Source organism: Leptonychotes weddellii, chromosome 4, assembly GCF_054177405.1.
Source record: "Leptonychotes weddellii isolate Sample4059 chromosome 4, ASM5417740v2, whole genome shotgun sequence".
Lineage (NCBI taxonomy): Eukaryota > Metazoa > Chordata > Mammalia > Carnivora > Phocidae > Leptonychotes > Leptonychotes weddellii.
Window position 1 is genome coordinate 144,208,476 of NC_138372.1, and position 59,228 is coordinate 144,267,703.

The following is a 59,228-nucleotide window of genomic DNA, read 5'->3' on the forward strand; positions in this document are numbered from 1 at the left end:
TTGGGGTTCTACCATCTCCCCCGAATCCCGGTCAACTGCATCTAAAGCTGAGAGAAACCTGGGACTAAGTAGATATGACCTTCCACATGGGCTCTTTGAATTAAAGAGGGGTGCTAAATGTTTATCAAATGTATGCTTCCCTTTTTCCGTATCATCACTCCCTATACATATAGCAGCTTATTTCTTCCCTAATCAATTCTGCTGTCCTCAACCTCCATGCTTGCTTTAAGTATATTCCCTAACATGCACAGAGGACCATGTCACTCCTCTATTCCTACAGACTAAATCCCCAACTCCTTGGCAAGGCATGCAAGACTCTCCCTTATTGGGGCCTTTCTCTCTTGTCTGACCTGCTGCACAACCGTCAAACTCTGTGTGTTCATACCACTGGCCTGCTTGTGATCACACACATATGACATTGTTTCATGCCTCAGTGCTTCCGTGCATTGTATTGCTTCTGCTTGGAATGCCTTTCTCACCTTTCTTCTTCTGGCTAATTCTTACTCGACTTTCCAAACTTCATTGCCCTCCTCTTGGATCTTACAGCATCTTGTACTTCTTGTCATTTACCAGGTAAGATGTATATAGTCTGCTAAAGTGTCTGTCCCGTCCACTTGGCAGTAAACTAGGGCCCATATCTTACCTATGTGTGTCTCAATCACATAAAATGCCTTGCACAAAGATAATCTTAATAGTTTGACTGCTTCTTGCTTCTACCTGTCCTTTCTAAGTCATTTTACCTGCTATTTGGTAGTAGCTATGCCCTATTTCATTTACTGCAATGGTATGTTAAAAGAAAAAAAATCTAATGTCTCTCTGGCTCAGGTACTTCTTCTGAGTTTCAGATCATTTATTTATTCACTGCTTGGGTAGCATCTGCACTTGTATATCTCCCAGGAATCCAAAATCAAGATCCAGCTGTCCACTACTGTTCCCTTTCTTCATCAACAGCACCTTGTTGATCATGCTAGGAAATAGGAGTCACGCTAAATCACTCTGTTTTCTCAACTCTCCGGTCATCAAGTCCTATTGATTCCACCTTTCAAGCCTATTTTAGCTCCAATTCTTTTCTAATCCACTGTCACTATACCACTTGAAGCCATATAATCTCTCACCCAAAGCCTTTTAAAAGAAATTTCTAACTATATTGCTGTATCTACTCTTAACTTTCTCTCATCTATTTTACATATGACAGACAAAATTACTCTTTATGAAAATCTGATCTGTTTGTTTTCTGCTTAAAACCACTCAATGGCTTTTCACTGTTTTTAGCATGAAGTCTGAAAATCCGTAAAGTGGCCTCTAAATTCCTGTTCCTTTTGCTCACTGATTTCCTTTAAATTTCTCAAATTCAGCCAACTCCTTCCTATCACCCAGTCAAGCTATTTCCTCTGCCTGGATCATCCTCCCCACCCTCCTTACCCCCCTTACCAGGCCAAACTCACCCTTTGGCTTTAATATGGTAACACTTTTCTTTTCTTTCTTTCTTTTTTTTTTTTTTAAAGATTTTATTTATTTATTTGTCAGAGAGATAGAGAGAGAGCACAAGCAGGGGGAGCGGCAGGCAGAGGGAGAAGGAGAAGCAGGCTCCCCACTGAGCAGGGAGCTGATGCAGGACTCAATCCCAGGACACTGAGATCACGACCTGAACCGAAGGCAGACGCTCAACCATCTGAGCCACCCAGGTGTCCCAGTGGTAACACTTTTCTGCTCTTTATAGTTATATTCACTTATAAATGTATCCCTAAAAATAGTTTGCATTTGCTTGTTTTAGAACTTTATATAAGTGAAATCAAATTCCACAAATCTTTTTATGACTTGTATTTTATATTCAACATTATGTTTGAAGGATCCATCCATGTTGCTGAATGTGTAATTTGTTCATTTTTCTTGCTCTATAATATTCTACATTTTCTTAAAATCTATTCTAAAATCAATGAACTTTAGGGTTGTTTTCAGTCTGGGGTTGTAATGAATTATGAATAATGTTGCCATGATCCTTCTTATACATGTATCTGGATCTATCAGTGCACCCATTTCTCCATGGTATATATTTATGACCTTTGACAATGCCAGATTGTTTTCTAGAGTGGACATTCAAGATTATAACCATAGGGTTGTTTTCAGTCTGGGGTTGTAATGAATTATGAATAATGCTGCTATGATCCTTCTTATACATGTATCCTGATCTATCAGTGCACCCATTTCTTCACAGTATATACTTTGACCTTTGACATTTAGTGCCAGATTGTTTTCTAGAGTGGACATTCAAGATTATACCCATACCAGGAATATATGAGAGTTACTACTGCTATGCATCCTTGCTGACACTTTTTAATTCATGCCAATCTGATGGAGGAGTGTTTTGCTTACACTTGTTATAATAAATTGATACTTTATAAAGTAATATGGCAATATGTGGTCACTTGTTTCCAAAGCTGGCCACAACAGTGCCTCCAATCCCACATGCCCTTCTGCAATGTGATTTTGTAGTTTCCCCATTAAAAAATGGAGTCTCTTTCTCTTCCCCCTAAATCTGAGCTGGTGCCATGACTTGTTTTGACTTCTAGATCTAGGTCTTATGAAGCCTGGTAGTTTCCACTTTCACTCTCACGGAATGCAGCTGCCGTATAAGTTCAGGCTAGACTAATGAATGATGAGAGACTACATAGAAAGAGAGAGGCCAAGCCAGCCCCCAGCTATTCCAACTACCCCAGCTAAGGTGCCAGGTGCATGAGTGAAGTCATCTCAGATATTCCCACCTCAAGTGAGCTTTCAGCTGAATGCAACTGCATGAGTGAACCCTCCATATAAATTTTTTTAACTATCTTAAAGAAATGTTTTAAAATGAAGGTTTAAAATATGTACAAAAATGTTAATCGTAGTGATATTTGCATTTTTTAAAAAAAGTAGAAACAACCTCTATGTTTAAAATTTTAAATGTGGAGTAATTAAATTATGATGCTTTCATAAGGTAGAACACTCTACAGGCAAAACTACATTGAAAGGATTTTTAATGACTTTAGAAAATACTGAAGAAAAATATCAGGTGGTGGTAAGGGCAAGATCATTATATATTTATACATATATTCTTGTTTAAAAATTGTACATTGAAAAACATTGGAAAAAACAAATCAATCTATTAACAATAGTGTGGTGGGTTTTCCCCCCAGTCTTTGAAACTTTTCTACAGAGAAGATATATTACTTCTCTAATGAGAGAAAATATGCTAATGCCCTTTTTTAGGACAGTAACAAATTCGACGTGCTCTGGTAGAGAAGATTCCCCTACTCTGAAAGTTGTACAGGCTGTGGCACTGTGCTTGCCCTGGTGGCAATCAGCTCACATTTTAGGAGCAGACCTGAAGGCCTGGTAGCCCAAATTTTTGACATTGGTAGACAGAATTTCTAACTCTTTATTTTTCTAAATTAAAAATAAACTCTACTATTATACTGTTAGAATTATTTCATAAAAGAAATGATATTTCAAAGTCCTGAATGTAAGAAGAACATAATTGCAAAATAAGACAACCCTTTAAACATATTTAACTTTATGAAAAACTCACTAGGGACTTTGAAATTTTCATTTTGCCATGGACTGGTGGAGACTTCATTTGGGAGACTGGCTCAAAGAAAGAAAAAACAAAAACACTGAACTTAAGACTACACGGGGATATCAAAAGTCCTATATATTCTTACTCAGTAGAAAATGACCTAGATTTCCTAATAAAATTATCTTCCAAGTTGAGAGGGATGAAACTTCTAGAGTCAGGAGTCAAATTCAGCTTTCTTCAAGGGCAGAGTTTGTCCAAGTGGAGGTGCTTATTCAATATTCAACTTCAAGGGCACTCTCCCAGACCTACTGATAATGAATCTCTGGGAGTGTGGCCTCGGAACCTACATTTTTAACAGCATCCACAGGGGGGATTTATACACCTGACCCTGAAGGAGACATTGCCTTTTAAGGGTTCTCTATCTTGATCTGGTTGGTGGATCATGACTGTAACGTGTAAAAATTCATCGAGGTGTACACTTAACTTTTATACTTCAGGGAAGTTATACCTCAGTAAAAAGTAAAAAGAAACAAAAACCACTAAGAGTTACATAATTGCCTTAGCAAAATAAATTTAGTAAATTTTAATTCATACTAGCAGTTATAAATTATATATTTCTGTTGCTCTGAAGCAGATTGTTTTGCATTTTGTTGGCAAATTTAGGCGCTGGTTATTTTAGAAACAATTTTTAAATAGTTTTGGTTAAAATAGTCTAAATTTTTTAAGGGAAAAATAATTCTAGTGTATAGCCAAATTTATTTGAAAAACAAGCCATTATTTTGTTTTCTTTCATATAGATAACATTCATTACTATAGATTGTTAAAAGTTTGTATTTCTTCAGAAAGTTGATGTTTCAAGTAAATTGTACTTTTAAACCCCTATGTTTTTTGTTTTGTGAATATGTAGAAATGAAAACTGTAAGAAGAAAGAAAGAGAGGAAGAGAGGGAGGGAGGAAAGAAAGAAGAGAAAGGAAAAGCGAAGAAAAGAAAGAACATGGAACAAACAGTACCCTAAGGACAAAATATTTCTGCCCATCCGCTCAAAATAAATCCCTCATATAGCTTAAGACATTTCACATGTTTTGATTGTTAGTTTTATCTTAACTATTCTCTGATTCCCACTTAGAACAGCTTCTTAATGCATAATACCTTATTGTAACACTTTATGTTTGAACATATTTTGTAGTTGTTTCTACTGATGTGTACTTACAAGCTTTGTTATTATTATTTAAAATATATGACCATTTCTGTGTTGGAAAGAGAGAAGCAGGGACTCACTAAGGGCAGAGTACCTTAAATAATTTGTGGCTTCTCATTCTGATGCCTGATTTATCACACACCTTCACAATTTTACTAGAGTCAGAAGGAGGCCTGTTTTCTCTTGGAATGCTACGTTCTTTGGGGAAGGAAGTATTCAGAGTCTTTAACACTGTATTGGAGTGTCCCCTGAGTATTTAGCATCTGGATATGGCCGTCATCACAGTAATGAAAGGTAGAGCAGGCCATAACTGACCTCTGTCCCGGGGAAAAGCAGGATCGACACCAAATCTACCATGGCTTTTCCCAGTGTTGCAAAAATAATGGGTTATGGCATCTATATAAAATACTTCTGCAGTCTTGCATTTTTAATTTGTGTATTGTCACCCAGCCTATATACAATTAGGAAATAACAGTTAATGATATTTCTATAAACATTTAGGGGATTATAAGCCATAATTTTTTTTTAAAGATTTTTATGTATTTATTTGAGAGAGAGAATGAGAGAGAGATAGAGCACATGAGAGGGGGGAGGGTCAGAGGGAGAAGCAGACTCCCTGCTGAGCAGGGAGCCCGATGTGGGACTCGATCCCGGGACTCCAGGATCATGACCTGAGCCGAAGGCAGTCACTCAACCAACTGAGCCACCCAGGCGCCCAAGCCATAATTTTCATAACAACAATTACAGGCTGTTAGTGTTAACTCTGTTTTTCTCATACACATATAATAGTGTCTTTCTCCTTTTTTTCAATAATAAATAGTGCTAAAAATTTTAGAAGGATTTCTGAAATATAGTAAATAACCCATATTTGTTCAGAAATTATTTCCTTAGTATTACAAGGAGAGAGAAACTTTTTTTTTATTATGTTATGTTAATCACCATACATTACATAAGGAGAGAGAAACTTCTAAACTAGATGGCTCATCTGACTTATTTTGTATTTATTTAAAAAAATATATTGCTTAATATAAAAATTATATATATGTAATAAAAAGATTTAAAAATTCAGAAAAGCCAAGAAGAAAATAATTTAAATCTCCGATAGAACAACCACTTAGAAATAATCCCTGTTAATATTTGTATGGAGGAATACATCAAGAGTGAGACTGGTAGGTCACTGCATTTATTTAGCACAATGTACTAGACCTTACTTTTCAAATATTAGTTCATCTGATTCAAAGAACAATTCTGTAAGGTGGTCCTATTATCAACTCTATTTTACAGAAGAGAAAGCTACAGAATAGAGTTATTAAATTACTTGCCCAAGGTCAGACCACTAGTAGGTGGCAAAGTTGGGATTCAAGGCCAGGCAGCCTGACTTTGGAGTCTGTATTTTTAGTCACTTGCTAAACTTACAGTTACCAATATATTTTTAAAATAGCTTAAGGAGGGCACGTATTGCATGGAGCACTGGGTGTTATACACAAACAATGAATCATGGAACACTACATCAAAAACTAATGATGTTCTGTATGGTGACTAACATAACAATAAAATTTTAAAAAATCAACTCAAATAGAAAAAAAATAAAATAGCTTTATAGAGGTATAATTGACATGCCATAAACTGCACATATTTGAAATATACAATTTGATAATTTTAACCATCTTCACTGTTTTTAAGCATACAGGTTAGTAGTGTTCAATATATTCACATTGTGTGTAGTCAGTCTTCAGGATTTCCCATCTTGCGGAACCGAGACTCTCTAACCATTAGACAACATCTCCACCATTACTCCCCGCCCCCACCACACACACACACTCAAGCCTTTGGCAACCACCATCCTACTTTCTGTTTTATCAATTCGACTACTTTAGGTATCTCATATGAATGGAATCACACGGTATTTGTTTTTTTTGTGACTAGCTTATTTCACTTAGCATAACGTCCTCAAGTTTCATCCATCCTATAGCATATGACAAGATTTCCTTCTTTACTTTTTAAGGCTGAATAATGTTCCTGTGTGTGTAGGTACCACATTTTGTTTATCCACTCATCTGTCAATACCATTTGGCCTGCTTTCACCTCTTGGCTATTGTGAATAATGTTGCTATGAACATGGCTGTGCAAATATCTCTTTGAGATTCTGTTTTCATTTCTTTTGGTTCTAAACCCAGAAGCAGGATTGCTGGATCATATGGTAATTCTATTTTAAATTTTTTGAGAAAGGATCATACTGTTTTCCATGGCAGATGCACCATTTTGCATTCCCACCAACAGTGCACAAAGATTCCAATTTCTCCATGTTCTTGCTACCACCTATTATTTTGTTTTCTTTTTCTATAGTAAACATTCTAATGGGTGTGAGATGGTATCTCTTGGTGCTTTTGATTTGCATTTCTCTAATAATTAGTAATGTGAGAATCTTTTCGTATTTTTTGGTCATTTGTATACATCTTTGGAGAAATATCTAGTCTAGTTCTTTGTCCATTTTTAAATTGAGTTTATTTTTTTCTTGATGAAGGAGATCTTTATATATTCTGGATATTAATACCCAATATGTTTTTTAAATAAACATGGAATAACATTTCTACTTTGCAGGCTGTTTTACAAAGTGCTTTTTCATTTTATGTATTTTGAATGTATTACTTTGCTATGAAATCTATATTCTGGCATATGTTTATAGTACAATTTTTAACGATCCTTTTATTGCAAACATGCTATTTTCATTTTTTTGTCATGGTAAATTAAACTACACTGATCATATTTATTGATTTTATGATAGTTTCTGTATTAGTTTCTGGAGTCCCTTGTTACAAAGTACCACAAACTTCATGGATATAAACAATAGAAGTTATTCTCATAGTTCTAAGGGCTAAAAATCTGAAACCTGGCAGGACCACGCTGACCCTACAATTCTATGGGATCATGTTCCTTTCATTTTCTGCCTTCTGGTGGCTATTAGCATTCTTTGACTTTTGGCTGCATCATTCCAATATCTGCCTCAGTGGTCACATTGCCTCCACCTCATCTCTATGTAATCTCCCTCTGCCTTAATCTTTTAATAATGTTTGTCATTGGATTTAGGGCCCACCCAGATAATACAGAATGATCTTATCATCTCAAGATCCTTAACTAAATGACAACTGCGAAGACTCATTTTCCCTATAAATTAACACCTAACAAGTTCTGGGGATTAGGACATGGACAGACTGGGTGGAGGGGGGAGGGAGCACTATTCAACCCACAACAGTTTCATTAAGATAAATTTCTAAAATTAGAATGGTTAGTTCAGGGTACGATGGTTTTAGACAAATATTTTCAAATTGTGTTCTAGAATGACCTTGAATCACATTTTTAATGTTCTTAAACGTGTGTTGTGTGTGTGCTTACATACACACCATGGAAAAATATATGTGTACGCCATAAAAATTAAAAAAGGAAAGAAAAGAGAAGAGAAAATTGGAGGTGGGAAGAAAGTGAAAAAAGAATACTGGGAATTGTCAGAGCTGTCCTCCTTAATAATTCTGTCAATAGTTGTATCAGTAAAACATGCCTTACTACTCTTGGCCTAGAGAGGTGGCCAAACTTGTGTAGCTTTAACTTATTTATTTGGTTATCTCTGTTTTGTTTCTGTTTAGAAATATATTTTGTTTTCAAAAATTTGCATTTTATTTAAATAATCTTTAATTATGACATTCTCTATTAAAAAGAAATGTTTTTCCTATTTTCCTCAATTGCCACATAATCTTTACAATGTAGAGTATAAATTTTTGGACTTTTAAAATCATTTGATGAATAAGCTAAGAAAAGCTTTGTATGTATGTATGTATATGGTTGGGAGATGGAAAATCATCAGGATTCTTTTCTGAAACCTACTTGAAAAGTTCACCAAAAAGGAACTATGTCTCAGGATAAAAGTCATTTTCAAGAGCATTTGGGTAATAAATCATGTGGAATTGTATTTTCAATACTTTATCATGAATAGCGAGTGATGAATCATTAGGTCCTGATAGAAGGTGACCTTTTGTAATCAACTAGTAGAACTTACACTTCAGTTGAGTGTGAGTTCTTTAAAGTCAGAGGTAATGTACTTTTTCCAGGGATGTGACAGTTGCTCAAAATTGGGTTTTGAACTTCTCTCTTAAAAATAACTGGGTTGTTTTTTTTTTGAAGATTTTATTTATTTATTTGAGAGAGAGAGATAACGAGAGAGAGAGCACGAGCGAGGAGAGGGAGAAGCAGGCTCCTTACTGAGCAGGGAGCCTGACGCGGGGCTCGATTCCAGGACCCTGGGATCATGACCTGAGCCAAAGGCAGATGCTTAATTGACTGAGCCACCCAGGCACCCCAAAACTAACTGGTTTTAACTTGTGGCTTAAGATTATCAAAAATGAGCCAGTTTCATTTATTTGATAAACCCATTTCATATTTTGTCCAAAATTTCAATTTATTTTTCAGTTTGACCCTCCACTGGACCTGGCTCTAAATAACTTTTGTCTGGTTCCAAAAAGATCAAATCCATTTTCACAAAAAAATAATTTGCCACCAGAGAAGATATTCAGTATGTTGCCACATTTACCAAAAATGATTTAAGCAACAGCATTATCATTAAAATAAGTAAATGGCCTTCTGAGGAATGTACTTTGAGACAGGGCACTTAGAAGTGTTATTTGTGGTATGTTTTCATTAACATCCTGACACCTTGCTACAAAGGTAACACAATAGAGTTGTTGGATACTAGATTTTATGGGACAAAGATAACTCTCAAGATTTTCTAGTCAAACTTCCTAATTTTACAATTAAGGAACAGTGAGATTCAGGCAACTTAAACTGCAGAAGGCTAGCTACATCCTTAGTTGGCAATGGAGTTTAGGGAAATCCACGCTTTTTAATTTGATTTAAGGGCTTAGATTATGTATATATGTTGTAGCTGATGTTGTGAATTGGCAAGCAGCTAGCAAAGTTCAACCTGCAAACGAGTTTACATTGTCTAGAAATGTTCAAGTAACTTAAGGAAGATAGGGCAGTTACTCTCCATTTCAGATTAACAATGGGTTTTAGTTATGTATGAAACATATGACCTTTAGGTAAAGTCAGATTTAATAAATAAAAATTTGAATTTCAGGTAAATAATGCTTAATTTTTTACTATAAGTATGTCCCAAATATTGCATGGGATATACTCATACTAAAAATATTCATTTAGGGCGCCTGGGTGGCTCAGTCGTTAAGCATCTGCCTTCGGCTCAGGTCGTGATCCCAGAGTCCTGGGATCGAGCCCCACATCAGGCTCCCTGCTCCGCGGGAAGCCTGCTTCTCCCTCTCCCACTCCCCCTGCTTGTGTTCCCTCTCTGGCTGTCTTTCTCTCTGTCAAATAAATAAAACCTTTAAAAAAATATTCATTTATTTGGAATTATTTGGAAATTTAACTGGGTGTCGTGTATTTTATCTAGCAAATCTAGCTTTGGAGCATATGAGGCATACACATTACCATTTCAAACCAGCCTACCAGCCAGGTATGGCAGAGCTATTTACAATTCACTAAAGAGTCCTATGTTCCCTCACATTTCACAGCTTTCTTGAAATTAGGCAGAGCCACATGACTTGTTCTGGCCAATGCTGTGGTTTGAAGTGATGTGTGTCAGTTGATTGATGTACTTAAAAGCCAACGTGCAACCAATCCCTGTCCCACCCCCCTCCCACCCCCCAATCCCCGTCACACTGCCCCTACTGCAGTGAACTAGAACTAGAAGCCATGTGTTCAAGATGACATACATGCAAGGCGCAGTACTTTTGTATCCCTGAAGAAAAGTTGAAATTGAAGTACCCTAGAGAACTATTGGACCCACAGCATACTTTGCGTGTGTAAGAAATAATCTGTTAGGGGCACCTGGGTGGCTCAGTCAGTTAAGCGTCTGCCTTCGGCTCAGGTCATGATCCCAGGGTCCCGCATCAGGCTCCCTGCTCAGCGGGAAGTCTGCTTCTCCCTCTCCAACTCCCCCTGCTTGTATTCCCTCTCTCTGTCAAATAAATAAAATCTTAAAAAAAAAAAAAAGAATCTGTTAAACCACTGCAGCTTGGCATAACCTACCCTGATGAGCCTACCGTGTATCATTAGATAAATTAAATAAATTCTGTGAGTCTAAGTTTGCTGCTTTTTTTTTTCTAAGTAATCTCTACACTCAACGTGGGGCTTGAACTCACAACCCAGAGATCAAGAGCCGCACTCTCTACCAACCAACAGGCACCCTTGCTGTTGTTGTTTTTTAATCTTTATGGAGTGGCCATCAACTTTGCAGATTTGTTTGAAGGACTGAATGAGAATTACAGATGAAAAAGTTTAGCACTCTGTAGGCTGCAACAAATGAGAACAATATTTAATGACAGCATGCCCTTATGATTTTTGTTTTAATTCTTAGAACAATCTTATGAAATTGGTGTTATTATCACTTTCATTTCACAACTAAGGGAAATAAGGCTTGAAGTGGTTGAGCGATTTGCTCAAGGTCATTTCACAAAGTTCTTATTAAATATAGAGCTAGGTCTCTATTCCGGGACAGTCTGACTCCAAAATCAGTATTTTCAAATCTGTATCACATAAACGTTTACCTGTGACATACAGAAGCCTGTATCTATGTCATTTGTTCATTTTAAAAACATTGATTGCCCATCGTATGAGATGCCCGTATTAGCATTAGAATACAAAGATAAAAGACCAGACCAATCTTTCCTTTAGGGAAATCTCAGTCTTTTTTTTTTTTTTTTAAAGATTTTATTTATTTATTTGAGACAGAGAGAATGAGAGAGAGAGAGCACATGAGAGGGGGGAGGGTCAGAGGCAGAAGCAGGCTCCCTGCTGAGCAGGGAGCCCGATGCGGGACTCGATCCAGGGACTCCAGGATCATGACCTGAGCTGAAGGCAGTCGCTTAACCAACTGAGCCACCCAGGCGCCCCTAGGGAAGTCTCAGTCTTGTCCAGGCATGTAAATATGTAATTACAGATTGGTACAGTAAGTTATGTGATAGACAGAAGCACACACTTCCAAAGAAACACATGTTAGATGAGGCTTCAAGGAGGTGGTAAAAACTGCACTGAGTCTTGGAGAATGAATGTGAGTTGGTCTGACAAAAACAGCCTGAGATTTTAGGCAGAGAGAACATGTACTAAGCATGCACAGACCCATCTGGTATGTTCAAAAATTGTAGTTGGTTCTATGCCTGGGTTGCAATCATCTAGCAAGTTCAGGAATTGGGTATGACCAGTGGGAGCTAGAAACGTGGCAGAGGCTGCCCAGTAGGCATAAGACTACAGAGATGAGGTGGTCCAAAAGGACAAAGAAAATGTAGGTACCACCAGGGATTTAGAGGGAGGGGTAGAAATAGCCTTACTTCTTCCTTCTGCTATGCAATCTCCCACCACTGCTTCCCTTCGAGCAAACCTAACTAGAAGCCAATTGTCAAGGAAGCCAAGGAAATGAAGTTTCAGGAGCCAGCTTCCTGCCATACTGAATAGGGGAAGAGTGAGAAATGGATCCTAGAACAAATAGCACAAGAATATCAATTCCATCCCTTGCTCCGAGAGATCATATTCTTCAGGCAACAATATTAACATATCCTATTGTCTCCAGTTGGGTTTCCTCAGCAGACCTTGAGATGGAGATTAGGGTATAAGAAGTTTATTGAAGAGTGCTTTCAGGATCAACACTCGTGGAAGAGGAAAATGAAGTAGGATTGGACAGAGGTAGAAGTTGAGCTGCAGTGCAATCCCAACAAAGACTCAACTGACCCCATGTGTAGCTGTGTAGCCAGGACAGCCTTTCAAAGTTGTCTCCAGTTGGGGTACTGGGATCAACCTTTATACTCCTATGCTGATTGGTCATTGGATAACAGCTATTCTGGGAAGGAGGTATGACTTGGGCCTAAGGAAATCCCTATAGAGAAGGCTGACAGCCGAGGACCATCTTCCAGCAGCATTCCCAGAAGCTGGGGATATCTACAACAATTCACCCCTTGTGCCCCTCCATCTCTGCATAGTTTCCACATGAGCCTTTCTTCCTGGGAGAAGTTTGGAAAGGGAAGGTTAATGAGACAAGCTAGAGTTCTCTCTGCTGTAGTTGGTTACAGGGCCACAACTAACACTGGTCATCTCCTTCCTCTACTATGCATTCTAGACCCTCTCTCCCTCAGCTGTCATCTCTTGTCATCTCAATGGTTTACCTGGTGGCATGACACAGACCCTTTTCTCTGAGGTATCTAAGGCACCGATTACCATGCCTTTCTCTGGCTAGAGTTACTGCATTTGTCAATTTATCATCAGAACTGGGCAAGGGAATACCCAGGGTCATGCAAGTGGATCGCCTGGGCTCCACACATATTCCAACCAGCCCTACCTCCTCTTGATCCTCTTGGCAACTCTATCTTGCTGACTGGTCATAGGACACAAGGAGCCAGAAGTGCCCAGGCAGTAGCTCAATTGGACTCTGGCTCAGTTGGACTCTTGCTATATCCCCTGGAAGAAATGTTCTCTCTTTGGGAATCAGGATCTCTATACCTACAGAGCCCAGAGTTCTATACAAACAGTAATAAAGAAATCTTAAACTTTCAGTGAAGAGCACTCTTTGGGGATCTTAAAAATTTAGAGGCCAAGAAGAGTAAGGGCAGCTAGGGAAAAGGAAGTGGCAGTTACACAGGAAGGAAAACAGGTGTATGATGTTTCTGAAGCTAAAAGAAGAAAGTTTTCAAGAAATAGGTTTGATCAACTACTGTCAAATGCTGGGAAGAGTACAATACGATGAAGACTGAGGTTAGACCCCTGGATTCAGCAAGAATTAGTGACCTTGAAGAGTGTTTTTTTCAATGCAGTGGAGGAAGGAAAGCCTGATTAGAGGGGTTTAAAAATAGGAATAGGAGACAAGAAAGTGAAGATGGTGAGTATATATGCTTTTAAGATGTTTTCTACAAAAAGAAGTAGAGGAAAAGAAGGTAGCTTGAGGGAAAAGGCACAAATGATTTTTTGAAGGAGGCAACACACTACAGCATGTTGATGGAAATGACCCAGTGGAGAGGGAATGATCGAGAGGCCTAGTTAGTCTTTGCCATAGATGCCTGACAAGTAGTGCTCAGTGAATGCTAGCTCCTCAGACATTGATAATTATATGATCATCTGCCTACTTTCTTGAGATTTTGATTGAATTTTTTATTTCCAGCAAGTTTCCAGGTAATGTCAGCAATATACCTAAATTTTAAGGTCCATGAATGTTGCTATGAAAAATAATAAACTAGAAGTTTACCATTCCTTATAACCATGTGAAAATAAAATTATATTAATTGTGTTCAAGGGTTATAGGCTAGTCCATGCATCGGAACATAAATGTGTTATTTCCACAAAATATTTTAGAATTTTGATAAGGTTTATTACTTGAGTAGACTTTTGTCAACAGTCAATAACAGAGTGGCTGGTGGATGTGTAGGGCCACAAAAACAAAGAAATAAAAATAACAAATGACAACACAGAGAAGAAAGAATAAGGTCAGTGGAGTGGTTGCAAAGCATTAAGCACAATCTGAGTGTTCAGATAAAAACTCTCCCTTTTTAACAGTAACTATGGCGACTGGGAAACTAATCAGGGTGCCTGGGATTAGACCTAGTACTTTAGTGGATCTAGGACAGAGACAAAAGAGAGGATATTATGTATAGTTTTGTTATTTTGAACAAAAGAGAAAAGAATAAATCTCTTTATTTGTGAAATTGTTCAATTTGTGTGTGAGGAAAAGCCATGACTATAACCAATCAGAGTCTTTGTCCAAGTAAAAGATTACACAGAATTATTGTCAGATGCTGGATTTTTCCTTCCAGAGAAATGACAACCCTATACCTTGAAAATTTCAAGAACAGTCTTCCAAAACCCCCATAAAATATTAAACTAATATACTTGCAATTTTAGTACAAATCAGGAAATGCAGAAATTACAGCACTCATAGTTATATTAACTAAGTTCACAGGGCACACATGTAAGACTTTTTATTCCAAAGCAGCCCAATTTGAAGAGTTAATATTTCTTTGGGGACTGAATACTTGTATTTTCCATCTTCTCTGAATTAAGATTAGAAAACAAAAATAAGTGTTTGCATATTTCATTTAATGTATAATTTCTTAGCTTTGCCAAGATGTTGGGCTGACCTCTGATTTTGTATCAATATTTAAGGGAAGATATTAAATGGGAAATCATCTTGAAGCAAATTAAAAGACAGTCATGTACTAGGGCTTTTATACTTTTTATATTTATAATAGAGTAATTTTATTTTGTGGCTAGTTTCCATGTTTCCATCAATTAAAAAGAGAAAAATACTTAATTTCTAAGGGCAAATCTCCAGTTTTTCACTTCTTTACTCTAAAATATTGAACAGAAGAGAATCATAGAGACAGTATAACATTTGATTTACTTATTTTTCTCATGCAGTGTTTATTTTTTTTATTGTCCAAATATATTTTGATTGGTTTAAATATTCTGGAAAATTAATTCGGGAGCTGATAAAATACTTCTGAAAGTCATGAAGGCATGTCTCCTTGCCGGTGTAAAAATGGACATAGCTAAAATATCCCTAGTCCTACACTTTTCAATTGAGAAAAAAAATACATTCTGTTGAAGAGATACGCCAAATCAACCAATGTGATTTTATCTTATGGGGAAAGTCTGAGGAGATGTGCAGAGCATACCTCAGAATGGCCCACTCAAGGGGATGGAAGAGGGGAATATTTCTCTACTGATTCTTGTCCTGCATTGTATTAATACCCTCGCACTTCCAAGTTTGTGTGTGAGTCAAAATCTAGCTCAACAGGTTCCCTCAGGTACTACAGCAAGAAGTCCCTGATGTAGAAAGCAAGAAATTACAGTAGAGGCAAGGTGCTGTCTCGTTATACTTGTGTACAACAGATTCTCATAATAACACCTGGGCTAGAAGAACTTTGAGAGAACATGAAGTGGGACACAAGAGGGGTCTAAACACCGTTTCATGATTAATTCTGGAAAAATAACATGATATAATCATCCATAGATGTGGTTATTTGTAAATGGATATTTAAGGTGATACGAGAATACCCAAGATTTATCAAGATGACTGTAAGAATGTCTAATCAATCATGTTACGTTTTAGTAAAGAAAAGGCAGGCTATAGCTATAGAATATATCCCATGTTTTCAAGTCTGCATGAGGCCTATTAAGAGGAAGACAAAATGTACTATAGAAGCTTTGTGTGCCTTCAATATAGTTACAAAGCATTGTCTCCTATAAACTAGTCAAAAACCCAGTCTATTTAGCAGCATTGTCTTTAGTGAAGAGGGGCATCAAGCAATCATAGCTTAAAGACATTAACTAGGAATATCATCTAATTAACTTTGTTCACTCTGCTTCTATGTTCACCAAGTGACCTCTGATTCTCCTGAAGCTGTCTCATAAATTGGTCTACAGTGATAAAATGGACTCATTTTCAACATGAGTAATTGTGTTCCCTTCATAATCACATTTATCATCATAAATTTAAAATCTGAACCATGATTTATATATCAAGCCTTTGTGAATTTGGGTAGTGTGAGATGAAGAATACTGAGCATGGTTGGGATATTGTTTAAAAATATATCAAGCACGGGGTGCCTAGGTGGCTTAGTTGGTTAAGCATCTGCCTTTGGCTCACGTCATGATCCTGGGGTCCTGGAATCAAGCTCCAAATTGGGCTCCCAGCTCAGCAGGCCTTCTGCTTCTCCCTCTCCCTCTGTACCTCCCCCTCCCTGACTCATGCGTGTGCACTCTCTTTCTCTCTCTCTCAAATAAATAAATGCAATCTTTTAAAAATATATATCAAGCATAGATGTGACAAGGAAACCAAGATGATATGACAAGAAGAGAATTATATAAAGTTCTACTAGGAAAAGTAGTTGAGTAAAAGTTGGAACAGTAAAGTGGCTTGGAAAAGTAGGAGATGCAAAGAGTGTGCTGATTCTTCTTCCTGGCTCTGTGGGCAAAGTGAAGGAGATCTGGGAGATATTACAGTTTTCAATTAATGGGAGACAGAGTGAGAAAAGCTTCAAGACTATAGCTTGGCTATTTTAATAGTAGAGGACCTCTACAAAATATTGTAGACCCAATTACCTGTTTTCAATTGGAGCATGGTGTAATGGAGCCTTTGACCTCGGCAAAATCGCTTCTCCAAGTTGGTAGTCTGGCTTGATCCTTTATCAAAAGTCTTGGGAGATGGGAAATAAAGGTGATTGCAAAGCATTTGGTAAACATAAATGAAATACAAAACTCAACATTAGCAACTTTCCAGCAAATTTCCCTGAAATAAGTGGTGTATTTTGTGAAAAATTTCAGAGTGGTTTCTTGATACATTAAAATGTTTTTCTCGTATTAGTGATGCTTTCACAGTTGGCTTGATTCACTTGGTATTGATGATCTACACTATAATAAAATTTAAACAGAGAAACTTAATACAGTCTGAATTGGGAACCACAGCTTCACTGGGACTTAATGTATCATGTTGCAACATAACATTCTAATATACATAATTTCCTAAATCGTGCATTGACTTCAGGGAGTACTTAAATATTCAGCTCAATTTTCTCTTAAGTGTTCAGAATATAGTTAACAATATAATGTCCTGCATGCAGAAGGTAGAGAAACTTCCCTTCACACCCAGATCCACCAGCAGAGCCAGAAACGAGGCAATAGCTATATGAAAAAGCTCCCTGGCAGAGTTACTTTCAGCACATTTTGATAGGACACAAAAGGAAGTAGAATCAATATTTCCTGAATGCTCATGTGCCAACCCTTCTACTAGTATTTTAACACACTTTAGCCATTAAAACAAATCTGCACAGAGGTGCTGTTGAAAATTAACACAGCTGTGGTGGAACTGAGACTGGGAATATAGTCTTGTCTTCATTCTCTTCATCCACATGACCAAGAATCTATGTACAAATCTATGAATGCAAGAGAGTTCTGCCCAAGCATCCCATCATGGGTATTGTAGCATCATTCCTTCTTCAGACAATCTTTTCAGTGATGCCGAACTAGGCATCCATATATGAAAAGAGTATCTGTTCCTTCCTTAAAGGCAAGAAGGGGGTTACCAGACCAGATTTTGCTTTCTTAGTAACAATAGGTATGGGTTCAGGATCCAATCTCTAACATGTTCACCAACTGTAAACTCTTGCATGACAGAGGCTATGACCTTGACTGCCAATTTCCGATTTATACCTGGTTTAAAAGAAACTTGCCCAGAATCAAGCCATGGCAGCTTATGTTTTAGTTGCTGGGTTCTTGCTTCCTCTAAACTCTGAAGACTCAAGCCCTGAATTATTTCAATTATTTATGAAATAAACCAGTGCTCACATTAATACAGGTCTTTATTTATTTGGTATAAGTAGATGAAGAAAATGTTTGGCAAATGTTCACTTTTATAGTGAATTGGGTTTGGCTTGTTGACTAAGTGGCAAAGGATTTGGATATGAATATTTCCAGTTGGCAGTAAGGAGGAGAAAGCATTCTCTATTTGCTTCATGACATTGTGAGTTTAAGGAATGCTTTGTGTTGTTTTCCCGACAGACTTACAAATCAAAAAAAGCAAGGAATGGTAATCTACAGCAATTAGTGGAAGACAATGTCAGGGGAAAAGACAAGTAAGTTTTCATTCTCAAAAGGGTGAAATCTGTCAGTAGGAGAAAGGGGAACTCTTATTTTGATGCTAATTATATAATACTAACTTCATATAGCTTTGCAGACAAACACATTAAAATTCACTTTAACTCCATGAGGAAGTTAATAAACCTATGATAAAACTAAGGTAACTACTTTAGATGAAGAACGGAGAAGTCACTTTATAAAAGGGTATCATATGCAGCCTCTGGAACAACCCCCAGTGGTCCCTACCTCTTGGTATTCCCATCCTCGTGTCATCTCTTTCCATGAAGTATGGGCTAGACTTAGTGACCTGCTTTCAATGGGCAGAATAAGGTGGAACTAACAATGTGTGTCATAAGAGGCAATATAGTCTCTCTCTCTCTCTCTCTCTCTCTCTCTCTCAGATCATTCTCTCTGGGGGAAGCCAGCTGTACTACCATAAGCAATCCTATGGTGAGGTACATGTGGCAAGGAGCCAACAGCCATGTGAGTAAGCTTGGAAGTGTATCGTCCAGCCCCATTCAAACCTTTAGATGACGAGATTCCCAGCTGACAGTTTGAATGCAGCCTCATGAGCGACTGTACCACAAATACTCAGCTAGGCTGCTCCCAGATTCCTGATCCTGAGAAACTGTGCAGGATACAAATGCACATTGTTTTAAGCCACTAAATTTTGAGTTAATTTGTTGTGCAGATAACTGGTTCAAGGAGGCAGGAGTGATAACAGACACTCTATCCTGGAAAGGATAAGGGCCAGGAATTCACTTCAGCAAGAAGACTAGACAGGAGTATATCAGGTTTAAGTAGGTCTGTTAGAAGAATAAAATATAGGCCACAGGTCTTGAGAGTCAGCACATCAAGGCTGAAGGACTGGAGGGCCAGCAAAATTGGCACACTTTGGAAAAGTTAGTACATAAGAGTTTAACCCCAAAGGTTAGTAGAGGATGCAGGTGAATGACCTTATTGGGGGTAGCTACAGAGAAGCTAGAATTACTTCATAGTTTGGGAGACTGTATGACATTCGATGTGGAAATTGTCCTAGTTATCAGAATTCAGGCAATTAAATAGACATGGTTGCTACCCTCTAGGAACTTATATTTCTAAAGGGACAGATTGACATGGGCAAGCATATAAAAGGATATAACTCTAAATTCCAAAAGAATATTCTTTCTCCTCACCATTCTCTCTGCCTCTGTCAAGCTCAGACTCTCCGCACCTCATGCCTAGCACTTAATTGCTACCAGGTTGTTTCTTGTTCTTGAGCCTTTTCTCCTCAGCTAGACTGTAGGTTCTTAAGGAAAGGATCATGTCTCATTCAATAATCCTCCTCTAACCACAAGTTCTTATTTGAAATGTGAGTATATGTGGACATATTTCTGTGTACCTTCTCTGAAGCCACAAGAATTTTGGATCCTTATACGTGAATCATTTCAAATGCCACCATCTTGTCTGTAGTGAGATTCAAAGCCCTCTGGGTTATTTTGTTCTACCCTCTTCTGCCTCTCTATACTATTGGTTATATTCTCTCCAATTTTTGCAAAGGTGCATTATCCATTTTCTTTATACTATGGGAATTATGATGTGGTGCAAGAAATGGTGCTAGGTGTTGGGAGGACATGCTGCCATAGATAAGATCGACATGGACCCTGCCTTTCTGTCATTTGCTACCCATGTAGTCTGTATAATATTAGGAAAAAAGTAATTAAACAACAATACACATAAACAGTGGCAGCTCCCAGGAATGTTTAAAGATAGTACCCATGATGTGTCAAGCTATTTCCCAGTGGAGAATCCATTTTTTGATCTGACACTATGCCATAAGTGATATTTCATACCAAAGAAAGCTTCATAAGATCTTCCAACACAGAACACTCTTTAGAACAGAAGGATGTACTCATGGGGCGCCTGGATTGCTCAGTAGGTTAAGCAACTGACTCTTGATTTCAGCTCAGGTCATGATCTCAAGGTCGTGAGATGGATCCCCAGGTCAGGCTTTGCGCTGGGCATGGAGCCTACTTAAGATTCTCTCTCTGCCTCTCACTCTATCTCTCTCTCAAAAGAAAAAAAGAAAAAGAAGAAGAAGAAGTTGTACTCATATAAAAGGACATAGATAAAGAACATGAGAGCACCTGGGTGGCTCAGTCATTGAGCGTCTGTCTTCGGCTCGGGTCATGATCCCGGGGTCTTGGGATTGAGCCCCACATTGGGCTCCCTGCTCGGTGGGAAGCCTGCTTCTCCCTCTCCCACTCCCCCTGCTTGTGTTACCTCTCTCACTTTGTCTCTCTGTCAAATAAATAAATAAAATCTTTAAAAAAAAGAACACAAATGTTGGAGACACAAAAATGAAGTATCTTAAAAGCAGGCAGCTAGCAGTTGTCAGAGCATATTGAAGGGTGGTAAGACCTTAGAAAATAACTTCTTAAACCTTGATATCTATCGTTTAAGCAAATAGCATAAAGTGTATTTTTAAAAAAAACCTTCACATATATATTAAATGATTCATTACAATTCTATAAAATGACTAACTCCTAATCTGTTAGGTGTCCATTTAAAGTTGTTTCTTCCCGGAGTCCATCCCAAGTAGTCCCATAGCCCTTGTACGCTAACACAATTTAGAGTAATTTAATATTGAATTGTCTATTTCCATCCAATGAATCATGGGCTTTTAATGAGAGCAGGGACCTGTCTTTCTTGATCAGTTTTGTATCACTAGTCCCTAGCACAGTGCCTCACCATGGAAAATGTGATGGATAAAGGAATAAATACATGGAAGTAAAAAAGGGTCTTCACAAAAAACAAACAAACAAACAAAACACCTGTTATCATATGCATGCTTTCTCTAAAAAGATAGAGAAAACATCAAAAAGAAATAAAATCATTATGTAGGACTGTTCAAACATGTCTGATGATAAATAATTCTGCTAGGAGCACAAGATACATTAATTCCTTTTCATTCATTTTCTTCATTTATTTGTTACCTTCCTACTGCAGGCTCAGCAATGTTTTTACCTATCCTGTTTGGCCTTTAAGCCCTTTCTGGGTGCTGCTTTCTAGATTTGGCCCCAGCAGAGAGACCTGACATTTCTGGAACTCACTCTCCAACTTTGCCTTGAAGGGCCTGACGTTGAACAGTCCCAGCTTGCTCATTCATCACAGGCTGAGGTATTTGAACTGAATTCTGCCAGAAACAACAGCCACTAAAGCAGTGTGAACAAAGAAGACACATTGCAAAACAGGGTTCAAGAAGATTCTTCTTTGATAGCGATTAGAACTGATTTTTTTCTCTGGAAAGTCTGAGGTTGAGGAGCCGTCGCTTTTAAGGAGAGGAAGGCCATGCAATGTTAAAGGATAAGGAGCGATGCAATATGCTGTATTTGGTTCCAAATGGGCGTCTCTTGTAGGAGTTCAGCGAAGGAGCAGATGATGTGGGATGGCAGGGTCAAGGGGCCCTCGGTGATGAAGGGGGCCATAAGTTAGCTTTGAAGGATAGAAAAGTTTTAGATAAGTAATAATGTATATGACTTCTTTACAGGACAAAAAATAGAGAACAGTTTGGTTGTAGTGGTGGTTCTTGGTCTCCACTCTGGATTCACTTGAGGAGTGCAATAAAATGAGAATTCACATGATCTGTCAATACCCTCCAGCCAAAGACCACCAAGAACACACCAGCAGTTGAAAGAGACTGGGTTTATTGATCATCACAAAGAGGGAGAACCATGTGGTCTCTTAGTAAGAGGGTGTTAGAAAAGATTTACTATAGGGATGTTTGGGTGTCTCAGTCAGTTAAGCTGCTGACTCTTGATTTGGGCTCAGGTCATGATCTCAGGGTTCTGGGATCGAGCCCTGAGTCCCTGGGTCTGACTCTGTGCTTAGTGGGGAATCTGCATGAGGATTTCTCTCCATCTCCCTCTGCCCCTACCCCTGCTCACTCTCTCTCTAAAATAAATAAATAAATCTTTTTTTAAAAAAAAAAAGGACTATAATATTTGGGCTTTTGCTAGTAATTTGGGGGAGGGTCCAAGGAAACAGGGCTTTGCTCTACATTAGATGCTGTCAAAAAGCAGGGGTATTTCTGTGATTGGGTATCTTAATAACTCTTACCTAGAAGATGGAAGAAACCAAGCAATACAGTAAGCATAATTAGTAAAGAAGCAGCAATCAATCATACCATTCAGGAAAAGGAGTATTTGGCCACTTTTGTTGTTTGAGCACTGTTCCTGTATTTGTCTGTGCTGACACTTGATTACAGATTGGTTATCATGGGCACCAAGTGGCCTTGTCTGAAGCTGGTGTTCTGTGAAATTGCTTGGGCTCAACAGGAGAATACCATGGCCTACATATGAATACCAGGGCAGCTGCCAGATGTTGGGGATTGCTTTTCAATTTTTTAGATGCAGCACATGAAACTGATTCACCGGTGGACAAGAAGTCTATATTTTTAATAAGATGTCTATGTGATTCCAATGGAGGGAATCTGAGGATCAAGTTTTCCTATGATGGGAAATAAGGCTGAACAAGAGGAGCAAAGGATTATAGAGATCCTTAAAAAACAGGCTAATAGGTTTGAACATGATTCTGCCAGCAAATAGCAGCCATCAAAGACATACAAGCAAAGAAGCAGTATTGCAAAGCAGGGTTCAGAAAGATTCTTCGGTCGGTAGTGAAAAGAGCAGTTAGAGCATAAGGGATGGGAGCTCAGGCTGGGGGTAAGCAGGGAGAATAGAAGCAGACAGACAGCAGCTAGGAAACTCAGGCAGGGGCTGATCCTGACAAGATGATAAATTGGATTAAAATATTGGCAATGGGAATGGAAAGAAATTGTTGGATGTGAAAGACATTAAATAAAAATTTGAAATCCATTCACTGTGAGCTTAGAGGACAGGGACTTATTTTGACATTCTTGGCTCCCAGGCCTGTGCCTGGGGCAGATTTTACCTCAGGGGGCACAGCATACATCCAGGAACTATTTAAGGACTGAATCGATTAAACAATTAATAGGATTATATAACTGACAGGTTGTGGGGGAAGAGGAAGAAGGAAAAGATCAAGAGTGATTTTAGGACAGTTTGGAAGGGAAAATTATTTCTGTAGAAGGAGCATTCAGTTTGGTCATATTGAGACTCAGTAATGTCAGAAATTAGCAATATGGGTTTGGAAATTGAATTCAAGAGATAGGTTAAAGTAAGGGTTGCAGGGTGAATAAATGGGAGGACTGAAGTTTTTGGAGTACATGGAATTACTAAGAGTGGGTAGATGGAAGAATGGAAATCAGAGTCAGCCTCCTCTTCATTTGGCATGGCAATTTTTGTTTTCTACCCTAGAGGATGAGCTCCTATTAGGGGGGGAAACACATACATTATATATATATATATATAGATATATATATATCTTTCAGAAATACAGTGTAGATTTTATGAGCATGTTTTTGAAGTCAGCAGACAGGGTTTCCAGTACATCCTTGTTCCAATCAAGCTGTTTTTTTTTCATGTATTTAACTTACCTAAGTTAGAATTTCCTGACCTATAAAAAGAAGACAGTAAATGTAAAGCCAAGCTCTTAAAGATAAGTCTGGAAAGAAAATGAAAATACAAATCTCATGTGGGAATGTATGAGTGACAGTGTGCAGTAAATATGAAGTTTTAGTTTGCTTTTTAGGATAGTTCTGTCTTCTCAAAACATGACTTCTTAAGGAAAAGTGGCCATCTTCAGTGACTCTGCCCTTTCATATCATAGGACAAGGATTGAAAATTTAAGTGTACCCAGTTGCTGCCAAAATGGTGGAATTTTATTTTATTTTATTTTTATTTATTTATTTTTTAAAGATTTTATTTATTTATTTGACAGACAGAGAGAGAAAGCACAAGTAGGCAGAGCGGCAGGCAGAGGGAGAGGAAGAAGCAGGCTCCCGACTGAGCAGGAAGCCCGAGGTGGGGCTCGATCCCAGGACCCTGGGATCATGACCTGAGCCGAAGGCAGCTGCTTAACCAACTGAGCCACCCATGCACCCCAAATAGTGGAATTTTAGAGCACTCTCTAGAAACTAAGTAAATACAAAATAAGAGGGAAAATCCTTTGACTTGACAATTTTTTTCTTAAAGATTTAATGTATTTGTTTGAGAGAGAGAGAGCATGAGCAGGGGAAAAGGGCAGAGGGGTGAAGGGAGAGAGAAGCAGACTCCCTGCTGAGCAGGGAGCCCACATGGCTGGATCCTAGGACCCCAGCATCAAGACTAGAGCCAAAGACAGACACTTAACCGACTGAGCCACCCAGGCGCCCTTGACTTGACAACATTACATCCAAGCACTAATGGAGTTGTTAAATAAAAGTAAATATATTTGAGATAGCTCCTGCCTAGCTCATTCTGAGTTTTGTAAAAATGTATTTCCAGACAGCTCACTGAAAACAGCCCTATCTTGTTAAAATTTAACCAAAATGTGGGGGTGTTCTATACAAATGCTCACTTGTCCTTTACTATTACTGATATATTTTGTAAAATAAATGTTTCAACATCATACATTATGAGAATCAAGTTATTAAGAATCAGGAAAAATACCAGGCTTCATTGAGAAAGTTTGAAACATACAAGAAAACATCTTTAAATAGCAATGCTGAACACCACACAGTGTGTTAGAGTACTTGTGTTCCCACCAAGATTCTTATGATACACTCAGTGTTGGAGATACAAAAATCTGAAGCATCCATTTCCATATTTGATTTGCACATGGTCTTCTTGCTTATCATGCTGTCTATCTAAATATGCTAAAATTGATTAAGGTTTCTTTTTTTCTGTTGAAAATAGAGCTACCCTATGACCCAGCAATTGCACTACTGAGTATTTACTCCAAAGATACAAATGTAGTGATCCAAAGGGGCACCTGCACCCCAATGTTTATAGCAGCAATGTCTACAATAGCCAAACTATGGAAAGAGCCTAGATGTTCATCAACAGATGAATGAATAATGAAGATGTGGTGTATATATATACAATGGAATATTATGCAGCCATCAAAAAATGAAATCTTGCCATTTGCAATGACATGGATGGAACTGGAGGGTATTATGTTAAGCAAAATAAGTCAATCAGAGAAAGACAATTATCATATGATCTCACTGATATGAGGAATTTGACTTAGATCAAAAATTAATGATGTATGGTGACTATCATAATAAAATTAAACTAAAAAAAGAACACTACTGAAATAAATAAATAAATAAAAACTTAGAAAAAAGGTTTCTTTTTTTTCTTATACAAGCCTTTATTCTCCAACCTTCTTGGTGTGGGTAGAGGGGGAGAGGGGCTCCAGTTTATTGCAGCAATTTGTGTAATCTATGGGAAAAGAACACTGGCCTACATTTTAAGATATTCAGCTTTTTTTTTTTTTTTTATTTGACAGAGAGAGAGAGAGAGCGTGAGCAGGAACACAAGCAGGGGGAGTGGGAGAGGGAGAAGCAGGCTTCCCGCCGAGCAGGGAGCCCGATGTGGGACTCGATCCCAGGACCCTGGGATCATGACCTGAGCCGAAGGCAGACGCTTAACGACTGAGCCACCCAGGCACCCAAGATATCCAGCTTTTAATTCAGATTCTATCCTAATCATAAAAATGGAAGAAACAAACATTACTTAAACATCTACAACACACCAAGTCAAGATATATGTAATCTTGTGTGGGTGGTAAAGGAGACCCAATAAGGTAATTATCATTAGTCTCACTTTATCAATAGGGAAAACAGAGGCTCAGAAAAGATAAATAATTTATCCAAGGTCGTTGACTAGGAACTAGGATGCAAATATTTAAACTGACTTTGAAGTTCCCAGTTCTTTCAGTTATATTAATTCCTATGACTACAAACCATTCATTTTTTTTGGTTGTTATTTGATACTATAGTTAGAGAAAAGCTGCTACAAGTTAAGAACTTTTTTCAGGATGTTGGGAAATATTTTTGCAGAAATCATTTTATTAGTTTACAGCATAAGTTAGATGTGAAGATAGAGATCTGGAAGTATGTGTTCTAAGTGAGTACATTTTAATAATATTGGAATAAATCAATTAGCTACATTGTGACTGTACAATGTTATACTTAAAGCTTAATGTGAGGAAAGAAAGACTGAATTACAACATATGATCAGTATCCTTATTTTTATGCATTAGCCTCCATTATTTTTCCTAGGGGCTGCATTTCCAATGCTCTTTAAGAATTTTAGATTTCTCAGTATTGTGTTTTTCCAGACCAAATCTTTGATTGTCTCAGTCAAAATTCAACTGATGTTGTGGGCTGATTTTTTTCTCCCTAACATTTTATTGAAACAGTCTATTTCTCTGGAATAGTATAAGTTGTTCTTACAATTTCCTGTTGGGTGGGACATTTTTTTTTCTTTTTTGGCTATGCTGTTTTCTTAAACTATGAAGCCATTTCAAGACATGTTTTATCATCCTTTTTGCCCTTTAGAGGAACCTCCCTATAATTTAAGGTTGTTAATAACCTCACCAAAGTGACATTTCTAATATTTACTTATTTATTTTTCTCATTAGACACACAGAATGAAGGACAGTGGTTTTTCATTAGTACTTCTAATTCCAACCTACAATAAGTGGTTAATAGTGTATTCCTTCAGTAAAGTTGTGTGTCATAAAAAGGGTATTTTATTTATTTTTAAAAATATTTTATTTATTTATTTGAGAGAGAGAGAGCGCACAAGCAGGGAGAGAGGCAGAGGGAGAGGGAGAAGCAGACTCCCCACTGAGCAGGGAGCCTGATGGCAGGCTCCATCCCAGGACCCCAGGATCACGACCTGAGCCGAAGGCAGATGCTTAACCAACTGAGCCACCCAAGCACCCCCTAAAAAGGGTATTTTAAACATAAATGTAAATAAGGCTAACAATTTTAAAAATATGTGAGAGAAATATAAATAAAGCTAACAATGCCTTAAAATATAGGCCATCCCTTTAGGAGTTGAAAAACCAAACACATTTCCTGAAGTTGTTTCTGGAAAGCAAAAGGCATTGGAATTAAATCAATTAATTATTTAGGACATGTGTGTTCTTATCTTCTTTATCACTGTTATTATGAAGGCACTTTTAATCACAATTAGAATGTGACATGTGTACCCATTTATACTTCATCATTAATTAGAGCAAGTGACATATTCCTTGGGAACTTATTAATGAAACAGAACAAAAATGACAGGGACTCTATGAAGCCAATAAATACATTGGATCATTGAAGATAAAGGAAAGAATGGACATCCTTTCCCTTTCACAGATGCAAATTTGAATGCTGTTTTAGAAAATTATTCCGGTATTTCCTGTTTGATTAGTGAGGAGTTTCTTATTTTGAAATTCCCCTGCAAGTGTGGCCTGACTTACTCCTAGTAAGATACCATTACAGTCCCCCCACCCCCCATCCCATCTGTGATTTTGCTTTCCACTGTTTCAGTTACCCACGGTCAGCCGGAAGCCGATGATCCTCCTTTTGACTTACCATCAGAAAACCAGTAATAGCCTAACGCTATGTCACAAACCCTGTATCATTCACTTCGGTTCATCTTATCAATGTAGGCATTTTATCATCTCACATTATCACAAAAGAAAGGTGAGTACAGTACGAGATATTTGGAGATAGACCACATCCACATTACTTTTATGAGAGTATACTGTTATAATTGTTCTATTTTATTATTGTCGTTGGTAATCTCTTACTGTGCTTAATTTATAAATTAAACTTGATCATAGGTGTGTGTGTATAGGAAAGAATATAGCATATATAGGATTCCATACTATCTGTGGTTTCAGGCAACCACTGGGGGTCTTGGAACGTATCTCCCTCAGAAAAGAGGGGCTACTGTGGCTGCATTCATGCATGAAAGCAGATTAAACCATCTTCTATACCTCTTGATCTAACCAACTGTCCTTATAATGTGTTTTAATGTTCTAGACCTACTGGGTCAAAGAGTGTGAAAGCATCAGGCACCCTGGAAAAACACTCACAATGCGGTTATACTGATGTGAGAGAGTGCTGTCTTCTCACATCAAGTAACATGTAATCACCCCTTATTTTTGGAAATTGTAGGGCAAGTACTGAACTGGTAGTCATTAAACTAAGGTTCTAGTTCTCAGCCCATTTCTCACTTAAAAGGCCACCCTTGGAAGTCACTTAGCCTCCCTCGGTCTCAATTCCCAACCAGTAAAATGAAGGACTTTCAGAGTGTATTGTCTCTAAGACATCCTCCAGATGTAAGGCTTTAACAAGACCCATAAAATCTGTATTTAATGCCAGAATCCAATTGGAATACCTTTAAATTTACTAAGTAAATACTGAGCAATGGGGGGCCTGCACCCACCTGCTGAGTGACATTTTGAAACTCTCTAAACCATTGACCTTTTCCAAAAATGAGGGCATTGTACACTTTTCTTTATCCTATTAGCATAGGAGGCATGAGAGTAAGTAAAATTCCTAGTTACAAAGCTGCTTAGAATTTGGAAACCATCTTTCGTAAACATGCAATCTATAGATAGCTACCTATTAGAATGACTAAATATACATCCTAAACAAACATGCTAAGAGAGCTACTAAGAAAGTCAAGTGAAAAACCATTTTTGATGAATGTTAACTAGACAATATATACAAATATCATATCATTATGTTGTGCACCAAAAACTGACATGTTATATGTCAATGGTACCTCAATTTAAAAAAAGGGGGGGAAGTAAAAAACCATTTTATTTTCTTTTAGACAAGCCCCAAATATTTTTCTCATCTATTTTTAAAATTAAGAATAGGGAATATTGCCTAATAGTTAACACATTTAAAAACTAGGAAGGAGGGGTGCTTGGGTGGCTCAGTCGTCAGCTTAGGTCATGATCCCAGGCTCCTGGGATAGAGCCCCGCATCAGGCTCCCTGCTCAGCAAGAAGCCTGCTTCTCCCTGTACCACTCCCCCTGCTTGTGTTCCCTCTCTCGCTGCATCTCTCTCTGTCAAATAAATAAAATCTGTAAAAAAAAATAAAAATAAAAACTAGAAAAGAGAGGCAGAGGTTAGAAAGGAAATGAAAGATGAAAATGGAGGAGGAAAAAAATGAGAAAAAGAAAAAAAAAGATTCACAGATGGAGAGAGAAATATACAAGTCAGGAAAGATAAGGAAATACATCAGAGGGAATTTCATAAAAGTTAAGTGGACAGGGAAAGAAAGACACATTCAACAAATGGAACATTAGTCATCCATGAGAAAGGTTTTCATGGAGAAATAGCTTAATCAATGGCTTTTAATGAAATAGGTTTCATACACATAGTAGTTTTAAGCAATCACAGGCATATGGGGAAAGATAACCTCTTGGCACAGATTTCTGGGCCAACTGAAGAGGAATTGAGGACTGAATCAGAGATTTCCCAATGTTATTTCAGTTAAAATGAACTTCTTCAATGGGTATTCCCTACACTATTGTAAAATGATAGTAACTGACTAGAAATTGGGCCTCATCTAGAATGAGGAAGAGAAAAATTTAGGATAGAATAAAAAAATTTTTAAGTATTTTGTTCTCCATGGGAACAATAAATTATTTATAATTTTTCATGGAAGCCATTTATTTACAAGTCTTCTAAATAATGTATAAAAACTGTTAACATCAATCTCTTTTCATATTATTATTAATTCAAAATAGAATATTTCTGAAATTAAGGAGTTAATTGCTCTTTTTCAAGTGTTATAGATAAAAGCATAATTGTTATTTTTAAAATATCCTTATCATTTGGTGACATAGTAGATGTATATGAGTGAAATGACATGATTTCCTTTAATATCTATCAAAATATGTGGGGGTTTATAGATAAAACAAGTATCAGAATGTTGCTAATAACTGAATCTGAGAGATGTGTACATAGAGGTTCATTTATTTTCTATTTTTGTGTATATTTGAGATTTCCTACAACAAAAAAAATAAAGCATCTTTTTTTGAAACTGAGTCAATACATGATATCTCACTTCAGGACATCATGAAGGACTCAAGGATTTTTTGTTACTGAAGTCTTCTTTTTCAGTGACTTCTACAACTTTATTTTTCATCATCCTCTGAGTTTTATTTTCAGAACAGCTGAACTGTATTTTTATAAATTTTCACTTCAGAAACACAGCAAGTCTTTTTTTTTTTTTTTTTTTTTTTTTTTAAGATTTCACTTATTTATTTGAGAGAGAGAGAGAGAGAATGAGAGACAGAGAGCACGAGAGGGAAGAGGGCAGAGGGGGAAGCAGACCCCCCGCTTGAGCAGGGAACCCGATGTGGGACTCGATCCCGGGACTCCAGGATCATGACCTAAGCCGAAGGCAGTCGCTCAACCAACTGAGCCACCCAGGCGCCCCAGAAACACAGCAAGTCTTAAGAAATGGATGAGAACCAGGTACTTAGTGTACGGTTTTCCACTGTGTTTTATTTTAACCTAAGTCCCAGATTCTAAAAGCAGAAATGAAAGTATCTTTCTGCCTTGGGTAAAGATGTCTCAACTGTTTGATGAGAAAACTGGAGAAAAAGTGGCGTTTGGAAGCCTTGCTTTGGCTATCACCTGAGACTGGTATCCTAGAAGTGCGGTGTGCTCAGTCTACTGGAGGAGGCATGCCTGCCTCTTACTCACACACTGCTTTATTTGCAAGTTAAAGTCTCAGAGGAGACTGCCTGTCTACCCAGCTGCAGAATGTGTATGTGATGATTGCATCTGTCGCCATGGAAACTGAAATATAACCGATAAACTACACACCCCAAACAGATTAAAATTGACTTAGAAAAACTATGTAGGGTTATTACAAAATGTATGATAAAACATCTCTTTACTGTACCTCCTTCTTTATTTTTTATTTTTTTTTTAAAGATTTTATTTATTTATTTGAGAGAGAGAGAATGAGAAAGAGAGCACATGAGAGGGGGGAGGGTCCGAGGGAGAAGCAGACTCCCTGCCGAGCAGGGAGCCCGATGCCGGACTCGATCCCGGGACTCCAGGATCATGACCCGAGCCGAAGGCAGTCGCTTAACCAACTGAGCCACCCAGGCACCCTGTACCTCCTTCTTTAAAATGATAGCTTATGAAGTAGAATTTTCATAGAAATCGTTCTCCGTAACAGAGTTTGTGGTGGTAGCAAGGTTATTGCTGAATAAATCCTTCAAGTAGTACATGACAGCAGGTGGATGAATGGTTTAAATACATATATGCTATATGTATAAGGGTAATGATACCATTATGTAATACTATGAGTCCCAGAAATCCAGGCCCAGATATGTTTGAACTTAATAAAAATATAATTGATTTTTGTTTTAACCTGTTCTACTATTTCAAAGATGTATATCTATTGTCTTGTTGTTGAACTTATATTAACCTAAACTTAATAATAGCTACCACTAATTCAGCATTTACTCATAATGATAAAAATCATAGATATGGAGAACTAATAATCGAAACTATTGTAGAACATTCATTGGTTGAAATGGAGATTTTTTTTTTTCCTGGAATGTGGCTATCATACCTAAAGAACTAAGATTGGTCATTTGGGGAAACTGAAAAATTATGGAATGATGATTATTTAGATGTCATACAATTAACAAACCTTATTTTTGGGGTGTCAAGGTATTGAGATCATTTGATAGTAACAATAAATTAATTTTTTTTTTCCTAGCAAAAATTAGCAATGGTAGTATATACTAAGGGAAAAGAGAAAACACTGGAATTGTTCTTTACCACTTTTGGATTTTCATTGTGTAATGAATTTGTTTTGCATTAGGACTTTTAAAAAACAACCTTCCAAATTACACAGAACACGAGGACAACTTATGGAGGATATGTCTGTCTCCCCGAAATTTTGAAGTTTATTTTGCCATCTTTTAAGTCAAAGGAAGACTGGAAAGTCTGTTTTTCCATTTGTTGCTATGAATGTTTATAGGAAGGAGAAGATTCTTTTGGAGACAGCTGAAATAAAGTTCCAATGTTCTAAATTCTCTCCTTGGAAATGACTCGTAGCTTCTAATGTAGGACATTCTAATGATCTGTATGTGGATGTATGGAATGTTCAATGGCCTAGGAATGGTGATAGCTGGATCTTAGTTTATTCTCTGTCCTGCCATTACTTGGCTGTAGATCTCAGACATTTTTGGCCCACAGTTTTCTCATCTGTCAGATCTCAGAGGAGGTGCCAAATAATCGGTAACATTCCTTTTGGTTCTAATTAGAATCAAACCTTACGTGAATGTTTCTGTCTGACTCAACTCCAATCCATAACTCCTTTCTCCCTAATTATTTTCTGGTATTGGTCCAGGGATAAACATGGATCCAGTTCTAACCAATGAAGTGTTAATGGCTGAGATTCCATAAAAGCTTTTTAAAAGGAGAGATTGGGACAGAATGATCCTTTGAGCCTTTTGAACCTGTCCCCTTCTTGCCTGCAAAAAATGTAATGCTTAGGTGTAGTGGCCATCTTTTTTTTAAGATTTTTTTATTTGTTTATTTGAGAGAGAGAGAGCAGAGTGAGCAAGAGAGAGCACAAGTGGGGGGAGGGGCAGAAGGAGGGGAAGAAGCAGACTCCCCGCTGAGCAGGGAGTCCTACTCTGGAATGGATCCGAGGACCCTGAGATCATGACCTGAGCCTAAGGCAGACGCTTACCCGACTGAGCCACCCACGCGCCCCTGTAGCAGCCATCTTAATATCCATGAGGTGACAAGCTAAACAGTCAGGATAGCAGAAGCAGAGAGATGAAAAGAATGTGTATCCTTAACGGCTTCTTTGAGAAGCCATGCCAACCTCGGACTGCCTGTATCTAGATTTCTTGCTATAAGAGAAAAATAAACCCATTGTTTAAGCCATTGTGGTACGGTTTACTATTATTGGCAGTAGAATTTATGCCTAAATGACATAGCTTAATACAACAAATAAAACTAAAATGCCCTAATTGAAGATGGTTCCTTATGAAGGATACAAAGATCAATACCATGATTGCTTCTCTCAAGGAGCTTCTAAGTAGAAGACAAAAGATGAACACTAAACTAGCTACAATACCAGTCAGAATGCATTAAGAAATGTACCAATAACATTTTAAGCAAGATGAAGTCATACTTGATCTAACAATGTAGGAAAATTGGGCATAGAGCCCCCCCTTTTTTTAAAGGTTTATTTATTTATTTGAGAGAGAGAGAGAGAACCAACAAGCAGGGGGAGCAGCAGAAGCAAGCTCCCCGCTGAGCAGGGAGCCTGAGATCGTGACCTGAGCAGAAGGGAGACGCTTAACTGACCGAATCACCCAGGTGCCCCTGGGCATAGAGCCTTAAAGAGATATATTTTAGTACTCTTGCAAGTTCATGCTGCCTCCTAATTACATTAATAGTTAAATTATTAATATAGAAGTAATAATTGGACATTAAGCTATGATAACTTTATCATGCTGATCTAGAGACCGTGTGTCATACCATTAAGCTTGACTTTTGATTTAACATTTTAGAAAAATATTGTTTTTATAAAGTATCATTTTAAAAGAATTCCACATTTGGGAGATTAAAAAAGGTCAGGGTAACCCATTTCCTTCTGCTTGATCAGCTATGGTTTATGGAACTACTCCAGTGCCCTAATAATTTGCTGTTTGAAAAAATTGGACTAAAGTCAATGCCTGTCCTCCTTTTTATACACTTTTTTTTTTCCACTGCTCTGATGCTACACTGACCCTACCCTACTATCCAAGTCTTTTCCCAGACTGTGTAATCTGATAAGCGATTCAACACAGATGAGTTAACCAATAAAAGTTGCTTAGTATGCTACCAGTGTTCCCTCGTGTCTGTGCTTTTATAGCATCTAACCTGTGATAATTCCTGATCACATTTTAGAATCATCAGGGAAACTTTTAAAAATACCAAATGCATGAGCCCTCCCATCCAAGCCAATTTGAATCTAATTGGTCTGCAGTCGGATGCAGGAATTGATAGGTTTAAAAGCATCTCAGGTGTTTTTAGTGCACAGCTAAGGTTAAGAACCAGCCATCTAACCTACATTCAAGACATGTATCCACCAGATGCCTGACATGGCAAGTTTCTCTAAAAAGCTACTCTCAGCCTTGTGGGATTGGATGACTAAAGCACGACTCATTTTGCCCCTGAGCTAAAAATGAGTTTGTTGAAAGAATCCTGCATTTTCTCAGCAACACCACAGGGAATGGGGTCTCTTCAGGGCCTGCACCCAGTATCGGGAAAGCTGACAGGAACCAGACCCTGGTTCCCTCTGCCCCTTCCTCTCTTGCTGGCTCATGCTCTAATTCTCATAGACTGCTGCTTCTCTGCAGATTTTTGGTTAATTCTTTCCCCCCACCTTCACCCCCAGATATTTGGTCTATTCTGCTCTTTCTGCAACCCAGCTCTCTCTGCCTCTGCAGCTATGAAGGAAAATACTATGGCTACTCAAGGTCACCACATGTATTTGTACCCCTCACTTGAAGTTGCATCTACCTAGAGGGCTGCCCTTTTCTTATATGAACAAAATGGTCCCTTTGGAGGGACACGGCCTCAAGATAAATCACTACTGGTGGCCCAGTTTCTCTTTTAGGAGATAGGTCCAAGCTCCGAGGCTCCTTTCTTACACGTACATAGTCTCTGAGAAGCTCTGGCCCATCACTGCCCATTCTGATCTATTCACCTATGCTCTGAGATGCAGGGTAATATGGCAGAAACACATTTAGAGGACTCATCCCTACATGGGGAGGTATCACTTATTTTAAAAGGGGATCATTTATGGGGTGGGCATTTAACAAGAAGGTCAACTTGATCCCTCAAAGAGCTGGCTTTTGAATATGGGAGATGTCTAAAACATAAAATGTCTCTCAGAAGCCCTCTGTCAGTGTAATGAGCACGTAGGAAACACCAGAGAACTTTTCTGACTGGAGTGTTCCAGGAAAGCATTATGGAAGGGATAAAATTTTTATAGACAATGTAGGATAAGAAGCAACCCAGACAGGCAAAGAAAGCATAATGAACAAAGGCATGGGGTGAGGATGGCAACTATTTCAGACTGATTGGACCACAGGATTCAAAACGTAGTGTGTGATCAAGTTGAAGCCAGATTGTAGACTGTTGAAACTCAGACAAAAGGATTCCTTCTAGAAAATATAAAGTTTTTGAGCAAGAGAAATATATAATCAGATGAGTATTTTAGGAAGGTCAATCTCTTCCAAAGTGACTTAGTAACTAAAGAGGAGAAGATATGAAAGTAGATGAGTAGATCAAATAAGAGGCAAGACAATCTAGGTTGGTGGCAGTAAGAATAAAAAAATAAAGATAGGGCATTCTTGAGGACCATGGGGATTTCAGGCAGCATGCCAGGGGCAAGGAGAGAGATATTTGGATTAGGAAGCATATTCCAGGCTCTGGCCACATACATGTATGGGAAGCCAGTTCTGATAAGTTCCTTTTTAAGGCACCCTATTGTATTTATTTCATTTGACTCATTCCATCATTCTCTCACTCAACAAACATTTACTGAGCACCTGATTTGATCAGGCATTATGTGAGGAGGTGGTTCTGATAAGATGAATGAGACTGGTCTCTTCCAGTGAGGATGCGGACATGAAAACAATGAATGAGAAGACAGTGTGAAAAGTGCCACATGACCTCATAGGGCTGCTGGGCAGATTAGATGAGATCACGTCTGTAAGATGCTTAGTTAGGCACAGTGCCTGGTACCTAGTAAGCGCTCAAGAAATAGTAACTATTATTCCATATAAAATCCCCAGAGAGCAAAAAAGGAGTGATGAACTGCCTCAGGATATTGAAGACAGCTTCAGAGAGGAAGTGAGATCATTGACCAGGCAGAGGCAAAGATGGGCATTCTAGATGGAAGGGCCCACATGAGCAAAAGCATGGTGTGTTCTGAGAAGACGAAGGGTGGCCAGGGGATGTGAATTTAGTAGTGACAGGTAGGCTGGGCCTACTTTTAGGTGGCCATGCCCAGCAAAGTCTAGATTTTGTATTTTAGGCAATCAGAAGCAATGATTGGATTTCAAGCAGACAGAGGGTAAGCAGATTTCTTATTAGAAAGATCACTATGGGGACAGTGAGGGGGATGAACTAAGGGTGGGAAGTGAGAACAGGTCAGAGCTAAGAAATTGGTAGACAGCTTAAATTGTTCAGGCAAGGGGCGCCTGGGTGGCTCAGTCGTTAAGCGTCTGCTTTCGGCTCAGGTCATGATCCCAGGGTCCTGGGATCGAGCCCCACATTGGGCTCCCTGCTCAGTAGGCAGTCTGCTTCTTCCCCTCCCACCCCCCCACTTGTGTTTCCTCTCTCACTGTGTCTCTTTCTGTCAAATAAATAAATAAAATCTTAAAAAAAAAAGTTGTTCAGACAAGTCATTTGAGGTAAGAGGGTGAATTGAGATGGTTGCAGTAGAAATGGAGCAGCAGGGGGAAAAATGGCAATTTTTGTTTTTATTTTTACAATTTTTTTTTTTAAGATTTGATTTATTTATTTGACAGAGAGACAGATAGCAAGAGCAGGAACACAAGCAGGGGGAGCGGGAGAGGTAGAAGCAGGCTTCCCGCCGAGCAGGAAGCCCAATGTGGGACTCGATTCCAGGACCCTGGGATCATGACCTGAGCCGAAGGCAGATGCCTAACGACTGAGCCACCCAGGCGCCCCAATTTTGTTTTGATAAAGCATTTTATGAAACATTTTCAACAATCCATACACTTCTAAAAGCTTGTGAGGTTATGTTTGAAAATGTATCTAATTCAAAATGTATTACATTTTTACCAACTCACTCTTATAATGTTAATCTCTTCTAAAAACATAGGAAAGACCATGCTTTAGGGAAACAAAACGAAACAAACTTTCACAATTATAACATCCATTATATCATAGGTTGGATTACTTGCAAAGATACTGTGCAAAAATAACTTCATACAAGTATTTTAATGTTGTACTCCAATTTTATGTATTCTTGCTTATATATTTCAAGATTGTGAAACAGATACTCACAGGCAAAATTTAAGTATTCTGATGTGCTGATGAGAACATCCTTTTTTTATTGCATTACATGGGAACCAATCAGGTGGCCTAGACCCAGGTCATGCCTGGAGGCCCGCAGCTTTCTGGGTTGATAAGTTGCTTATGGCTTATCTTCCTGACACCTGGAAAAGGTTACAGAGGGCGCCTGGGTGGCTCAGATGGTTAAGCGTCTGCCTTCGGCTCAGGTCATGATCCCAGGGTCCTGGGATCGAGTCCCGCATCGGGCTCTCTGCTCCTTGGGAGCCTGCTTCTCCCTCTGCCTCTCTCTCTCTCTGTCTCTCATGAATAAATAAATAAAATCTTTAAAAAAAAAAAGAAAAGGTTACAGAACTCTCAGATATCGTATTACTGCAATTCTGTGTACAATCAAAGCCTAGTCATTGAAAGTCAAATTAACTAGGGGTGCCTGGGTGGCTCAGTCTTTAAGCGTCTGTCTTCAGCTCAGGTCATGATCCCACGGTCCTGGGATCGAGCCCCCCATCGGGCTCTCTGCTCCTTGCTCCTTGCTCCCTGCTCTGCGGGAAGCCTGCTTCTCCCTCTTCCACTCCCCCTGCTTGTGTTTGTTCCCTCTCTCACTGTATCTCTCTTTGTCAAATAAATAAATAAATAAATAAATAAATAAATAAATAATCTTTAAAAAAAAAAGAAAGAAAATCTAATTAACTAAAAATTTCAAATAATGAGTTGTTTTTTTCTACTCTTTATATGTGGTAACTCATCTTTATAATAAAAACCACCAAGAATTGTAAAATCCTGTATTTAATTTTAAAATAAAACAGTAATTATATTCCATTCCATTCGCTATTATTTTACTTTTAAAACTAAACTTATAATTTTGAGATAATTATAGATTCACATGCACTTGTGAGAAATAATTTAGAGAAATCCCTTGTACACTTCCCAGTTCCAGCCAGTGTTAACATCTTTCAAAACTATCATATAATATGACAACCAGGATATTGACATTGATAGAGTATAAGTCTCTTCCTGGATTCTCTTCTTTTCCATTGATCGATCCATCTTTTCCTCCACCAATACCCTATTGCCTTGATTACTGTCACTATATAAATGGCCCTAATATCAGGAAGAGTGATGCCTCATACTTGATTCTTCTTTTTTTAAGATTGTTTTAGGTATTCTAGGGCCTCGTTTTTGTGTATTTCATTATAACATATTTCTTTTATAAATTGGAAATCCAGGTATACTACATAGAGCAACTCTATTAACCAGTATATTAAGTTAGTTATTAATACGTCATTCATTAAAATTCTGAATAAGCTAGAATTTACTTTTAGTCCTGGCTTGAAGGTAAAGTTACCACAAAATAGATTACAAAAGCAAAGTTGTGGAGTCTTCTCTATAGGCATTTAAAAACTGTCTATTTGGGGCACCTGGGTGGCTCAGTTGGTTGAGCATCAGACTCTTGGTTTCAGCTCAGGTCATGATTTCAGGGTTGTGAGATCAAGCCCTGCGCTCAGTGAGGAGTCTGCTTGACTGCCCCTCCCCCTGCTCACACGCGTGCTCTCTCCCTTTTTCTCTCAAAATAAATAAATCTTTAAAAACAAAACAAAACAAAACAAAACATCTGCTATTCCAGGGTGCCTAGCTGGCTCTGTCAGTAGAGTATGTGACTCTTCTTTTTTTTTCTTTGGAGCTGGGGGAGGGACAGAGAGAATCTTAAGCAGGCTCCACACCCAGTGCATGTTTGACCAGGGCCTCAATTTCACAATCCTGAGATCATGACCTGAGCCGAAATCAAGAGCCAAGAGTCAAATGCTTAACAGAGTGAGCCACCCAGATGCCCCTGAGCATGCAACTCTTGATCTCAGGGTTGTAAGTTCAAGCCCTATATTGGGTGTAGAGATTACTTTTTTTTTTTTATAATTTTTTTTTTTTTAAGATTTTATTTATTTATTTGACAGACACAGCGAGAGAGGGAACACAAGCAGGGTGAGGGGCAGAGGGAGAAGCAGGCTTCCTGCCGAGCAGGGAGCCCGATGCGGGGCTCGATCCCAGGACCCTGGGATCATGACCTGAGCTGAAGGCAGTCGCTTAACTGACTGAGCCACCCAGGCGCCCCGAGATTACTTTTTAAAAAAAAAAAATAAATAAAATCTAAAAAAGAAAAGTATTTTAAAAAAATAAAACCCATCTATTCCTATCTATATGGATATGTCATGAATATTTCAGTTGTCATAATTCTAATAGATACATTCTTGAAAATAATTTTAAATGCTAGAAGTTCAGATGTGTTAAGCGAATGGGGTGTTCTGTAAAATGTTCTGTTTCATCGACCTTTAGTTATATTTACCTACCTATAACCTTTATAAAGCAATAAATAACTGCAAGCACAGGACATGAACAAATCCCAAAACCAGCTTGTTGAAATGCAACTTCGTCTCTAAAGACTCTTCCATGCCATTTACCTTTGGATAAGAAAGGAGAAAAAGACAAACAAAAGCTTCAGCAAATTGATGCTCAGAAATTAAATGTACTTAAGTGTGGCAGATATATTTTTAGTTATGAAAACGGATATTCTCACCAGCAATGTGCTCTCATAATTGCCTGTTAACAAATGGATCAGGGTACATGAGATAAATCTGCAAACTATTGAATACGCTCTCCAGTTTTTAAATTTCAAAAGCAATCATATTGTAAAATTTTGTACAACTTTCTCTAATCCATGATACTCCTAATTTCTTTTTGAGGTAGAAGGAGTTTTTATTTTCATCCAGACAATTAATTAAGATATTTGTGCTGTCTTTAAACAATAAAACTGGCTTTTAAAAAAGATAATCTTTTATTACTGGAAAATGAAACTTAACCCTATCAGAAATCACTGCAGCATGTAATCAAAAGAAACAATTATAAAATAAAAATATCATGATCATATGTAATGCTTTTCTATTTAGCTAATGAAGTCTTTAAACAAGAAGGGAAGAGCTTATTAAAAATTTGTATATTCAATAGATTTATTGAGATATAATTGATATAAAAAACTATACATATTTAATAAAACATGTCCAAGTTTTGACACCTGCATACCCCTTTGAAACCACACCACGATTAAGGTAATAAGCATATTTATTATGCCCAAAAGTTTTCTTGTGTCTTTTTCTAATCCCTCCTACCTCCCCTACCCTAGTCTAGGTAACCGCTGGTTTACTTTTTGTCACTATATATTAGTTTTCATCTTCTGCAATTTTATATAAATGGAATCATACAGCATGTATTTGTTTTTTTCTTGGCTGCTTTTACTCAGCATAATTATTCTGATATTTATCCATGCTGCATGTTGGATGTTGCATGGATATACCATAATTTGCTTATCCAATCACCCATTTGGGTTGTTTTCCAGTTTGGGGCTATTGTAGATAAAACTGCTATGAATATTTGTATTCAAATCTTTTTATGGATGTCTATTTTCATTTCTCTTGGGTAAATACCTAGGAGTGGAATGGCTAAGTCATGCAGTAGGTGTGTATTTAATTTTTTAAGATGCTGTCCAGTTTTTTTCTGAAGGGCTGAAACACATCTATTTCTACCTGCAGTGAATGAGAATTCTGGTTGTTCCACATCCTTGCTAATACTTGCTAATAACTTGTCAGTTATTTTAATTTCAGCCATTTGTTAGATGTGTAGTGGTATCTCATTGCGGTTTTAATTTATATTTACCTAATGACAAATGACACTGAGCATCCTTTCACATACTCATTTGTTATCATATATCTTTTTGGTGAGGTGTCTGTTCAAACCACTTGCTCCCTTTAAAAAAAAAATGAGTTGTTTTCTTATTATTGAGTTTTGAAAGTCCATTATATATTCTGGATACAAGTTCTATATCAGATCTATGATTTGCAAATGTTTTCTCCAATCTGTGGATTGTCTTTTCATTCTTTTGTAGGATCTTTTGAAGAACTAAGCTTTCAAATTTTGATGAAGTCCAATTTATTGTTTTTTTTTCTCTTATGGATTATCTTTGGTGCTGTAATTAAGAAATATTTGTCTAAACCCAAGGTCTCAAAGATTTTCTCTCATGTTGTTTTTCAGATTCTATAGTTTTAGATTTTTACATTAAATCTATGGTCCATTTTGAGTTGATTTTGGTATGTGGTAAGAGGTATGGGTTGAAGTTCTCTCTCTCTTTTTTTTTTTAATATGGACATACAAATATTCCAGCACCATTTGTTGAAAAGATTACTTTTTCTCCAGTGAATTGCCTTTGTACTTTTGTCAAAAATCAGTTGTCTAGACATGTGTGGGTCTATATCAGGGCTCTCTATTCTGTTCCATTGTCTATCTTTATGCCAATACATCAGTCTTAATTACTGTAGTTTTATAATAAGTATTGAAATCAGACAGTATTTGTCCTCTAATTTTGTTCTTTTTCTTCAGTTGGGTACCCAGACAACCCAGGTGTCATGACAGAGAATAGCTGTTTTATAGGGATTTTTTGTTTTTTAAAAAGTTTCTCAGTTATTCTAGCCTGTTCTGAGAAGCTGGAGTAAAAAAATCCAGTTCAAGATGGTTCTGTGAAGGATATGCTCACAGTAATATGGTAATGCTTTATCATTTCACTTGTATCTTGGACTTTACTGAACATAGACCATGTTTCAATTATTGTGGCTGAAATTCACATCAATCCAGTTTTGACAAAGGCTAATTATTGTAGTATAGATAAGTGAAAAGTAAGTGCTGAGTATAACTTCCAAAAGACATCTTTGTCTTTTGAGTCCTTGATCCATTTAGAAGGAAGCTGGAGTGAGTTTTCATGCAAAATTCTATTAAAAAATTCAGCAGGACTGGGGTACTTGGATGGCTCAGTCAGTTGAGTGAGTTGAGTGTCCAACTCTTGGTTTTGGCTCAGGTCATGATCTCAGGGTGGTGGGATCAAGCCCCACATCAGGCTCCACGCTTAGTGGGGAGTCTGCTTGAGACTCCCTTTCTCCCTCTCCCCCTGCTCACATACTCTCACTCTCTAAAATAAATAAATCTTTAAAAAAAAAATTAAAAAAACTAAAATTCAGCAGGACTAAGAACTATTGTCTAACATGGAATGATATGTTTATTGATGAGAAACATAGCTAACCTTTATTATCCCATTTCCTGCAATAATCCTCAGCAGTTATACCATGCTTTCAGTCTGACCATTTGCTTGAGACAAAGCAGTTGTTTCTATGATTTTTTGAGTGTTTACTCACAACTCTGGAGGGGTTCTTTTTTTGTGTGCTTTCTTCTTTTTTTCCCTAAAACTGAGATTGTCAAAATACCATACCTCAATTGGGTTGGAAAGTTACGGATAGGAAATTTGCTTGGGACTAGATAGCATTACAACTAAGGGCTTGGCTTTGGATTCAGGCAAACTGGGTTTAAATATTGATTCTGCTTTGTAATAATTACCTGGCCTTGATTATGTTATCAAATATCTCTAAACCCCAGTTTATCATCTGGAAACTGGGGATTATATAGTGTTCGCCTCTTAGGATTATTACAAATATTAAGTTAGATAATGTTTATAAAACACTTAGGCCATATGCACCTTATGCTGGTGTTGCTATGCACTAGGTCAGTGGTTTCCAAACCTGTTTGTATGTTAGGGTCACCTAGAGACCTTTACAAAATTTCAAAACTCAGGCCACCCTCTGACCCATTAAATCACAGTCTCTTGGGATGGAACATAGGAACCCGTAGGTCTTTTGTAGCTCCCCAGGAGAATCCAATGTGTATACAACTTGGGAACCACTGCACTAGGTGATTTATATAAACTATCATATTTAATTTTACAACTCTCTGAGTTGTGCTTTCATTCCTTTTTTTATAGATAAGAAAACTGAGGTTCACAATGACTGTGTTGATGAAGGTTATCTAACAATTCGAGCTTGAAGGATTCAGACCCAGATATGTCTGACTTCAAAATCCCTACTTTTAACTATTTCACTATATTTATGCAAGCAAGGTTCTTAGAGAATCCTAAATTTAAATAAGGAAAAAAATGCACACACACACAGCATTAGTTGATTGCAAATATCTGGCCCAGACTTAGGAATAAAGCAATAGGGGAATTGTGAACATTTCATTGCCATTTGTGAAGGAGTCTACCATAAACCATTAATATAATCTTACAAACTCAGTAAGGACTCCTGATCAAGGTTTCACCATCATGTATCATGGAATTAACTTGGTAGATTATACACTGGAGCTTCATATGTGCTTTACTTTTTTCCAGTATTTGCAGTAGTCAAACAAAGTCCAAGCCAGTAGTTAGAGCATCTACCCAATGTTTTCCTGAGAATAATTCCCAGATGTACTGAATTTACAATGGCCAAGATAACCTGATGACTAGTTTCTGGAACAACACTCTGCTTGCTATAAAATGCATTCTTACAGGCATGTATTTTTTTCTCTACACACCTAATTTAGGATATAGATGAACCAACATTACAGTTCTAGTGGGAACACCAGTATCTAAGTGGCAGATGGCCCTGGCCATCACCATTAGCTATTGCTCTTCCAGGCTTATAAACAAATTACAAGAACTGAGCAAAAATGACACTTCTGCATATATGATGACATAATTATGGGTGTAGACTTCATCTTAGAGAAGAATCCCAAAAGAGTTTATGTCAGTACAAACTGTAAAGATACTACCATAGGGGTATTTTTAGGATTTCTTTACTCCCACAATAATTGCAAAGAACTCAGTGACATTTGACAGTAATTTTATTATTGTGAGAACTTTCTGCTCAACTATAGGGAAGTATTCTTCAGTCCTACCTGGCACTTTGAGACTAAGGACTCTCCAGAATTCATCAACTGAAACAACAGTGGTTTGTATTCAGTATAATATAGTGATCCAAACTAAGAAGTTAATAGTACTTTGACATTTTGAAGTGTTTTCCCACCAGAAAGCTCCAACACTGCCAGATGTTATTTTCTGGTAGGCAATAAAGTACTTCAACTGATTTGAAGTAATTCACTTGGTTTTTTAAAATTTGAGATTTTCTGGTCCTTCAGAGGGAAACTGGCTTTATTTTCATGTTATAATTATAAAAAGATTGTCAGCCATACAGACAGGTGTAACGAAGAAAGAAACCATCTGAAACTTCATTATGCAGTGATAACCTCTAGGTATGTAGGTTCCTCTCCCTCCCTCTTTTCCTATTGTCTATTAATCTCTCTGTTTAAAATCAATGTAATAAATACACATGTATGGAAAAAATTAAATATTAGAGAATGGACATAAAATGAAAAGCAGAATCCCCTACTCCATCCCTAAATCAGTTTTCCCCAGGTTAAATGTTTATGTTTTACCGGTAGTTTTTGACTTATCAACTTTGGATATTATCTATTATTTCCCAACTATAAACAGTGAGTATTTAATCTACTCATATTACTTGCTACTTGTTTTAATAATCCTATTATTAATCTTAGGATTTAATAACCCTATTGTTACTTTGATTTGTACTGGTTACTGACTGACTTTAAATATTATACTGAAATTGCTATTGCCTGTTTCATCCAACTATGAAGTCTTTCTCTTTACTTTTCATGTTAACTTCTGTTTCTGCTGCCCATTTTTTAAACTTCAACTTCTGTACTTTTACAGTGTCAAGATTTATGATATTTCTATTTCTCCAGAACAAAATATGAATAAAATCAAAAGACCTGTGTTAAAATCATATTTCCATGGCATGCAAGCTGTATAGTATAGCTTCACTAAGCCTTGACAGTGAGGATGTGATTTACCTTTTCCATTTTCTTAAGGGTATCTTTTGATGAACAGAGGTTTCTAATCTTGATAAAGTCCAATGTATCTTTTTTTTCTGTAATGGTTACTACTTTTTATATACCAAGAAATCCTTGCTACGACATTATTGCAAAGATATTTTTTATGCTTCCTTCTGATTTTATAGTTTGGTTTTTATTTTTAGGTTTACAATCCACCTCAGGTTATTTTTTTATATGTTGTGATGTACCAGTCAGGATATACAGATACCAGTTGTTCTAGCATCATTTGTTGACACTATTTTCTTTTCCCCCATTGAATTTCTGTTAATTGGCTGAATATACATGGTGGCGGGGGGTGGGGGAGGTTTATTTCTAGATTCTCTATTCTGTTCAATCCATCTGTTTGTCTTTTCTTATGCCAATTACACATTGCCTTAATTACTATAGCTTTATAATAAGTCTTAGAATCAGGTGGTCTAAGTCCTCCAACTTTTCTTTTTCAGGATTATTTTAGCTATTTCGGTCCTTTGTATTTCCATATAAGTTAATGTTACACTAACAATTTCCATAAAAAACAGCATTCTGAGTTGGAATTATACTGATTCTATAGATTATTTTTAGGTGGAATGACATTTTTACACTATCATCCTGCAACAATGTACATGGTGTATTTCTTTACTTTTTAGGCCTTTCTTCCCGCAGACTTGTAGTTTTCAAGGTAAAGATCTAAAAAAAAAAAATTATTCTTAGGTATTTAATGTTTTTTGACATTATTATAAGTGATATTTATTTTTATATGTTATTTCCAATTGTTTGTTGAAATAGTATAGAAATACTGACTTTTTACATCCTAGAAACTTGCTGAATTCACTTATTGGAATTAATAGATTTTTGGAGAATCATGTAGAATCATGTTGTCTGTGAATAAGGGCAGTTTCTTTTCTGCTTTTCTAATCTTTATTCCCCATGACCCATTTCTTTATATGTTATATCCATCTTTTCTTGTAGACATTTAAACATATTTATCACAGCTATTTTAAAGTCTTTCTCTGCCAACTCTAACACCTAGGTCCTTTGTTGGTCTCTTTCTATCGACTGTAAGTCACATTTTCCCATTTTTATTAATTTTTTATTGTTATGCTGTGGGTAATACATTGCAGAGTCTCTGGCTCTTCCTCTGAAAAGTACTGAGTTTTGTTCTAGCAGGCAGTTAAATTACAGACAGATCACCTTTAACTTGGGGAAGTTGGTTTTCACTTTTTTAGGACAAGTTTATGTTTTAGTTTTGGTGGTGTACTTCATGGAAAGCCCAAGGTGTTTACCAAGGTCACCTAACTCGGTTGGATTTCAGCTCCAAAGTGTGTCTTACCTGTGGTGGGCAGCATCTAAAATCTCTACTTAGCTCTTAGAGCCTTCCCCAGTTGTTACCTACTGCTAGGTTCCTTGGATTGTCACTGGCATATTTATAGGCAGTCAGCCAACAATTTGAGGGGAGTTTACATGCAGATTCCGGGCTTCTCACTGAGTAGCTCCTTCCGTTAGGGGATTTCACCTTAGATTTTGGCTGCTCAGACAGACCCAAACTCAGTTCTCTAAATTCTTAGGCCAGTAAGACTGGCTTTCTTCCAGAGTTCCATCTTCCCGTGCTGTACAGACTGAAGAGTAAGAAAGGCTATTTTTATAGATATGCTATTTAGGGTTAAGTAGATGTATAGGAAATCTGATTGGGACATACTGCCAATCTACAGCCTTACCAAAATTTCCCCATTTTCCTTAATGAATCTCTTCTGTCCCTACTCTGATTGAATAATTTGTAAAAGTCTTTTTCTTCCTGCTATTGTCATCAAAGAATAAATTATGTTTAAAAAATTTTTTCATTTAAATTCATAATGACCAAAAATTAGATTTATTTTACAACTGATGACACAGAAATAGAGTGGGACTGAGGATCAGGAGACCAAGGGTTTCTTTTTTTTTTTACTGCTTTTCCACCAATCAGCTGTGTCATATTAGCATTAGAGAACCACTAAACCATTCTGTTCTTCAGTTTCCTGTTTGGACAAAAATGGAGAATGGACTAAGTAATGTCCAAGGACAATTCTAATTAGATCCTATATACATACATTCATACATAGACATATATAGGCAAATTATGTAAGATTCTGAGTTGGTTTTTTTTTTTTTAAGATTTTATTTATTTATTTGACAGAGAGAGAGACAGCGAGAGAGGGAACACAAGCAGGGGGAGTGGGAGAGGGAGAAGCAGGCTTCCCACTGAGCAGAGAGCCTGATGCGGGGCTCAATCCCAGAACCCTGGGATCACGACCTGAGCTGAAGGCAGACGCTTAACCGACTGAGCCACCCAGGCGCCCCTGTAAGATTCTGAGTTTAACAAAAACCTCTAATTTATTTTTTTTAAGATTTTATTTATTTATTTGACAGAGAGAGAGACAGCGAGAGAGGGAACACAAGCAGGGGTAGTGAGAGAGGGAGAAGCAGGCTCCCTGCTGAGCAGGGAGCCCGATGTAGGGTTCAATCCCAGGGCCCTGAGATCATGACCTGAGCCGAAGGCAGCCGCTTTAACCAACTGAGCCACCCAGGTGCCCCCCAAAAACCTCTAATTAAAAAAAAAATTTTGTTTATAAAGATTTTTTATATTTTATTAATTGGTACATCATGTCACCAAATATAAGCTGTGACAAGAAAATTGCCAGAATATAAGAACATTTATTGTAATTTTCCTCCTGAATTTTTTTGGCTAAAGCTGGCAAAACAATCTTCCCTTTTATTTTTTTTCTACTTTTTAAAAAAATATTTATTTATTATTTGAAAGAGAGAAACATCACGTGTGCGAGTACAGGGGGAGGGGCAGAAGGAGAGGGAGAGAGAATCCCAAGCAGATTTCCGGCTGAGCCGACATGGGGCTGGATCTTATGACCTTGAGATCACAACCTGAACCAAAACCAAGAGTCGGCACTTAATGGACTGCACCACCCAGGTACCCCAACAATCTTCCCTTTTAAGTGATAAAGGTATCAGATAACTTCTTAAAATGAGTATATACATGATATTCTTAATTTACAATTAAAAACTAAAAAATATTCATTTTTAATGGAAACTATTTAATCATTAAAATTTTGATAAATGTGCCATAAAAGCCAAGTGTTGTTTTCAACAGGAAGCTCTGTTATTAAACATCTATAAACCTCTTTTTGCAAATTGCTGGATTTTAATGGAAAATCTTTAAAACATTAGAAATTTGTAAACCTAAAGAGTTTTGCTTCTTACCACTGTCCTTTCTATACGTGGTCCAACAAAATAACAGGACTCACATGTTTTCTTTGATATTTCACTAAATTCAGTACAATTCAATCTAAATATCAGAGAAATATGTGGGATTGTAAACTTAAAAATTAATATTGAACAGTGTTTCTAGGAACTCTGCAGTTTATTAAGTATTAATATTAAATATTACCTCCTTTGTGTCTAGAGTTAATCTATTTCATCAGAAATTATTGATAGAAATAATATACTTTTAGTTACATAGTCTATGTTCCTAGGGCCAATGCCCTCCCTTCCCAAACACAGATGCAGACAACTTCAATGAGCCTATATTTCTATCATTCTTTACACTATTCACATTATTTGTTCAAATGGACACCTCCTTGTAAAAGCCAACTGCATTCCTCTTAACTCTTCATCAAAATTATTACTATAAGGAATCTTAAGCTAGCTTGCTAGCTGTTCTTTTTCATTTTCCATCTCTGTGTATTTTAAATTTTTATCCAAGATATGCATGCACATAGTTAACTTAAATTGTTCTGTAAAACACTTCCCTCTCTCTTACTGCTCCCCTATTTCCTAATTTCCAGAAACAAATTTTTTTTTGTTATTTTTAACTTATCTGCAAATTTCTAAGCAACATGGTTTTATTGTTACATCTTGATCTATCAATTTTAGATATTATCTCATGTCATCTCCCTCCAGATAAAGATTTAGCATTTGTTTTTGCTTGAAACCATTCATCCTACTGCCTGTGTCTATGCCCCCCTCCACCTATATATTTTTCCCCTGTACTCTTCTCCTCCCCATATAGTTATATCATGTTTATTTAAATCAATATTCAATGCTTGAGGGCACCTGGGTGGCTCAGATGGTTAAGCGTCTGCCTTCGGCTCAGGTCATGATCCCAGCGTCCTGGGATCGAGTCCCGCATCGGGCTCCCTGCTCCTTGGGAGCCTGCTTCTCCCTCTGCCTCTCTCTCTCTCTGTCTCTCATGAATAAATAAATAAAATCTTAAAAAAAAATATTCAATGCTTGAATTCCTTATTTAAAATTTTATTTTATTTACATTCAATTAATTAACATATAGTGTATTATTAGTTTCAGAGGTAGAGTTCAGTGATTCATCAGTTGTATATAACACCCAGTGCTCTTTACATTACGTGCCCTCCTTAATGCCTCCTTAGTGCCCAGTTACCCATGCCCCCACCCCCGCCCCTCCAGCAACCCTCAGTTTGTTTCCTATGCTTAAGTCTGTTTTGGTTTGTCTCCCTCTCTGATTTCGTCTTGTTTTTTTTTTTTCCCTCCCTTCCTCTATGATCCTTTGTTTTGTTCCTTAAATTCCCACATATGAGTGAAATCATATGGTCATTTGTCTTTCTCTGATTGACTTACTTCGCTTAGTATAATATCCTCTAGTTCCATCCACATCGTTGCAAATGGCAAGATTTCATTTTTTTGATGGCTCAGTAATATTCTATTGTTTGAATTCTTATAAATAGTTAAATGATATTTCCTGCTGAGCCACATATTATACTGGAATTAATTTTACTTTCCTTTTATTAGTTCATTGCCTTGTGTTTTTTTCCCCTTTGATTAGTATTTTTACATATATAATCCTTTGGTTAGTAGTTTTATATATATAATTAAATACATAATTTAATTTCAACCACTTTTAGTTGTTTACACCCCTCCAAATACATCAAGACATATTAGGTGTTCTACTAATTTCATTTTTCTTGAAGAAATCTCCCCTGGAGTTGTTTGACTTTTCCCAATTTCCTGCATTTTTCCCGTATCTTATACCTTTTCTTTCCTGTTTATGCTCTTGTTTAGTGTAACACATCCTCTAATGGTTTACTGAGTCACAGCAGCTCGATTTTCATGACTTTAGATGTCTGAAATGTCTTTATTTTCCCTCATGGTTCGTTAGTAATCAGAGTATAGAATTCTAGGTTAAAAATCTCGGTATTTTAAAAGTCATTGTTTCAATGTCTTATAGATTCCAGGGCTGCTGTTGAGAAGTCCAAAGCCATTCTAATACCTGACTCTTCTTTGTACCTTCTCTTTGGAAGTGGGTGGAGTTTTCTCTTTGCTTCCAGTGTGTTCAGAAAATGTATGATAATTGACATTAGTATGGATCATTTTTTTTTTTTTTCCAGTATGCCAAGGCAGATACGTTCATCAGGCCCCTCCATCTGCAAACTCATGTCCTTCAGTTCTGGGGACATGTTGCGGATTATTCTTTGTTGATCTCCTCTACTCCATTGTGTACTTTCTTTCTCTGGAAATCCTTTTATTTGGGTATTGGATTTCCTGGATTAGTTCTTTATTTGCCTATCTTTCCTATTTTCTGTTTGTCTTCTTACTCTATTCTTTGAAAGGTTTCTGCAGGGTTATTCCCCAGGCTTTCTATTGAGTTTTTGATTTCTGCATTTTTTTAAATTCGAAAAGCTCTTTTAAAAAATTATGCATAAGCCCCCTCCATTTTCAATAGCATACTGACCTTGCCTCATAGTTATAATATTTATTTCTTATACATCTTAGAATGATTTCTTTAAGTAAACTTTTCTTCTCCATTAATAGTCTCCATTCCCTTGTTTATTTGTCTGGTAATCCTTAGTTGCTCTTTTTTTCAAAGAGAAGGCCATTGAAAACCTGACTGCAAGTTTGAGTGTGTGGACAGTGCTTGTCAATTGCGGGCTTCACTTTTGGTGGTCTGTGCTTTTGTTGAATTTTTCTTTCTTTCTTTCTCTTTCTTTCTCTCTTTTTTTTTTTAAGATTTTATTTATTTATTAGACAGAGACACAGCAAGAGAGGGAACGCAAGCAGGGGGAGTGGGAGAGGGAGAAGCAGGCTCCCCGCGGAGCAGGGAGCCCAGTGTGGGGCTCAATCCCAGGACCCTGGGATCATGACCTGAACCGAAGGCAGACGCTTAACGACTGAGCCACCCAGACGCCCCTCTTTCTTTTTTTTTTCATTGAATTTCTGATGTTCAGTTTAGTCTTCCTTTTTGGCTGGTCACTTTGCCCAAAGAAAACTTCCAATCTCTTGCCTGCAGGTTAGATAACTGGCTGTTAAGAGTCCTGGGAGCTGAATGAGGGAAGGAGGCAGGATAGCTCAGCATTCAGAATGTAAATATTGATTTAATCTCCACATATTTAGTGTGATATTAGGGATACCAATGACTCTGATATCTCCTACTCCAGAGACCCTCTATTTTACCCTTTTCAGAGAAATCTTTTCAGTCCTTTCCTGGAGATGAACACTACAGTTGCCCTGCAGTTTATTGTAGAAAGGAGGGTGGGGGGTCTGTTTCCTAAACAGACTTTCAAGTAATTTTCTGTATTTAGACTCATTTTCACTTGCTATGGCCAGAAATTTATAATGTCTAACTATGGCCCTAGCTGTGGCATTTTGGCTATCAAAACAGAGTATTTGGATAAAAATATTTGTAACTTCACTTTACTGAGTGTTTGCTTTGTACCAAGTACATTATAGACATTATCTATAATTTTCAAAACCAACCTGAAACTACAAGTAATTATCATCCTCATTGCATGGAGTTGAATAAGTAGAATTACATAGTAAGCAAGTAATTGTGTTTGGGATTAAAAAACCAAGTCTGGATCACTGGCCCCAAAGTTGATGCTTTTTGCTGCTTGCTGCACTGCTTTGTTAGTTTTAGAAGAGGAGTCAACTTAGTAAGTCAGAAATACCAAGACCTACTGGCACAACTGAAATGTGTTGCATAATGCCTTTGCTCTTCACCTCACTTCATATTCATCGGGTGTTTTAGAACTTGTAATTCTCACAGTGGCCTTTTATTTTTGTATCTGGAGTAGGCATTGGGAGTGGAGAGTGAGACCCCAAGTATTATGGGAATGATGACTTCGAAAAGATCAGTGATGCTGCTACTAGCAGGAAATGGAAGTGAACTGTTGAAAGGGGGAAATCTTGTGATTATATTTATATTCTTCATATTTGGGTAATGGTAAAAATCTCAAATGATGAAATCAAATGTAGCTTTTTGCTGCTATTATGAGTCTTTTTGGTTGAGTTTTTTTTCCTAAGATTTTTATTTATATATTTGAGAGAGAGAGGGAGAGAGCAAGAGAGCACAGGAGGGAGAGGGAAAAGCAGGCTCCTCATTGAACAGGGAGCCCAACATGGGGCTGGATGTCAGGACCCCAGGATCATGACCTGAGCTAAAGGCAGACACTTAACTTACTGAGCCACTCAGATGACCCTGACTGAGTTTGTTTCTTAAGGCTGAGCAATTAAGTGAGGCTTTCCTCACTTAATCAGGAATCAAGATTAGAAGATCTGAGAGGTCATTTTCAGCTTCATGACTCAAAAATGTTTGTTAGTGAGATCTGTTTCCTCACTCATGAACCTAGTCTTCTGCTTCTGCTATAATCAAGTATTTATTCCTATCATTTCTGCCCTGCACTTCCACTCTGCCTCCTGAACCAAAGCACACCTATAAATTCTGAACTAATATTTACCAACCACCTACTATCTGCCAGCCACTGTTAGATGTCAATGGCACAAAAATAACAAGACAGACCAAGGCCTGCCCCATAGAACTTAGAGTTTAATGGAGAATTCTCATCTTTAATGAGCAATTGAAATAAACTAATAAACAATAAGGGGACAGATCTTATCACCCTTTCCAAATTTTTCCATATTATATGTATTAAAGAATATGTTTTATTAAAGAATAAATATTTGTACTCCCTTTCATTTTATATTCAACATTAACCTAAATTACCTCCTCAATCTCCCAGATTTTACTGTCCTTCAAGGAGGCTAGCATTGCTCCTTTTCCAAAAGCATACATTTGGTTCTCTCCTCCTCTAACTACAGCCTCCTCCTGGTCATCTGCCTCCTTCCCCCAACTCTGCTGATCCTTAGGAGTTCTTCTTTTCCATTGTCACCCATTTAGCCCTCTTTTGACATCACTTGTCTTCTGTACTCATCTCAGAAAAAACGCCGTTCCTCTTCTTCCAGATTAATGCTGCTACTTTTGCTCTAGGACTATTCCTTACTCCTCAGATATAGTATTCTCACTCTTCAGCATCATTCCTAGACAGGTTCCATTGGCATATTCTCATCTGTCTTTGCATGTGCACAGATTTTTTACATTATTGAAAATTTTCCAGTTGACACAGACAACCCATGGAGCTAGTCTTCTTTCCCTCAGATTTTCACTTTCAGATAGCCAGTTAATATCTATTACCTATGGTTTTGATTTCCCTCACAACATACTTTTTCTTTAGCCTCTGTCAGATATTTTTCTTCAAAACCTTCCACCAAAACTCTTTCGAGGATGACTATTGACTTCTGACTAAATCCAATGACCTTTTCCAGGCCTTTCTTTTTGGCTTTGGCCTTCTTAACATTTCTGCAGTACATGGCCATGTTGTCCTTCTGAAACCCACTTAACATTTCTGCAGTACATGGCCATGTTGTCCTTCTGAAACCCACTTAATCTTCTGTGATCTTCTGTGACACCGAACTTCCATGATCATCCTCCATTGTCAAACAATTCCTTCTCCAGGCTCTTCTCTATTCTAGTTCAGTTCTTAACCCTTTGACCTTCATTCTCAAGTTTGTTTGTTTGTTTTTCCATTTTTTGATTGATTCTGTGCACTGGCTTTAGCTATTAAGTCTATTCTTGGTGAGTCTCATCCTGCATTTTCCAAGTGAATCATGATATAAAGTGTCAAGGGTTGACCATAGTTTGGAATGTTTTGCTTAGGCAAAATTATGTAGACTTCTGTACAGAAGGATCATTCTGAGTGTTTGATATTCTAATGTGCATTCTGAGTATCCAAGAAGTAGTAAACATTTTCCAAATTTATTTAGTCTCAGGATATTTTAATGGGGCATCTCATGTCAATAGTGTTTGAGAAAGACATTTTGGAAAATACTGCTTATTATTGTGAGTTCTAATGTCTCATCTTAACTCAATTTCATGCCAGAAACTAAACATGGGATATTTCTACTTGGATATAATATTAACTTAGTAGGTCTAGAACTCACTATCTCAGTAGGTCTAGAATTCTACTCAGTAGGTCACCATTACCTTTCAACCCATTTCTCTTCTCAGTTTTCTTCTCTGCATCAGTGTCGCCCCAATTTTCTTAGTCATCCCAACTCAAAATCTCAGCATCATCTCTGGATTTTCCTTCTTCATCATTCCTTTTACCATTCAGTCATCCCTTAATTATTCATTAGATAGTTCTTGAACTTGTATGCACTGTCATTTCCTTAGTCCAACTTCTCATAACCTCATATCTGGAAATCATCCTAACTGGCCCTGATGTGTCAAGTTTTTCCTCATACTAATCCATACAAAACAACCACTTTTGTCAAAACACTGATTTGATTATGTCACTGCCCTACTAAGAATCTTCAGTCAACTTTTTGTTACCTCTTGAAGAAAGTCTGAACTATTACCCAAGACATTTTAAGGTTAATGTCTCTATTGACCTTCCCCATCTAGTTCCTTGCTACTCCTCTAATGTTACTATTTACTCCAGCTAAATTGACCTCATTGTTCTAAGACTGTAGAGGTATTTCCAGCTCTGAACCACTTACTAACAATCTGCCTTGCATTACTTTAGGCATTATTTTAAAAAATTCCCATAGGTCATAAAATCAGTTTTTTTGGTGTTTAGGTGAAATTCTTCTTTATTTTCATGTATTTGCTTGAAGAGTACATCTATATTACAGTTCTTTATTTTCTCTTCATAAGGAAGTAATGATCTCTATAAGATATTCTTATACTTTTATGTAAGTTACTCACTTCTATGTAACACATTATCTCAAATTTAATTGCCTAAAACAAAAATAGCTTATTTGCTCATGGTTCTGTGGGAATTCAGGCAGGGACTGGCTAGAGTTTCTTCTTTGCAGGGATCATGGTGTTAGTGGGGGTGCTGGGATGGTTAGAGGTCTAAAACACTCTCACTCACATTTCTGAGTTATTTCTGGTTCCTGATTGAGGACTCAGCTGGGGCTGTTTTCAGGGACCTTGGTTTTTCTCCACATAGGTATCTCCAAGTGGCTGCTTGGGCTTCCTCACAGCATAGAGGCTGAGTTCCCAGAAGCTGAATTGTAAAATGCACAGATAGAAGTTGTATAAATTTTAAGGCCTAGCCTCAGAAGTCAAAGCATTACATTTCCCATTACGCATGATAAGTACTAAGTCTAGCCCAAATTCAATGGTGGAAGAAATAGACTACACCTTTTAATAGAAGAGTAAATAGCAAGGCCACATTGCAAAAGAGCATGTGGTATGGATGATATTGTTGTAGCTTTCTTTGGGAAAACAACCCATTTACACTAAGGTTTTTTCTAGTTTTCTAAAAAACATTTTATTATGAAAAATTTCAAACATATATAATAATGGACAAAACAGTATAATGTACTCCATGTATGTATTTTCTTAGACTCTGTATTTTTCTATTGACATCCATTCATCATGGGATCAATATATTGACTATATTTTCTTTTCTGTATTCTTGATACTCTGGCATATTCTTGATATCCTGATATTTTGGGGCCTTACAGACCTGGGAGAGATTGCCTCTCTTACACAACCCAACCACTTCCTTATCTGACTTTTACACACCGAGCCAAAATTTCCCCTGCCCTAAATTATCCCAGGGACAGGTATCAGGCAAGTAGAGACCACCCCCATAATCCAAAGCCTGCCAGAATTATTCAAATTGGCCAACCCTAAACTGTTTACCCTGTCCTGCCTTGCCTTTCCTGTGGAAATCCCAATAAAGACTCTGGCACAGAATTTCCCCTTGTTCCTGTCTTCCGTCTCTTGACTACCCTGATGCTTCTGTGTGGCATGAGCTGCCCTGTCCTCTTGAAAAATGTAAATAATAAAAATCTTTCAATGGCATTAACCTCTCTGTGTTGGTAATCAGTCATCTGTATAAATTAAAAACCTGTGGGTACAAACAAAACAGTATGCATCACCCTCAGGTTCAATAATTCAGCAGTTATCAATTCAGTGACTCTCCACCTCTAAAATATTTAGAAGCGAATTCCAGATATTATATAATTTCAACTGTGAATATTTCAGTATTTGTGTATATTTATACATGAATATATGTATGTATACCTACTTTTCTTCAACTATAACCATAATATTATCTCAGCAAGTGATTTTTTTTAGTATCATAGATATTAAAGAACTATTGAAAAGTTGAAATATTTTAAATTGCTTCACAAATTTTTTTTTATACTTTATTGTTTAAATTAGGATCTAGGGGCACTTGGGTGGCTCAGTCAGTTAAGCATCTGACTCTTGATTTCAGCTTAGGTCATGATCTCAGGTTCATGAGATGAAGCCCCAAGTTGGGCTCAGCATGGAATCTGCTTGAGATTCTCTCTCTCTCTCTCCCTCTGCTCCCCTCCCACTCGAATGCACTCTCTCTCTTTCTAAAATAAATAAAGCTCTAAAAATAAATAAAAAATTAAATAAGGATCCAAATGAAGTTTATACATTGTATCTGGTTGTTATGTCTTTTTATTTTCTTTTTATATGTAGGTTTCTTTCCTATCCTTTTTTATTTGCAATTTTTCTTCCTCCCTGTCTCTCTCCCCCACTCTTTTCTTCCTTCTCTCTCCCTCTCTTTCTATCTTCGGTATGGTTATTGAAGAAAGATACTAGTTGGTTTTTCCTGCAGAAACCCTACTCCCCCTATTTTACTTACATTCCCATGGTGCCATTTAATATGTTCCTCCATCCTATTAATTTCCTACTAATTAGTAGTTAGATACTGACAGATTTGGGCTTGATTTTTTTAGCAATAGTTCTTCATAGGTATACTTCTCCGAGTATGTACATAATGTCTGTTTGTCTTACTCTCAGTGATGTTAGCAGCCATTGATGATTACTGCTTATAGCTATTAATTTATTAAGGATTGTAAAATAGTGATAATTTCATCATTTCTTCATTGTTTATTAGCTGGAAGATTTCCATAAAGTAAACCTTCTCAACATCAGTTATCTGTTTTCCCTGATGTATAGTCCATTCTCAGGAGAATGATGATCAATGAAGTTTTTTAAAGTATCATTTTGAATTTACAAATTTGAGTATATTGGATTTGTGTCAATCCATTGTAGTTAATATCCTTATTGATGTTCAAAGGCCCAAGTCAATAGGCCAAGTTGACACCTGAGTCTCTATGACAAGACCATAGTTAGCCTTTGATAATTTCCTGGCTTTCTGGCCAACAAAATGCTCATTAGTAAATTTTCTGTTTCAGTGCTGGAATCAACCATCTGTCCAAGGAATACTGGTTCCTTTTGGTGGAAATTTTCTCTTGTTGGTAACCATTTGTCTGGTTTGTTTTCCTTATTTAAAAAAATATAATAATAACAAGATTATACTTTCAGGGATCATTTCTATATTTTGTTACTAAAAAAAGTTAATAGATTTTATTTTTCAGAGCTGTTTTAGATTCACAGCAAAATTGAGCAGAAGGTACAGAGATTCCTTATATATCCTCTGTCCCCTCATACATACAGCCTCTCCTAACTATCAAAGTTCTGCAGCAGAGTAGTACATTTATTACAATCAATGAACCTACATGGACACATTATTGTCACCCAAAGTCCATAGCTTACATTAGGGTTCATTATCTGTATGTTCTATGGGTTTTAGAAAATGAATAATGACATATATGCCCTATTATAATATTATACAGAGTGGTTTCACTGCCCCAAAAATCCTGTGTGCTCCAATTATTCTTCCCTCCTTCTTCCCTAATTGCTGACAACCACTGATCCTTTTACTGTCTCCATAGTTTTTCTTTTTCCAGAATATCATATAGTTGGAGTCATACAGTACGTAGTGTTTTCAGATTAACTCTTTTCACTTAATAATATACATTTAAGTTTCTTCCATGTCTTTCTATGGCTTGATAGCTCATTTCCATTTGGGCTACTATAGCAAAATACCACAAATTAGGTGGCTTATAAACAACAGCAATTTATTTCTCAGAGTTCTGGAGGATGGAAGTCCAAAACTGGATGCCAGCATGGTTGGGTTCAGGTGAAGACCCTCTTCTGGGTTGCAGATTGCTGACTTCTCAATGTAACCTCACATGGTGGAGGGGTAAGGGAGCTTTCGCCCTTGTATTGATACAGCATGGTTTTATTTAACCCATTCCCTATTAACAAACATTTGGTTTTGTTTCACTAGCCTTTGGAGATGTATCTTGAAAAGAAGTTGCTGTGGCCAATGTCAAAGAGGTTATTGCCTCTGTTCTCCTCTAGGATTTTGGTGGATTCCTGTCTCACATTGAGGTCTTTCATCCACTTTGAGTTTACCTTTGTGTATAGTGTTGGAGAATGGTCGAGTTTCATTCTTCTGTATATAGCTGTCCAATTCTCCCAGCACCATTTATTGAAGAGACTGTCTTTTTTCCATTGCACATTTTTTCCTGCTTTGTCAAAGATTATTTGACCATAGAGTTGAGGGTCCATATCTGGGCTCTCTATTCTGTTCCATTGGTCTATATGTTTGCTTTTATGCCAGTACCATGCTGTCTTGGTGATCACTGCTTTGTAACATAGCTTGAAATCAGGCAATGTCATGCCCCCAGCTTTGTTTTTCTTTTTCAAAATTTCCTTGGTGATTCAGGGTCTTTTCTGATTCCATACAAATTTTAGGATTGTTTGTTCCAGCACTTTGAAAAATGTCATTGGAATTTTGATCAGGATGGCATTGAAGGTATAGATTGC

At 37.3% G+C, this 59,228-nt stretch overlaps 2 long non-coding RNA genes across 3 annotated transcripts in view; one reads left to right on the forward strand and one right to left on the reverse strand.

The window, feature by feature from the left end:
- LOC145720962 (uncharacterized) overlaps nt 1-10,900 on the forward strand; it is a 25,633-nt gene extending 14,733 nt beyond the window's left edge. For both annotated transcript variants that reach the window (XR_014144344.1, XR_014144345.1), the window contains exons 2-4: nt 1,530-1,696; nt 2,571-2,767; nt 4,461-10,900. This is a non-coding gene — a long non-coding RNA (uncharacterized LOC145720962). The remainder of the gene's footprint in view (nt 1-1,529; nt 1,697-2,570; nt 2,768-4,460) is intronic.
- A 6,002-nt stretch (nt 10,901-16,902) lies between these two features.
- On the reverse strand, nt 16,903-55,568 carry LOC145720961 (uncharacterized). The gene is made up of 4 exons (XR_014144339.1): nt 55,435-55,568; nt 39,757-39,867; nt 37,412-37,563; nt 16,903-16,993 (listed from the first exon to the last, which is right to left on the reverse strand). It is a non-coding gene; the product is annotated as an uncharacterized LOC145720961 (long non-coding RNA).
- Between the last annotated feature and the right edge of the window lie 3,660 nt (nt 55,569-59,228).